This window comes from Bubalus bubalis, chromosome 3, assembly GCF_019923935.1.
Source record: "Bubalus bubalis isolate 160015118507 breed Murrah chromosome 3, NDDB_SH_1, whole genome shotgun sequence".
Taxonomy (NCBI): domain Eukaryota; kingdom Metazoa; phylum Chordata; class Mammalia; order Artiodactyla; family Bovidae; genus Bubalus; species Bubalus bubalis.
Window position 1 is genome coordinate 23,797,661 of NC_059159.1, and position 70,777 is coordinate 23,868,437.

Genomic DNA, 70,777 nt, shown 5'->3' on the forward strand with positions numbered 1-70,777 from the left:
TGCTTTGCGGCTACTAAACACTGGGACGCCACTGCGCCACGTGCAGCGGCGCATTTAGCCCATCGATATCCCACCCGCGCACGCACCCTCCTTCCCTCCCTCCCAGCCGCCGCCGCGCCGGGTCCACGTGTGTGTGTCTGTGTGCAGAATGGGGATGGGGGCGGTGCCGCGGGAGGGGTGGGGTCCCGGCCAACGTCACAAGCAGTGCCGCCCAATCAGCGGCGGGCTCGCGGCCCCGGCGCTGGTATTGGGGCAGCGAGGGGGCAGTTCTCTATAACGCGGTCTCCGGGAGCCAGCGGGGAAGAAAGAAGCCGAGCGGGCGGAAGGCGCCCTCCCCGCCGCCTGGGCCCCGGCACCGGGTGCCGGGCCCGGGGTCCTTCCCGCCTCCTGCGGCCGCCGGCCGCTTTGTTTTCCCAGCCTCTGCGCTCCGGGCAACTCAAGAGGGGCTCCCGCCAAGGCTGCACAGGGCTCGCGGCGGCAGGAAGGGCGGCCGACCGCGCCGGGACTCACAGGGACCCAGGAGTCCGGCCGCCGAGAGGGCCGCGTGACGAGATCGAAGAGGGACCCGGAGCTCCGTGGCCCACGGGTGCGGGCCGGGGGCGCTAGCGAGCAGAGACCTCCCCGTCGAGGGGGGGCGATGTTCCCCTCGCCCGTGGGCTCTTCGGGCAGTCAGGGCATCCCGCCGCTGGGACCAGGGCCCCCTCAGTGGGCACCCCCCCGGAAAGTTCCATGGAGACTCTGTGCCCCGCTCCCCGCCTCGCAGTGCCGGGGTCCCCGCGAGGGTCACCCTGCTCCCCCACACCCCGGAAGCCGCGTCGGGGGACCCAGGAGTTCTCTCCTCTGTGCCTGCGTGCCCTTGCCTTCTGCGCCCTTGCCAAACCCCGGGCGTCCTCTCTGGGCCTGGGGCCTGGGGAGCTGGCGCCGCGGGCTCCGGTGCTGCTGGGCCCTTGCGCCCCGCTGTGCACCGGCGGCAGGGCCCCGGATGGCCTGAAGCACCTCGCGGGACAGGCCGGGCGGTCCAGCGATCCCAACTCCCCGGCCCGCCAGGATGCCGACGCCGCAGTGTGCCGGGGCCGCGGCGAGGAGGAAGAGGGCGGAGGCAGTTTCCCGCACTTCAGCGCTCGCTCCGGCGTACCTCCCGGCCACTGCCCGGCGCCCCGGCGCCCTCGGGAATCTCCGACCAGCTCCGTCTCGGCTCCGCCTAGGCCAGCCCTGGCTCTCGACTCTCAGCCTGGCCCCGCCGCTAGCCCGCATCAGGAGCCAGGTTCTCGGCCTCCGCCGCCACCTGCGGGCCTCTCTTCTGAGCCCATGGGGCCTGGGGCCGCGCCGGAACCGCCCCCGCCGAACCAGACGGCCCTAGTCGATGGAAACCCTCCGAAGGTCGCCCCCGAGGCACCGGCCTCCAGCCCCTCGACGGCCAGCGAAGCTCCGGCCGCGCCCGGCGATCTCCGCCAGGAACATTTCAATCGTCTGATCCGCCGCTCGAAACTGTGGTGTTACGCGAAGGGTTTTGCCCTCGACACTCCGAGTTTGCGCCGGGGGCCCGAGCGGCCCCCAGCTAAAGGGCCCGCCCGAGGAGCCGCCAAGAAACGCCGGCGGCCGGCGCCCCCCCAGCGCAGCGCGCAGCCCCGCCGACCTACCCCGACGCTCCCCACCACGAGCACCTTCAATCTCCTCGACTGCTTCCCCTGTCCCCCGGCCCTGGTGGTGGGGGAAGACGGAGACTTAGGGCCGGCATCCTCGCTTCGCCTCCAGGGAGACGCTAAGCCCCCGCCTGCCCACCCGCTGTGGAGGTGGCAGATAGGGGGTCCCGCTGTCCCTGAGCCCCCCGGCCTCAAATTCTGGGGAATCAACTTGGAGCAGCCCTGAGCGTGAGACCTCTTCTGCCAAGGGGGAAAAGTGGGGGCCACCGCCAGACTGCGGGCTCGAGAATAGAGCCTCATTTCTCACCTTTGCCTGTCCTCTCTAGGTTTTATGGGCTGTGGTCAGAAGGACCTCAAATGACAGTGATCTTCAAGCACCTAACTGGTTGCAGTGACACCCCCTCCCCCTCATCCTTTGGAGAAGAACCAAGGCCTGGAGTCGGGAGAAGGCTTAACCGAAAAAGGCTTAAAGACGTAGATTCCAATCCCTCCCCTCTTGCATCTCGGATCTCTGGGGGCAGGGCCTTCACCCCAGGGGGAGTCGAGGAGGCTACAACTCAAAGAGGAGGAAAAAAAAAAGAGGGAGAGAGACCTTGGTGATGGACAAACCGGTTGTTTCTGTGGGCGAGCCTGGGGATGGGTGGGGGCTGTGGTGGGGGTGGGGAGGTGATTGGCAGCTCCCTGGGGGCATCCTCTACCCCCACCATCCAGGCCTTTAACCCTTCACTCCCCTCAGGCCTTCCCTAGCCTCCAAGCACCACTGTAGCCTTCATGGGGACCGGAGCAGCTTAGGCAAGGGTAAGATCACGCTCTCCCGGTTCTTTCCCTAGGGTCCCCCCAGTCAAGTGACCCCTTGTTACCGAGGTCTTCATTTTCAGCCACCAGTCTTTCCCCTTTGTCCAGTTTTGGAGTTTCCTTCAGTATTCCATTTGCTTTCAGGTTATAAGATCTGATGGGTAAAAGAGGACACCCCCACCCCACCCACCCCCACCCCTGCCATGAGTCTACCACCTCCTCTAGTTTAATCCTGGTATTAAGAGGAGCAAGGCTGAGGAACCTCCTGCCCTTCAGAAGTACAAACTGCCTGGGGAAGGAGACCATCCCAGGGAAAGTAATGGAAGGTGGAAGAAATCAATAAAATCAGACCAAACAAGTTGCCCTTCCTTCCAGGTCCTCTCCACCGGTTAAGGATGGAGGGCGTGGAGGTGGAGGGCACGCCTAGGGCCATTCTTTGAACACCCAAACTCAGCCTCCTTCAAGGCTAGAAACAAGACAAGCTGCTCTTTGTGGAGGGGGTAGATGAAAGGGCTCTTGGCCTAACCACAAGGTCCAGTGGGGTGTTTGAAGGGGCTCAGTTTGAGTCTGGATGGGAACTGGGCTGAGGAACCTTTAGCATTCTCCCCCCACCCAACTTCAGGCATTTCGGGAGTTGTCAGGGACCTGATGGATCCGAAAGAGGCAGGGCCGGGGATTAGTTTTGAGGTCAGAAGTTCTGTTTTCCTGGGGGAGGGGAGGGAGTCAGAGGGGAGTGGACTTACTTTCTCCACCCAGGTGAGGTCTGGGAAGTTTAGCTCTTAGGGAAATTCCAAGTTTAGGTTTGAGGGGAACCTGGGGGTTGCCGATCTGCCCAATAGTGAGGGATCCAGTGACCCTTCTGCCCACACTAGTGAATATTGTTTTTTTCCCCTTTTCCCCCAAGAAGGGAGGAGGGAGGAACAATTCCCATATATGATACTGGGGAAGGACTTGTCTCCTTTTCTGTGAAAATGCTTTGTAAAAAGTTGTTAATGTTTGCATAGAGCAGATTCTTGAAAAAAACAAAACAAAACAAAACACTGTTTTGGACCACAAAAGTTTTGTTTGTTTTAAAAGCTGTCTCTTTTCATTTTTCTTTTGCTGGGGGTGGGAGTGGGGGTGGGGTGGGTGGGTGTGGGTTGGGCAGTGCTCTCTTTCTCCTCAACATCTGGCCTTTATGAACCCTGCTGACCTCCCCTCCCCCTCCAGCTGTGTTGTAGGGAGGAGGGTGGGGGAGTGCCTTCCATGCCTGTGCTTCAGGGGTATCCATCTTAACTTGCCCCCCAAGAATGGGGAAGGCCGAGGAAGAAGGCAGATGTGAGGGGTGGGGAGAGAGTCGCTGTGAAGAGGGGGTGGGGGTGTGCGCAAGGTTTGCAAGGAGAAATTGAGAAAGGCAGACTCCAGTTTTTAAAGAGCTCCTCGCTTTTTGTCAGGTCAGTTTTGGCCCTCTCGACCAGCCTGGGTGGGATGTGTGACCTCTGGGCGAAGGAGAGGAGCGGTGGGTCACGAAATACTCTTTGGGGACTCTTCTTTGAGGAGTGGGCGAGGATGCTGTTCCTTTGGTTTTCCTCCTCCTCCAAGTCAAAATATTAATCTTCACCCTGGAAGGGGGCTGGGCAGTGAGTTAAAAAACACACCTTTGTCCAGACCTGGAACTCCTTGCAGAATGGAGACTCTCAGAAGTACCCCTAGAATCTTTCTAGTCAGTTTAGAGAGTAGGGAACTATGTTAACTTTCCCTGGGCTGCGGCAACAAACTGCCAAAACCTTGGGGGGCTTGAAACAGCAGAACTGTATTCTTTCACAGTTTTGGAGGCTACAAGTCCGAAATCAAGGCGATTGCGGGCTGTGCTCCCTTTGGAAGCTCTAGGGGAGAACCCTTGGCCTCCTCCAGCTTTGGGTGGCTCCAGGCTCCAGGCGTTCCTTGGCTTGTGGCTGCCTTCCTCCAATCTCTGCTTCCGTCTTCACACGGCCTTCCCCACTTCTGTCTCTTGTAAGAACACTTGTCATGGGATTTAGGGCCCACCTGGATAATCCAGATGATCTCTTCTTGACGACTTTAATTTAATTACCTCTGCACAGACCCTTTCTCCAAATAAGGTCACACTCACAGATTCTGAGGGCAGTGGAGTTCCGTCGGGGACTTAGCTTTTTCAGCGCCTCCATTCAGCCCACTACAGACACTTAAGTCCCAGGATGGAGAAACTTGCTCAGACTTCCCGGGTAAAGGAAGCGTGTGCTGGGTTGGTGTGGGGCACAGCCCCACTAGAGCTGGGGCCACGAGCCTCCCTGAACTGGAGCCCTTGCTTTCCTCAGGTTGAAACAAGGATGCCGGGACTCTCCCTTCTCCTAACAGAGGCGGGGTGGGCGGACTGTCCCCAGGAAGGCCCTGAGGAAGCTCTCCCTCCCTCCCTGATTTCCTCCACTCTCACTCCGGGTCTCTCTCAATGTCTCCAGCCCCCACTCCCTCCCGTCTTTCCGTCCTTCCCCTCCCCCAGCTCTACCACGGGCCACCCTTGTTTTTGCCTGGATGTGGAGGTTGAAGGGTCTTGACTTCTGCCTGGGTCTCTAAGTTCCCTTCCTGGGTTATCTCAGGTCCTTTAGTCCTAGAGGGTCTCTACCTCTCAACAGCTTTGGGACCCGGTGTCTGCCCCTGGGCCACCTGCATGACCCTGAGAGGGGGCGCTTCTTTCAGTTTTCTTTCCAAGGCACCTTGCCTGCCTTCCCCTTAATCCTGCTCTGCTCATCATCACCTCCCTCCTCCTGAGAGCCTCCCACTGCCCCACACTCTGCCTCTTGCCTCTTAAATCTTTGCAGCTTGATTCCTGCCCCCGAAACTGCTCTTTGCAGGGTCACCCATGACAACCCCCAATCACACATCCAATGGTTGCCTCTCAGCCGCCCTGGCCCCTGAATCACTCCATGACCTGTGGTGCTGCTGGACGTGCGCCAGGGTCTCCTGACTTTCTCCAAAGTTCCTTCTGTCTTCCTGGCCGCCTCATATTCCTCTGTCCCCAGGAAGCTTTAATACGAGGCAGACCTGTGACATCTGCCCTCTGTCCCCACATCTCCCCACATGACTTTTTGTCTTCTCCCAAGTCTTTCACTGGCACAGGCATAAGTAAGTGACTCCCAATGACTGTACCTGCCCCTTCCCTCCAGTCCAGCCCTTCTCCTGAACTTTGGTGCCATGTCTCCGCATGGACACTGGCAACTCTCACTCACGGAGCTCATTGTCTCCACTCCCTACTCACATCAGTCCCCAGGTCAAGTCCACTTCTGGTTACAGCTCTCCTTATCATCTCAGCACTGTGAATTCTTCCCTGACTTCTCCCATTTGACCCACTTTTATAAATTTCCAAGCCTCCCCCTGCTTCTAGCCACACCACAGAGCCATCAAAAGGAGCTTTTAGTTGCACAGGAAAAGCAGGACACATGGTCCCCTCCTTAGGATGTGTATCTCTTATTCTCTCCCTCATGGTGCGGCTCCCACGAGTCTGGTCTGGACTCTTGCCCACCGAACTAGTTTCTGAATCTCTGGTTCTTCTCTGATACCCTCGGATCATGTTACCTTCTTACTCAGTGGCTCCCCTGATTTTATTAAATGCAGCCTCCTTGGCCTGTCTATTCTGTCTGATTTGGCTCTAACTCCCTGTCCAGCCTATCCCTGTTACTTTACTTTATACACCGTGTGGTCCATCACACCAGAATGCCCTTCCTTCCCCAGCCACCCACTCTTTCTCTATTTTCATTTCCCATGTACGATGCCATCTCCTCCATGCAGTCTTCCTTGATTCGTCTAGTTGAATGTGATCTGTGCCACTGCTAGACCTTCTTCATTCTTTTGTGTCTGGGGAGAGGTAGTAAAGTGTGGTGGAAGAACATGGGCTTTAGAGCCAAACACTCCCGCTTTTCCTCTCCGTGGAGAGCCGGAAGCTAGTCGGGCTTCTCTAAGGGAATCACCTTTCATTTCATTGCTTTGACCTTCACTGAGAGTCATTGACATGAAATGGCGGCCACTTGGAAACCACTCCTGTGAGTAAAAACTTCCCAACAAGACACTGTTCAGTATGCCAAATCCCCCTACGAATTTTAAGATAGAATATTAGGGTATTGATAAGGTTCTAATTGTGATTTTTATTGCACCCTCTACAGTTATCCCATGTATCTTGCTTCATTTTATTTAGGTCCTGTACATCGCAGGCACCTAACGCATTCTTGTCCAATGCAAAGTGCATATGGCCAGTGCAAGTTGGGAAGCCTGCAGTTCCAGAAATGTCCACTAGATGCTGCTGTCTGCTAGCGTGAGAAGGAGGACAGAGGCAGGCGAAGGCTGGGTGGGGAAGGGCTCGTTCTTCCAAGCAATTGAACACCTCCCCGTGCTGGGGCTTGGGAAGAGAGATGTGGAAGACTTGGCCTCTGCACACAGGAACTTAGCCAGGGGATTTGCAGGCATTATTTTGCTTTTATAACAATAGATAGATATTATTATCTCTGATTAATAGATAAGGAAATGGAGGCTCAGGAAGATTAATCAACTTGCCTGAGGTGGCACAGCGAGTGCAGAAGCAGAGTTTCACTCTGAACTGTCTGCTTGGGTTTTTCTGAATAGAGATTATCATAGCAAACACGTACATGGCTTGAGCCAGGTACTGTTCTAAGGGTTTTATACTTAGTCACTCATCTAATTCTCAGAACACAATGAGGTAGGTACTATTATAATCCCCATTTTGCAGATGAAGAAACTGAGGTACAGAGAGATTGAGCCCACACAGCTACAGAATTGTGCCCTTAGAGTTTGTGCTCTTTTAAAAATTTGTTTATTTGGCTGTGCCAGGTTGCAGCACATGGGATCTTCAGTCTTCCTTGAGGCGTGCAGGATCTTGAGAATGTGAAATCTTTTTAGTTGTGGCATGTGAACTCTTTAGTTGCAGAGTGTGGGATCTCGCTCCCTGACCAGGGATCGAACCTGGGCCCCCTGCACTGGGAGCAGAGTGTCTTAGCCACTGGACTACCAGGGAAGTCCCTAGAGTTGGTGCTCTTAATGACTACCCTGCTGCTATGTTTCAACACCCCAGTGGCAACCAGTTACAGACTCAGGGTGGTCCCCCACCATTTGGAGACCTTTGAGCTCTGTGCCAGAAACACAAAGACACACAGCCTACCCCATGGAGCTTTTCGTTGCACGGGAAAAGCGGGACACATAGTCCCCTCTTTAGGATGTGGGCTGTCCACAGACATGCTGGGCGACTCTACCTGAGTGGATTACACTCTCTGGGCTTCATCAGAAGAAACTGTAGCAGAAAGTGACTGTCAGACACAGGAGGGCTGTTATTCATATTTTTTTTGCAAAATGATAGTACTTAAAAAATAGAGGTAACGTTATCTACTTTTTAAATTTTTTAAAATTTCCTGGCTGTGTTGGGTCTCCATTGCTGCTGGGTCTTCGCAGCTACGCTCTAGTTGCTCAGGCTTCTCACTGTACTGGCTCTAGAGCATGTGGGCTTCACTAGGGCACGGGGGTTGCACATGTAGGGTCTTCCTTGAACCAGGGATCCAACCCATTTCCCCTGAACTGGCAAGTGGATTCTTAACCACTGCCCCTGCAGGGAAGTCCCCAAGGTGTCTACTTCAAAGTGCATTAAAAAATCCAGCTTGATTGATATTTACACATGGATATACCTGTATGATCACCACCCAGGTGTAGATTAGCAACATTTTCCAGCCCTCTAGGAAACTCTGCCAGTCAATAATCACCGGAGATAATCACCATGCTGCCTCTATTAACCAGAGATTTATTTTGCCTGTTTTTGGCCTCATAGAAATGGAAGGCACTTTCTGGGTCTGGCTTCTTTTGTTCAACCTTATGCATGTGAGCTTCATCGTGCTGTTGTGTGTGGCAGTGGTTTATTCTTTTCATTGCCGTGCAGCAGGATTTCATTGTATGAATATTCTACAATTGATGTATTCTGTTGATAGATGTTTGGGTCATTTCCAGTTTTTAGCTTCATGCATCAAGCTGTGCAGCACAGTTTTAAATGAATTGGGAGAGACAGTGAAGAGAGCTAACATTTACTCAGGCATTAACTGTCCTGGACAATGGGCTATGAACTAGAGATAAGAAATGACAAAACTCCCATATTTTTCTCCCCAAAGCTCACAGCTTAGGAAGGGAGAGAGATGAGTGCATAAACAGTCATAGGACAGCATGACTAGCATGGAGATGGAGACCCATGTGGCTGAGGGGACAATGGAGCACTCAAGGAGGACTTGCCAGAGGAGGAGGTTATGTGAGTGGAGGCATGAAGGGTAGGGAGGAATTCGTGGCTTGAGTGAGTGGGCCTCTTGAACAGATCATATTGCCTGGAACACAGGGCTCATGTGACAAGCAATGAGGGCAGTGGTGAACAAAATGGTAGGGTCCTGACCTTCTTGTTTGTGTGTGTATGTGTGTGAAAAAGACCAATCATCAATAATCATGCAGCTGAGACAAGTGTGAAGGAGATTAGTATAAGAGGCTGCGCCAGGAGGGCTTGCCCTGGTCAGGGAGACAGAAGAGGCTTCTCTGGGGGAAATGAAGCTTGAGATGAGCTTGGAATGATGGCTAGAGGTTAACAACAAGGAGAAGGAAGGAAGAGTGTTCCAGGCAGAGGGAACAGAATGGGTAATTGTCCTGGGGCTGGAGCAGGGAGCAAGGGTCATCAAAGAGCCAGGTATAGCCAGGGCTGAGTCAGGGGAGAGGGTGGGCAGAGGCAGGTACGGTCTTGGAGGCCAAGGTAAGGATCCTGGCCTGTTCTGCCAACACCAGGAAGATAAGAGATGGGTTTTAAGTAGGGCTGTGACAATCAGATTTATGGTGTTTGGAGAGGATCACTGTGGTGTTGGTGGGGACAAAGGGGGACAAAGGCAGGTGTAGGAAGGCTGGTGAGGAGGCCACTGTCAGAGTCCAGGCAAGAGATAATGGTGGCCAGCCTTGGGAGGACGGATGTGGGGGGATGTAGATGTGGAGTGAAGTGGATGCAGGTACAACTGACTGGATGTAGTGAGGGTAAGACCCGGGGAATGAGGGAGAGGGAGGTGACAAGAGCAAGTCCTGGGACTGTGGCTTTAGACGCTGGGTTGGCAATGAGACAGGAAATGCTGTGCTGGGTGAGAGCAGAGGGAAACCTCCTGAGCTCGGGTTTGGGCATGTAGAGTCCAAGGTGCCTTTGAGCCATACAAGTGGCTAGATGGGTCTGACGGTCAGAGAAGCGGGCAGGGCCAGAGATGCACTCATGTGAGTCACTTGGGTGTCCTTGGGAATGGAGGTTGGGAGGCTGACTGGGGGCTCTGGGAAAGACTAATAAGTGGGAAGAGAAGAGGGCTCAGGACTGGGAGCCTCACGTGGCACTGGAGAATGGTGTGAAGTAGGCAGAGGCAGGGAGATGAGTTTGGAGCCTGTGAGAGAAAACGAGGGAGTTTGCGAGGAGAAGGAGAGGAGAGGCCTTTATAAAGCAGAATTGTAGGCCTTGGTGATGGGTGAAGTGTGGGGTGAAGGCAGGAGGAGTCTAGCTTGAATCTCAACTTTTGGCCCTGGTGCCCAGGTGGGTCTGCTGTTCAAGAGAGAGGTTTGGGCTGGGGATAGAAGTGTTTGGAGTCATCAGTGTATGTCTGAACAGGAATGATCAGGGAATGTGTGTCCAGTGGGAAAGATCCAAGAATAGAACCCTGAGCGACGTTAATTAAGATGGCAGAAAGGATTGGAGGGGCGCCACGGAAGCTTTGGCGACCCCTGCTGGTCATCCACCGAAGTCTGCGCCCGGAGGCTGCTCAGGTGGACTTGCTTCCCAGTTCCCCCCTGCCAAGCCTGGCTGTGTGATTTCACCCCCGCAGTGGGAGGCCAAGGGAGGCAGTGTGGGCCCTTCTCTGCCTCGGCTGTAAGACTCGAGGTATATCCTCCCTACATTCCCCTTCTCCTTCCTGAGGCTGGAGCCCCACAGGGCGGTCACCCAGTTTTGGTCTTGAGTCACTGGTAAGCCCTAGGGGGCAGTGCAGCAACACCACAGAAAGAACCTACGTCTCCAAATGACTATGTGAGGGGAGTTCCTCACTGACCTGGAATATTCACTCAGAATGTGAGCGAGCCTAACATTTTTTATTAGGCTAACTAGTTACATTAGCTGGGTTAGGCTAAATTGTATTAGCCTATTTAAGTTGTATTAGTTAGGCTAAACTCCTATAACAAAGTGACCCAAAAGAGACAGCAGCTCAAAGAAGCTAAGGTTTCTTTCTGTCTCTGGTGGTTCAGCCAGTAAAGAATCCGCCTGCCAACGCAGGAGACCCCGGTTCAATCCCTAGGTCAGGAATGTCCCCTGGAGAAGGGAATGGCTACCCACTCCAGTATTCTTGTCTGGAGAATTCCATGGACAGAGGAGCCTGATGGGCTACAGTCCACGGAGTTGCAAAGAGTCAGACACCACTGAGCGACTAAAGTTTTCACTTTTTCTTTTCTCACTTTTCAACCTAACTAGTACAACAGAAAAAACAGAAAGCCTAACGAATACAATATAACTTATCCTATCTAATAAGAGAACCAAGGGGAAAGTGCATCAGGAAAGAAAAAGTGGGAAACCGTGCTGAATGCTGCCTCTGCGTGTGTGCTTCGTCGCTTCAATCATGTCCAACTCTGCGTCCACCACTTTGTGACTAGCCTGCTAAGTTCCTCTGCCCATGGGATTCTCCAGGTAAGAATAATGGAGTGGGTTGCCACGTCCTCCTCCGGGGGATCTTCTTGACCCAGGGATTGAACTTGCATCTCCTGTGGCTCCTGCATTGCAGGCAGATTCTTTACTGCTGAGCCACAGGGGAAGTCACACAAGGATCAGCTAAAATAAGGGATGAAGAACATCCACCAGCTTTGGCAACCAGGAAGTGACTGATGACTCTCGTGGCCCCTTCCAGTGTAGCCCTGGGGAGCGGGCTGGGGGATGGATGAATGAAACAGGCAGTAAAAAAGTAGATTCAGCAAGTTTAGACATCTCTTTGGAGGAAGCTGGATGTGAAGGAAAGAGATGGGGAAGGATCTAAAAGGGGACTCAGGATCAAGCATGATTACAGAGGACCTGGGGGAGAGGGTAGGGTTAAAGATGCTGGAAAAACGATGAATGAGGGAGTGGGGCCTCTGCTGACGGGGAGGAGCTGGGACCCAGAACTTGGTGACAGGGCAAGAAATGTGGGTTCTCAAACACGTGTGTGTGTGTGTGTACATGCACATACACGTGTACATTCAAGGCATATTGGCAGCTGTGGGAGAGGGAGGGAGTGCTTTCTGGAGAGCTTCCATTTTCTCTGAGAAGCGGGACTAAGTTAAGGAGTACAGTGTGGGGCGGGGAAGGGCTGGGTGGAGGATTGAAGGGATCAGAAAAAGTAAAGTTGAGAGAAGGGATCTGCTAACAATACAGAGACAGTTGGAAACTGGGAATTGGTGGAGAAACCAAACTTCCCAGGTGAGGGTGCTTTTTCTCCAGCTGAGCTTGGGCTCTGGGGCTGGGGTCCAGGATTGCAGCCGGCAGGCGGTGGACCCAGCGCAGAGGAAGTGCAGGACCAGAAGCAATGCCTTCAGGGGATGGACGGGACAAGGTTGAAGGCCAAGTAGGGACAAGATCTCAGTAGGAAATGGAGAAGTGTGAGAGGGTGAGGGTGCCCAGAGGGCACAGGGCAGCTATGGAGGAAGCAGGGAGGCTGAGGGCCAGAAGGAGGGGAGGGTGGCCAGAGGAGGCTGCCTACTTTTGGGGTTCTGCAGGAACCCCACGGCTGCCCAGGATGACAGCAGGACTTGAATTGGAGAGGCATTCTGGGAACTAAGAGCCAGAGTCTTTGACATTTGAGAGGTATGGGCAAGGTGGCTGATGGCCTGAGCCTTCCCTTGGCCCACCACACAGACATCACATCAGCAGGCAGAATAAACAGTGACTTCTTGCATTTGTGTCATGGAGCCTAACCATTTACAGAGACTTTCATTTTCCTACCTGTGCGATTTGGCATTTAACAGAGGAACAGCTGAGAGGGATTAAGATTCTAAAGGCCCCACAGTGCAGCTGCCTTACCCCGCTTCCTGTGATCGCCACAGACCCAGGTCACAGGACCTTGTCTATTGCCATGAAAACAGATGGGAAGTGTCCGCCACCTTTGGTTCTTCCCATGGAGGTACAGGGTCTTGTGGGAAAATAAGGTATTACTGCCTATAGTTCTAAAAGGTGGGCGTCCTGGAGAGAAGAGGGGAGACTGGAGAGAGGAGGATACATTCCCAGGTTGGGAGTGATCTGGATCTCATGGCCCGAGAAGCCATGAGCCTCCTTTGGTGTTATTTTGGCTAAGAGGATGGGGACTCAGAAGCAGGCGCTGCAGACAGTGGGGCTGTGGGGAGGCCCCTTGGTGCCCCCGTGGGGAATTACCTATGGCTTATGGGGACCTGTTTGCCTGTCTGCAGGTCTGTTAGTCCTGTGTGTGTCTGTGAGCGGGTCCCTCATAAGTTTCTGAGTTGCGGAGGTGTCTCTGGAGGTGCGGGCGGGTACGTGTTGAATCTCGGTGTGTTTGAAGGAACAACGTAAGTTCCTGCATCAGGCTATCCTGAACGCATGGAGCATGCATTTCTCGGCCAAGCACGGCTCTACGTGTAAGGACGAGTCCCTTCTGCACTGAGGCAGAAACTAGGTCAGCGTGCGGCGAAGTGGAGCTAGGAATCGATTCTCCAGTAGTAACAGGCTGAGTGGGGAAAGGGGGCAGGGTGGAGGAAGGGGAGAGGGCAGAGAAAGTACCCTTGGAACCTGGGAGCCTCCTAGCCTCTTTGGAACACCTGCCCTTGGGGGAGAGCACCAAAGAAGGGAGTGTGAGCCCTGGAGAACCTAACCACCCAGGGACCAGGACTCGGGGTTGGGAGGCAGGCCCAGAGGCAGAGATGTTGAGGGTCTCTGGGCCTGGAGCTGGTGGGATTTGGGGGGTGGTGCAGATGTTGCATGGAATAGCCAGCTGCCTGGGGCTTTGGTTAAGAAAAATGTCTTTTTCCCTGGTGTTCCTCCTGCCTGACACTACCAGGTCTACTGTAGCAAGAACCCATAGCAACACACCTCCCTCCATCCCTTCCTCCTCTGCCTCCCTCTGGGCATAAAGAGAAGCTGCAGGTGGACCCGGAGTAGCCCCTCACCTGGCTGGAGAAGGGGGCTGAGGGTCGTCTTATCAGTGGGAGAGTGAGGGTTAGATTTGGTTAAGAAAAAGATGGTCAGCATCTGCCTCCAGATATTGTTGGGGGGTCTTTGGGGACCTGGGGAGGTGGAAGTTCCATTTTTCCCCTGGGGAAGGGCACAACAGTGTAGGGTACCCTGCCTGGGGCCTGGTTGCATGGGAAGGGTATCTTATCCCAGGGAGGGAGAATCTTTACTCCTCTGGGACCTGAGTCCCCCCCAACCAAGGGAGATGCTCTTTTGTTGGCTCCCCTAGTGCTAGACACCCCTTGATCTGGGATCCCTAAGCCTATGACTCCCCACGTCCTTGTGTATAATGGGATCAGGAAGTGTAAATACCCGGGCCCTGGAGAGGTCAGTGGGCCCTTCGAATGCCAGGCGTTTCTAGGAGGACGTGCTCGCCCGTGTCAGGGCCCCGTGCCTGCCCTGCCTCCAGCTTCCCACTTCCTCCTCCATCTGAGCTGTTGCAGCAGCAGCAGCAGCTTCTCTCTCAACACCTTCCAACCCGGGGCCCAGCCAAGTACCACCCAGCCCACGGCAAGCAGGCACACAGCAGCTCCAGAGCTGGCACACTCCTTGGCTCCTGCCCCTCCCCTCTGCAGGCTCCTCCAGCCCCTCCCTTCCTCCCTGCTGCACCTTGGAGGGGCTGTGAAGAGCCCCCTGCTCTGTCAGGGCCCCACTTCAGGTCCCTTTAGAGCTGGGGCTTTGTTTCCAGGGCCATGTCAACCCTTGTGGGCTCCGTGTCAACTTGGGCACCAGTGTGGCATCACCTTCGTCCTTTATGGTTCCAAGTCCGTGCAGACCCCTGTGACTACTGTGGGCTCCATCTCACTCTGGGCCAAAGCAGGCTCCACTTGGATCTCCTTCCCTGTGGGCTCCATGGTATTCCGAAACAACATAGGCCCTGTATTAGTTAGTTCAAAACCACCCCCATCAATGCTCACCGCCTTCCGCAAGCTCCAGGTCCTGTGGGTGGACTGCTGTGGGCTCCTTGACATTCTGGACTAGGAGTTGTGCCCAGGCAGGTGCCGTATTATTCTAATTCCTTGACCCACTGGACACCATGGATATGCACCATCTTTATCAGCACCCCAGGACTACTGTGGGTTCTTTGTCCATTGAGCCAAAGCGAGCTCCATGTCCTTCCTTGCAGATCATGGTTGCTCAGTTTGACCAGTAGCACTGGCATCACCTAAGATTTGCTGAAAATGCAGAATCTCAGGCCCCACCCAGACCATCTGAATCAGAACCTGCATTGTTAACAAGACCTTTGATGCATATGCACATTAAAGTTTGAGCAGCACCGTCGTCAAGTTCATGCCGATCTGGATCAAAGTGGAACCACACTGACCCAATGCTATGTGAGCTCCATGACCCCCCGGGCCAATGTGGGTGCTGTATTAAAGAGCCCCCCGTGCCACATGGGAGTTCAGGTGTTCTCCCTGTGGTTCCCCAGGCCTCTGTTTCCTCCGTCTCTCACCTTTCTTTACTTCCTCCTTGAGACCTCATCTCTAACCAACATCCTTCTTCAAAACCAAATGCTCCTTCCTCTGTTCTGAGTCTCTGGCCCCCTCCGCACAGAACCCAAGCACAGAGGGCTTTTGTCATCCTCCTCTCTGAGCTGGGCTTTGGGGATACTCCTGACCCTCCCTCCCTACCAGCCTCCTGCCGACCTCAGGCCACCCGAGCTGGAGGCTGCTGCTGTAGTTTTCCATCCCTGCTGTTCTCTGCCTTATACACACGTTGCACGGATAGATCCAAAGTCTATATCTATATATACTTCTCACCCCCCCACCCCCGGACGGCGTGCGTCTCCTTTGCCAGGCTGTGGTCGTGCAGTCTGTCGCTCGTTAAGGCACTGTCTCAGATTTGCATCTTTAATATTTTATCCAGGAAGCGCTCCTGGCTGCGGCCCTGGGAGCTGGTGTGAAGCCGACAGAATGTCAGGCCCCGGAATGGTTGCTCACGGGTGGTGGCGGTGGGACGCGCGTCTGGGGGACAGGAGAATGGTGACGCCAGTTCTTGGCTGCTGGTCTAGACGTCAGTATTAAGGTGGGGGTGGGGAGAACACATCAGAGATCAGCAGCTCCAGCCTGCACAGAGAGCCCCCTTCCTGGGGCAGAGCCATCGACCTCTGATGTGAACTTGCTGTTTAGGTTCAGTGACTCCTCCAGGTCTTGGTCAATTTCAGTGTCTGGGGATTTTCCAGCGGGGAGAAGCCCTTACTCCATGGGGAAGCTGCAAAAAACTCATCCTCTTATCTGGCTTCCCCCAGACCCAGGGTAGACCACGGAGGACAGAGGACGACAGAGTGGGAGGGAGGAGCCGGGCAGGAGAATGGCAGGTCTGGCTGGTGCTGTGTGACCTTGCGGTGTCATTGAGCTGGCTGGTTTCTGTGAGTGACAGGGAACAATCAGCATCTTCCTCCCCTCCCTGGCATGTTGGAGATCTGAGTTAGTAGCAAGCAGTGCAGAATATTGACAGCAATCCCTTCTGTTCCCAGATATTTGTAAAGAATTTAGCTGGCAGGAGTGGGAGAGGAGGGAGAAAGATGAGGCTCTGGCCCTAGGGCAGATGGAAAAATCTGAAGATGGAAGAGGGGGAGGGGAGAGCAGACAGACACAGGGCTTTCATTCTGACCCTTACGAGGCATGAAATGCCTGATTGTGCCTGTGTCCTGAGGGCTCAGGGGGGCCTGGAGGTCGGGAGGTGGGGGGCAGGGGAAGGAGAGCCTGCTCCATCCCCTAAGCCTCTGGGGAACAAGATCCCCACTCTTTCTGCTACAGTCTGGCAAGGCTCCGCTAGACAGGGCTTCTCAGAGAAGGAGGATGGGGCGTGGTCCCAGGCCCTGCTCCCCCACCTCTTGCCAAGTTTCAGGGCCTGGAGGTTTGCCTGTGAGGGACTCAGCCCTGGTTGGGGGCAGGGGCCAGTGTGTGTGGGCGGGTGTGTGTGATTATCCCTCAGCCTACAGCTGGGACACCCCTCTGCCCCAGAGCTGGCTGCTCCGCCCCCAGGGGCTGCATGGGAAAGTTCTTCCTGGTGTCTTGCCGCTGTTCTTTGTGCTGCCACTTCAGAGCAATTACTCTCTATTTTGCTCTCTGGGGGGATTAGAGCCCTCATTTCCTGAGGTTTATTCTGCCTCCTCCACCCAGGAAGAGGCATCATGATTTAATAGGGAATACTGAAGGCCTGGTCTGCTTCTCCGGTCCATACCTACATACCTAGAGGGCTTGGCCTCTGTGTAAAGTGATATCCTCCAGTGAGCATCCCCAGCATCCATTCACTAATAAGGAGCTGGGAGGGAAGCTTAAATGGCCTCAAACACCCATGAAGGACAGCACCAAGCTGCACACCAGAGCACAGACATTTTACATGTTAGGGAGCCCTCTACTTTTGCAGTGTCCCCTATCTCCATCAACAGTTTGCAAATGCTTTTACCTTGGGATTTTTGGTCCAAAGGATAGCAGATAAAAGCAGAGAGAAACTAAACTGAGAAAAGTACAGCTGCTGTGGCAGAAGTCAGGGGTGGAGGGCCAGGGAAACCTGCCTGCCCTGCTCCCTGGAAACCTTTCCAACTGCTCCCACCATCCCCTAGGGGCTCCTGAGAGGCCCTGCAGGACTCCCAGCGCTTGGCAGAGGACAGTTAGAAAAACACTGATCTGCAAATCTAGTTTCTTAACTCTTGGAAGTTGCCAATCAAAGGGAATGGGGGCCGGCAGAGACAGGATTGTATGTGACAGTCCCACAGGTGATAACTTGATGACAAAGGAAAAAGAGGTAGAATAATGCTAAAAAGCAGACATGCAAAGCCTGAAGGGCTCAAGGCTGGGGCCATTTAGTTTTGGGGCGATCTTGATTACTCCTCAAGAATCTCTGGGGCCTGGACTCATGCTCAGAGTAGGGGCCTGGTACATCTGGGAGCCTGCATGCTTGGTGGAAAGGAATTAGATGAGAAATTTGAAAAACTGCTCTCCACAATGGTTAAAATATAAAAATATGGAACAATGTGGATCCTTGAAGGTGAGTCCTGAGCTCACTGAGTATGTTGACTCATTCAAAGAGCTCATGACAGTGGTTCTCAGCTGGGGTGATTTGGGTCCCCCACCCCCAACCCAGGAGACATTTGGCACTGTCTGGGGACAGTTTTGGTTTTCACGACTGGGAAGAGGGTGCTACTGGCATATAAGGGATAGAGAGAAACCAGGGATGCTGCTAAACATCCTATAATGCATAGGACAGTCCCCCTCAATAAAGAATTGCCCAGCACATCAATAGTGCTGAGGGTGAGAAACCTTGGTCTAGACTCAAGACGATACCAGAGTCTTTACTGTATCTATTTATCCCCCCACCAGAGTATGTTCCCAGAAGCTGGAAATAATGCCTTCTATTTGTCTAGTGCATCTGCCTCTGGACTTTATGCAGAGTAGGGGTGTTGTGCTGTGCTTAGTTGCTCAGATGTGTCTAACTCTTTGCGACCCTATGGACTGTAGCCCACCAGGCTCCTCTGTCCATGGGGATTCTCCAGGCAAGAATACTGGAGTGGCTTGCCACGCCTTCCTCCAGGGAATCTTCCCAACTCAGGGATTGAACCCAGGTCTCCCGCACTGCAGGTGGATTCGTTACCATCTGAGGCACCAGAGAAGCCCAAGAATACTGGAGTGGGTAGCCTATCCTTTCTTCAGGGGAATCTTCCTGACCCAGGAATCGAACTTGGGTCTCATGTATTGCAGGCGGATTCTTTACCAGCTGAGCTACCAGGGAAGTGCCAGGCATAGTAGGTGCTTTACAAGTATTATTAGGTGAATGTGCGAATAAATGACCTTCCTGGACATGGTGAGCAGTCCTCTTCCAATCCAGAGCCCAGTTTGCCTTGGAGAAGGCATATACTACTTCTTCACTTTAGTTAATAGATCTTGCAAGGGATCTTGACCCTGGGCAACCCTGGGAGAAAGCTGGGGAGGGCTCACCCAAAAGTGCCTGAGCTGTTGACTCAAAAAGAGCAGATGCTCATTCGCAATGCAATTTACATATCATTTGCATGTTGCTTTGAATATAATTTGCATGCTGCTCCTTTAAAGTCAAAAGGCACAGATTTGGCCTGGGCTTGCCTTTTCCACCTCTGTCCCTCCACTCTTTTTTGCTCACTCTCTGGGGAAACGTTCACCTGTTGGGCCCATATTTACTTAGATTCCCCAGGGCCTGGCACAAAAATCTTAGGAAATCCATTCATGGTGAGATGCAAAAAAAAAAAAAAAAAAGAAGAAGAAGAAAACCAGCAGACCCCTTGCATTTTGCCCATTTCTTGTGGTCCAGATTCTGGCCTTTGGTGTCCCACATGTTTGAATTTCAACTCAGCCTCTGCTGCTCCACAAACTGCATGATTTTGAGCAAATTATTTAATCTCAGCCCCTCAATTCCCTCATCTGTGCAATGGGAATAATGATGGAGTTAATGGGATGATTCAATGAGAGAATCTATTAAAGTGCCAAGCATCTGGTAGGCATGCAAGAAATTGTGACTGTTGTATTTACTATTAAACCTGGGTTCTTTGAAGCAGCTGTCGCCAGGAGAAGTTGCTTTTCTGAACTTCTTGCTCTGCTGCTGGTCCCTTAGCTGATCTCTTTTTCCTTTTTGAAACTCCCTGCTCTTGGCTTTGTATTCTGGATTTCCTCCCATCTTGCTGGCACTCTTTCTTATTCTGAGTCCTTCCCTGTCTACCTCTAAGGTTTGGAGGGTCCTAGGGCCCCTCACCTTTTCTCCCTGAGTGTCCCTGGCTTCAACCACTGGCCCCATGGCAGGAACTCTCAATTATTTTTCCAGCCTGGAGACTTATAATCCTCACCTACATGGCATCTCCACTTGATGTCTGAAAGGCATCTTAAAATCAACACTGTGATTTCTAACCCTTTTCCTTTCTCAGGCATCCCTACTTAGGAAAATGATACTGTCATCTCCCCAGTTGCTCAAGCCCAGAAGCCCAGAAAAAGTCTTTGATTCCTTTCTCCCTCATCCCCTGTTTTAGTTATCTCTTGCTATGGAGCACATTATTCCCAAATTTAGTGGCTTAAAGTAATAAGCATTGACTATCTCAAATAATACATGCTTCTGTGAGTCAGGAATCCAGAAATAACTTAACTGGGTTCAGGGTCTCTCATGAGGTTGCATTCAAGGTGTTAGTGAAGGGGACTTCTCTGGTGGTCCAGTGGTTGAGAGTCTGCCTGCCAATGCAAGGGACATGGATTTAGCTCAGCTGGTAAAGAATCCGCCTGCAATACAGGAGACCCCAGTTTGATTCCTGGATTGGGAAGATCTGCTGGAGAAGGGATAGGCTACCCACTTCAGTATTCTTGGGCTTCCCTTGTGACTCAGCTAGTAAAGAATCCGCCTGCAATTCAGAAGACCTGGGCTCGATCCCTGGGTTGGGAAGATCCCCTGGAGAAGGGAGTGGCTACCCACTACAGTATTCTGGCCTGGAGAATTCCATGGACTGTACAGTCTATGGGGTCGCAAAAAGTTAGACACAGCTGAGTGACTTTCACTTCACTTCACTTGGAGAAGATTTCACATGCCAGGGAGCAACTAAGCCTGTGCAGCACAACTTCTGGAGCCCGTGCTCTGCAATAAGAGAAGCCACCACAGTGAGAAACTGGCACGCAGCAACTAGAGAAAGCCCTCACACGGCAACAAAGACCCAAAGAAAAGCAAATAAATAATAAATAAAATTTTAAAAAGATGTCGTTGAAGATGCAGGCATTAAAAGGCTTGCCTGGGCTGGAGGATCTGCTTCCAAGGGGACTCCCTCACATGCCTGTTAAGTTGATGCTGATGGTTGGCAGGAAGCCTACATTCCTTGCCATGCGGACATCACAGAGCTGCTTGAGTGTCCTCATCCCATGGTGGCTGACTTTCTCAGAACGAGTGATCTAAGAGGGAGCAGAGAGCAAGACGCAGTCCCTTCTCTGATCTTGTCTTGAAAGTCTCACATTTACTTCTGTCATGTTCTATTCATTAGATATGAGTCACTAAGTCCAGCTCGCATTCAAGTGGAGGAGAATTAAGTTCTGTTTCTTGAAGGGAGGCATGTCAAAGAATTCATGGGCATATTTTAAAACTCTACCTGAGTATATCCTGAATTATCTACTCTGCTGCCACCATTCTAGTCTTAATCACCCTCATCACTCACCTCTGCTATGGCAGTGGCCTCCAGACTGACATTTTTGGAAAAATATTTTTAAACTTTTTATTTTATATTAGAGTACAGTTGATGAACAATGTCGTGATGGTTTCACCTGCATAGCAGAGCGACTCAGCCACACATACACACGTATCCATTCTCCCCCAAACTCCCCTCTCACTCAGGCTGCCACATAACATTGAGCAGAGTTCCTAGCGATAGACAGCAAGTCCTTGTTGGCTATCCATTTTAAATACAGCAGTGTGGATATGCTGATTGAATTTCTTGCTACTACTCATGCCCCTGTACAATCCATGCTCCTCAAAGCAGCAGGTTGACTGTGCGACCATGGCACTCCCATGTGGGGGTTCTAGTTAATGATGATGAACTGCATCTCCTTTCCCTTGTAAGATCCCACGAAGATGGCAGTAAAGAAAGAAGGAAGGTTTAAATCCATAAGGACAGAGTAAACGATATCTCAGCAGATAAAGGATTTTAGCAAGGTTTTGTAAGATTAGAAGTGGATTGAGGAATAGTCATAAATTTAGCCATGAGGACAGAGGAAGACAGATGATAATAAGGGGTAAAGGGATTCAGAAGTATCAGTGTAGGCAGAGGTGCAGGGGTGAGTCATGGGGTGGACGAACAGTTGACCTTCTGCACAACTGCTCTGCACAGAAAGGCAGAAGATTAGAATTTTCTCACCTGGAGATACTAAAAGGCTCTGAAGAAAAATTCCATAGAGGAATATTTGGAGGGTTTCCAGCAAATCAGCTGGCTGTTTGCCCAATCACTAAAAAGCAAAATCCACCAGTAAAAAAACCCTTACCCCTGCCTGTGGAACTTCCAGTCTGCTTTTTAAAGCTTTTCATTAAATAGAAATGGTTGAGCAAAGATCACCTGATGAAGTAAGAAAACTCTTGTGTCCTAGGAAAGACATCAAGTGCAGTTAGAAGTGCACGAAATTTATTGTGGGTAATGCTGATGGAAAATCTTCAGACTGTGATGTAGGACTGACCTGTGAGAAAAAGTGAGGACTGGGGAGGATGCATTTCAGTCTGTGGTGGGACGCAGAGTCTCAGCCAGAGCTTCAGAGTGACAATTGCCCACTAGGGGAGACCCTGCTGGGCTGAAATGTCCCGGTGGTAAAACCCCCCACTGTGCTGGGTAATTGGCTGGAGTTGCCTGAGGAGAGTGTCCTCAGTTCAAACACTGCAGTTGCTTCAGAAATCATGGAAGCTGTCGTTTGTCAGCTGACAGCCCTCGTCAAGGATGGCTTTCTTGGAGTGAGATCTGAGTGGTGCATTTCCATGGCTGCTACAATCCCAGCATGAAAGAGAAAGACAAAACAGGAAAGACTGAGGAAATAGGGAAAAAAACCCAAGCCAACTTAAACACACCCCTCCCAATAATTAGTATCCTCTAATAATTATTTTAAAAAGAATAGAATGCAGTGAAAAAGAGCTATAAAGAACAAGAGAGAGAGTTCTTTAATAAATAGACAACAGAATGGTTGGAGAAGTAAAACAAACAAAAATCACTTGGAGAGTAGCAGAACAAAAAGACAAAGAGATGAAATTCATTGAGCGCCACGACATTCTAGTCTCTGATGAGAAGCAGCAGACAGAATCCAAAGTGCTTGCACTTGAGAGACTCCCAAGAAGAGAAACAGGTGGGGAAGAAGGTAGAAAATACTTGGGTGGACCAGTCCAGTAGGTTCAATGTTCGACTGATAGGGGTTTCAGAAAAAGAAGGCAGAAATGAAGAGGGAAGGAAATAGACAAAAGGTTAACAAGAAAATTTCACAGACTCGAGGGACGTGAATGTCTGAAATAAATGATCTGAACTTCTGCATTGGCCCAAGATGGAGTGACAGGGAATAGGTTTACTCTCCCATCTGTAACACCTGAAAAGCCAGACAAAACATATGAAACAATAAAGTTCAGATGTTAGAAATCAGGCAGCACAGGACAGTGATCCCTGCGAGAAGAGAAAGCTATAAGCTCTACAGTTGTCCCCGCCTACTGCCTGGAGTGAGTTTCCAGGCCACAGGACAGGGAAGGGTAACTCAAGTAGAGCCTGGTGGTCTACTTGAGTTTTAGCAAATTTATACAGTTGTGTACCTGGGAAGGTAGGTTTAAACTCAACCATTTCAGTAATTGCAATCAACATACATGGTCTAGGGCTTCCCTGGTGGCTCAGTGGTAAAGAATCTGCCTGCCAATACAGGAGACTTGGGTTCTATCCCTGGGTTGGAAAGATCCCCTGGAGAAGGAAATGGCAACCCATGACAGTATTCTTGCCTGGGAGATCCCATGGACAGAGGAGCCTGAGTGGTTAAGGCCCATGGAGCTGCAAAAGAGTAGGACACAACTTAGTGACTAAACAATAGCAACAATGCATTGTCTAGATAACCTAATTAAAAGGCAGATAAAAGGAAAGACTCAACTACATGCTGTCTATAGGAAGCTCACTTAAAGACACAAGTAGATAAAAAGTAAGAAGATATACCATGCTAACACTAATCAAAAGAATGCTGAAATGGCTATATTAATATAGGATATGTCATGCTAATACTAATCAAAAGGGCTATATTAACATCTGATAAAATAAATTTCAGAACAAAGATCATCACAAAGGATTAAGAGGGCCATTTCATAATGATAATAGGGTCATTTCAATGAGAGGACATGCGTTAGTTGCTTAGTTGTGTCCGACTCTGTGTGACCCCATGGACTGTAGCCCACCAGGCTCCTCTCTCCATGAGATTCTCTAGGCGAGAATACTGGAGTAGGTCGCCATTCTCTTCTCCAGCGGATCCTCCAGACCCAAGAATCAAAGCCAAGTTTCCTGCATGGTAAGCAGATAATTTTTTAATTTAACTATAGTTGATTTACAATATTATGTTAGTTTCAGATGTTCAGCTTCAGGTTCTTTTTCATTATAGGTTTTTACAAGATATTAAATATTGTTTCATGTGCTATACAGTAAATCCTTGCTGCTTATTTTATATATAGTGGTGTGTACCTATGAGCCTGGTAGGCTGCCGTCCATGGGGTCGCTAAGAGTCGGACACGACTGAGTGACTTCACTTTCACTTTTCACTTTCATGCACTGGAGAAGGAAATGGCAGCCCACTCCAGTGTTCTTGCCTGGAGAATCCCGGGGATGGGGGAGCCTGGTGGGCTGCCGTCTATGGGGTCGCACAGAGTCGGACACGACTGAAGTGACTTAGCAGTAGCAGTGTATCTATTAATCCCATATCCCTCATTTCTCTCTCTGCCTCCTCTTTCCCCTTGGTAACCATAAGTTTGTTTTCTATATTTGTGAGTTTGTTTCTGTTTTGTAATTAAGTTGATTTGTATTATTTTTTCAGATTCTACATATCAGCGATATCACACAATACCTGTCTTTCTCTGTTTGACCTGTTTTACTTAGTATGATCATCTCAAGGTCTGTTCAGTTGCTACAAATGGCAATGTTTCATCCTCTTTCATGGCTGGGCAATATTCCATCGTGTATGAATTCACTCCATCTTCTTTATCAGTTCACCTGTTGATGGACATTTAGATTGCTTCCGTGTCTTGGCTGTTGTAAGCAGTGCTGCTATGAACACTGGGGTATATGTATCTTTTTTAAAAATATTCACTTATTTTTGACTGTGCTGGGTCTTAGTTGCAGTACACGGTATCTTCACTGAGGCGTGTGGATTTCTGTCCAGTTGTGGCGCCCAGGCTCCAGAGCGCGTGGCCGCTGTGGTTGGCGGCAGGCAGGCTTCGTTGTCCCACGGCATGTGGGATCTTAGTTCCCCAACCAGGGACGGGACCTGAGTCTCTTGCATTGGGAGGTGGATTCTGAACCATGGAACCACGGGGGATATCCCTGAGGTATATGTAGCTTTATAAATTAGAGTTTTCATCATTTCTGGATATATGCCCAGGACTGGGATTGCTGGATCATATGGTAACTCTATTTTTAGTTTTATAAGGAACCTCCATACTGCTTTCCATGGTGGCTACACCAATTTACATTCCCACAAGTAGTTTAGGAGGGTTCCCTTTTCTTCACACTCTCTCCAGAATTTATTATTTGTAGGCTTTTTGATGATGATTCTGACTGGTGTGAGGTGATACCTCATTGTAGTTATGATCTGCATTTCTCTAATAATTAGTGATGTGGAGCATATTTACATGTGCCTGTTAGCCATCTGTATGCCTTCTTTGGAGAAATGTCCATTTAGGTCTTCCAAAGAGGACATAATTCTAAAGGTTTATTTGCAAAGCTTCAAAATACATAAAACAAATACTGGTAGAAATAGACATTTATAAGTACAGTCAGAGATTTAAACACTCCTCTCTCAACAAGTGATGAAATGAGACAAAATCAGTAAGAATATAGAAGGTTTGACCAGCACTATTAACTAATTTGACATATATACATAATACATATTTGTATTATGCTTGGACTTCCTTGGTGGCTCTGTCGGTAAAGAATTTTTCTGCAATGCAGGAGACCTGGGTTCAGTCCTTAAATTGGGAAGATGCCCTGAAGAAGGAAATGACAACCCACTCCAGTATTCTTGCCTAGAGAACTCCATGGACAGAGGAGCCTGGCTGGCTATAGAACATGTGGTCACAAAGAGTTGGACACGACTAAGTGACTACCACTTTCTTCATATTTATATTATATAGTTTTCTATGTGTGTATTAAAAGACTCTTGCTGCTTGGGAGAAAAGCTATGACAAACTAGACAGGACATTAAAAAGCAGAGACATTACTTTGCCAACAAAGGTTCATATAGTCAAAGCTATGGTTTTTCCAGTAGTCATGTATGGATGTGAGAGTTGGACCATAAAGAAAGCTGAGCACCGAAGAATTGATGCTTTTGAACTGTGGTGTTGGAGAAGACTCTTGAGAGTCCTTTAGACTGCAAGGATATCAAACCAATCAATCCCAAAGGAAATCAATCCTGAATATTCACTGGAAGGACTGATGCTGAAGCTGAAGCTCCAATACTTTGGCCACCTGACGTGAAGAGCCAACTCATTAGAAAAGACCCTGATGCTGGGAAAGATTGAAGGCAGGAGGGGAAAGGGATGACAGAGGACAAGATGGTTGGATGGCATCAGTGACTCAGTGGACATGAATTTGAGCAAACTCCAGGAGATGGTGAAGGACAGGGAGACATGGTGTTTTGCAGTCCATGGGGTCGCAAAGAGCTGGACATGACTGAGCCACTGAAAAGCAACAGCATGTGCACTGTTATCTGTGAAAATGATTATTTCTTCCTTTTTAACCCTTATACCTGTTATATAATTTCTTGTTTATTGCATTGACTAGAATTTCCAGTACAATATTAAGTAGTGGTGATAGAGACATCCTTCTCTTGTTTCCTATCTCAGAAGTAGGCTTTTGATAGTTTTGCACTTATCAGATTAAGGAAATTTTCTTCTCTTCCTACTTGCTAAGAGTTTTTTTTTTTAAAGATCATGAATCGGTGTAGAATTTTTTCAAGTTCTTCTGCATCGACTGAGATAATCAGATGCGTTTTGTACTTTATTCTGATGAAGAGATAAGTAACTATTTGATTTTTCTAATGTTAAATAAGTCTTGTACTCCTGGAATAAACCCAATTTGGTAGGTATGTACTATTCTTTTATATATTATTATATTGGCTATGCTAATATTTGGTTTAAATTTTTTTTCCATTTCTGTTCAACAGAGAGACTGACTTGTATTTTTCTTTTCTTTGTAATATCTCTATCATGTTTCAATATCAAGGTTATAATAGCCTCATATAATGGATTGGGAACTGCTTCTTTTCTTTCTCATTTTGGAAGAGTTTCTTGAATAAGGTTTATATCTCTTCTTTAAATATTTGGAAGAATTTACTAGTGAAGCCATCTGGGCCTGGGGTTTTCTTTGTGACTAGGCTTTCAATTACTGATTCAATTTCCTTCATGGATATGGAACTAGGCAGATTTTTAAATTTAGGTAAGTTGTGCTTTTTAAAGAATTTTCTCAATTTTTCCAAATTTACAAATTTAGTCATATAGTAATTAATAACATCCTCATTATCTTTTTAAAACTTTTTAGTGGAGGCACAACATGCAAAGTGCACACATCTTACAGCTTGATGAATTTTTTTTTTCCAAATCTATATATTTTATTATATAGTTACACCCAATTGTGTTTTTGGTATATACTTTTGACTTGAGGACATCTGTAAAACCAGTACATTAGATAAATCCTGAAATTCCACTAGCTCTAAGCTATTTAAATATTGCTTATACAAAGTATTTGGGGTGGGGGGGAGGTGGACAAAGGCTTATTTACAAAATGGAAGTCAGATGCAGCAAACTTATGATTACCAGGGGATACAGGGGAGTAGGATACCTTGGGAGATTGACACTGGCATGTACACACTACTATACATAAAACAGATAAGAGTAGGAAATGGCAACCCACTCCAGTATTCTTGCCTGGAGAATCCCATGGACAGAGGAGACTGGCGGGCTACAGTCCATGGGTTTGCAGATAGTTGGACACAACTGAAGCAACTTAGCATATAACTAAAAAACTGTATAGCACAGGGAACTCTACTCAATACTCTGTAATGGTCTATATGACAAAAGAACGAGTGGATATCTATGTATAACTCATTCACTTTGCTATATACCTGAAACTAACACAACATTGTAAATCAACTACACTCCAATAAAAATATAAAAAAGTATTAAAGGAAAGCCAGCACTATATAAACAGCATACACTTAAATAAAGATGAATGTTTAACATACAGAGTAATGTTTTTTATTCACTGATAAGCTAAAGGTCCATTTCAAGATGTTTCTTTCTTTTGTATGCGTTATTAGTTTTATTAGCAAGCAAAGCCCTGTGAAGGATGGCATCATCTAGTCCTCAGACTCAGATTCATCTTCATCTTGACTAATCTGGAAGTAACGAAGCTCATAAGTCTCCTTGTCAGATGCAACCACACGAAGCCAATCACGAAGATTGTTCTTTTTAAGGTATTTCTTGGTAAGGTACTTCAAATACCTTTTAGAGTACTGTTTCTCAGAAACGACTATGATTTTATTCTTGAAGCGTTCAATGTGAATGACATTCCCAAAATTTCCAGTTTTTCCATTCTCCATTTAACCTTCTCCCACAGAAACTGTTCAAAATTTCCCGAATCAAAAATTCCATCTTCTACTGGATGAGTAAGATCCAAATTAAACTTCCAGGTTGACTTCTTAGGCTTCTTGTCTTTCTTCGGCTCCATCTTGAAGGCTTGCCGCGCGATGCGAGAGGAGCTTGATGAATTTTTCCCTTGGCATATGGTGTAACCACTCCCAGATAAAGATGTAGAACTTTTAAATTTATTTATTTTTTGGTCACACGGTGCACAGTGTGTGAGATTTTAGTTCCCTGACCAGGGATTGAACCTGGGCCCTCTGCAGTGAGAGCATGATGTCCTAATCTTTACTGGATAACCTGGGAATTCCCTTCTTTTTTGTTATATCCACTATTTCATTTTATTATTTCAGTTCAGTTCAGTTGCTCAGTCGTGATTAACTCTTTGTGATCCCATGGAGTGCAGCACACCAGGCTTCCCTGTCCATCACCAACTCCTGGAGCCTACTCAAACTCATGTCCATCATGTCGGTGATGCCGTCCAACCATCTCATCCTCTGTTGTCCCTTTCTCCTCCCGCCTTCAATCTTTCCCAGCATTAGGGTCTTTTCCAATGAGTCAGTCCTTCAGATCAGGTGGCCAAAGTATTGGAGTTTCAGCTTTAGCATCAGTCCTTCCAACGAATATTCAGGACTGATTTTCTTTAGGATGGACTAGTTGGATCTCCTTACAGTCCAAGGGACTCTCAAGAGTCTTCTCCAACACCAGAGTTCAAAAGCATCAGTTATTCTGTGCTCAGCTTTCTTTATAGTCCAACTCTCACATCCATATATGACCACTGGAAAAACCATAGCTTTGACCATATGGACCTTTGTTAGTAAAGTAATATCTCTGGTTTTTACTATGCTGTCTAGGTTGGTCATAGCTTTTCTTTCAAGGAGCAAGAGTCTTTTAATTTCATGGCTGCAGTCACCATCTGCAGTGATTTTGGAGCCCTGCAAAATAAAGCCTCTCACAGTTTCCATTGTTTCCCCATATTTGCCATGAAGTGATGGGCCTGGATGCCATGATCCTAGTTTTCTGAATGTTGAGTTTTAAACCAACTTTTTCACTCCCCTCTTTCAGTTTCATCAAGAGGCTCTTTAGTTCTTCTTAACTTTCTGCCATAAGGGTGGTGTCATCTGCATATCTGAGATTATTGATATTTCTCCTGGCAATCTTGATTCCAGCTTGTGCTTCATCCAGCCCAGCATTTCTCATGATGTACTCTGCATATAAGTTAAAAAATCAGGCTGACAATATACAGCCTTGACATACTCCTTTCCTGATTTGGAACTAGTCTGTTGTTCCATGTCTAGTTCTAATTGTTGCTTCTTGACTTGCATACAAATTTCTCAGGAGGCAGGTCAGGTGGTTTGGTGTTCCCATTTCTTGAAGAATTTTCCACAGTTTGTTGTGATCCACACAGTCAAAGGCTTTGGTGTAGTCAATAAAGCAAAAGTAGATGTTTTTCTGGAACTCTCTTGCATTTTCAATGATCCAGCGGATGTTGTCAATTTGATCTCTGGTTCTTCTGCCTTTTCTAAATCTAGCTTAAACATCTGGAAGTTCACGGTTCATATACTGTTGAAGCCTGGCTTGGAGAATTTTGAGCATTACTTTACTAGCGTGTGAGATGAGTGCAATTGTGCAGTAGTCTGAGCATTCTTTGGCATTGCCTTTCTTTGGGATTGGAATGAAAACCGACCTTTACCAATCCTGTGGCCACTGCTGAGTTTTCCAGATTTGCTGGCATATTGAGAGCAGCATTTTCACAGCAGCAGCTTTTAGGATTTGAAATAGCTCAGGTGGAATTCCATCACCTCCATGAGCTTTGTTTGTAGTGATGCTTCCTAAGGCCCACTTGACTTTGCATTCCAGGATGTCTGTCTCTAGGTGAGTGATCAAACCATCATGGTTATCTGGGTCATGAAGATCTTTTTTGTATAATTCTTCTGTGTATTCTTGCTACCTCTTCTTAATATCTTCTGTTTCTGTTAGGTCCATACCATTTCTGTCCTTTATTGTGCTCATCTTTGGATGAAATGTTCCCTTGGTATCTCTCATTTTCTTGAAGAGATCTCTAGTCTTTCCCATCTTATTGTTTTCCTCTATTTCTTTGCATTGATCACTGAGGAAGGCTTTCTTATCTCTCCTTGCTATTCTTTGGAACTCTACATTCAAATGGGTATCTTTCCTTTTCTCCTTTGCCTTTAGCGTCTCTTCTTTTCTCAGCTATTTGTAAGGCCTTGTCAGACAACCATTTTGCCTTTTTGCATTTCTTTTTCTTGGGAATGGTCTTGATCACTGCCTCCTGTACAGCATCACGAACCTTCGTCCTTAGTTCTTCAGGCACTCTATCAGATCTAATCCCTTGAATCTTTTTGTCACTTCCACTGTATAATTGTAAGGGATTTGACTGAGGTCATACCTGAATGGTCTACTGGTTTTCCCTACTTTCTCCAATTTAAGTCTGAATTTGGCAATAAGGGGTTCATGATCTGAGCCACAGTCAGCTCCCAGTCTTGTTTTTGCTGACTGTATAGAGCTTCTCCATCTTCGGCTGCAAAGAATATAATCAGTCTGATTTTGGTGTTGACCATCTGGTGATGTCCGTGTGTAGAGTCTTCTCTTGTGTTGTTGGAAGAGGGTGTTTGCTCTGACCAGTGCATTTATTATTTAGACTCCACGTATCAGTGATACCATACAGTATTTGTCTTTCTTTGTCTGACATTTCATTTAACATAATACCCTCCAAGTCCATCCATCTTGCTGCAAATGGAAAAATTTCATTCTTTTTTTTTTTAATGGCTGAGTAGTAATCCATTGTATATATATTCCACAGCTTTTTTATTTATTCATCTGTTGATGGACACTTACATAGCTTCCTTATCTTGACAGTTGTAAATAATGGTGTTATGAACACTGAAGTGTGTGTATCTTTTCAAATTAGTGTTTTTGTATTTTCTGGAAATATGCCCAGGAGTGAAATTGCTGAGTCATATATTAGTTCTATTTTTAGTTTTTTTGAGAAACCTCCATTTTGTTTTCCACAGTGGTTGCACCAATCTACATTCTCACCAATAATATATGAGGGTTGGTCCATATTCTTTTGAATCTGGTTTCTTTCACTTAACATTATGTTTGTGAGATTCACCCATTTTATTATATGCTGCAAAATTTCATTCATTTTCATTGTTGTATAACATTTCATTGCATGAGTGTTATACAATTTATCCATTCTACTATTGATGGACACTTACCTTTTTTTCCCCAGTTTTTGGCTCTACATTTTTTTTTACTAGAAATATACTTCATATTTCTCATGTATCTAGGAGTGGAGTTGCTATATCATAGAGTAAGCTATGTTTATCTTTCATGAAAGTTGTCAAGTAGATTTCCAGAGTGATTATGTCAATTCACACTCCCATCATAAATTCTGGGTTTTAAAAATTTTAGCCATACTTGCATTGGTATTTCACTGTGGTTGTAATTTGCATTTTCCTGATGCCTAGTGATATGAGCACTTTTTCATATGTATCTGTTGATATTTGAATATTCTCTTTTTAAAGTGTATTCAGGTGTTTGGTTTTTTTTTATTGGCTTGCTTGATTTTTAAAAGTAATTAGTAAGAATTGTTCATGTGTTCTGTGGTTTGCGTTTTCAGCTTTCTTTATGGGGTCTTTTTTATTTTTCAAATTTCTTTATTTATGACTACATTGGGTCTTCATTGCTGCTTGAGGGCTTTCTCTAATCTCAGTGAGTGGGGGCTACTCTCTAGTTGAGGTGTACAGGCTTCTCTTTACGATGACTTCTTTCGTTGTGGAGCACGGGCTCTAGGCACACAGGCTTCAGTTGTTGTGGGTAGTGGGCTCCAGAGTGCTGGCTCAGTAGTTGTAGTTCATGGATTTAGTTGCTCTGCGGCATGTGGGATCTTCCTGGACCAGGGATCGAACCCATGTCTTCTACATTAGCAGGCAGATTCTTAACCACTGGACCACCAGGGAAATCCTATGGTATCTTTTGATGCACAGAGTTTTTACATTTTTTTTATTAACTTTTTTTTGGCTGCACCATGCAGCATGTAGGATCCTAAGGTCCTTGACTAAGGATTGAACCCACGCATCCTGCACTGGAAGTGTGGTATCTTAACCACCGGACCACCGGAGAATTCCCGAGGTTTTTAATTTTAATGAAGTCAAACATATCAATGCTTATTTTATCTCTAGTGTTTATTGTGCCTTGATTAAGAAATATTTGCCTTCCCCAAAGCCATGTAAATTCCTTTCTGAAATCTTTTTTTTCAGAAGCTTTATTTGTTTTCTCTTCCACATGTATATCTATGATCCATCTCAAGTAAAATTTTGGATATGTTAGCGGTAGGAGCCAAAGTTTCATTTTTCCTATGTGGATATTCTATTACATTAGCACAATTCATTGGAAAGGACCATCTTTTCCCCCACTGAATTGCAGTTGTGCATTTGCTGTATATTAGATAATGATATATGTGCTGGTCTGTTTCTGGGCTATATTCTGTACCAATGGTCTATTTGCCTACCCTTGTGCTAATATATTACTGTAGATTTCTCTATCATCTATCTCTTTTTTTTTTAAATTAATTTTTGGTCGTGCTGGGTCTTCGTTGCACAGGCTTTCTCTAGTTTTGGTGAGTGGGACTACTCTTCGTTGGGGTGCACAGGCTCCCCATTGCAGTGGCTTCTCTTGTTGCAGAGTCTGGGGGCTCTTGGCACTCGGGCTTCAGTAGTTGTGACTCTCGGGCTCTAGAGCACAGGCTCAGTAGTTGTGGCACACCGGTTTCAGTTGCCCGCAGCATGTGACATCTTCCCAGACCAGGGATGGAACCTGTGTCCCCTGCATTGGCAGGCGGATTCTTATGCAGAGGACCACCAGGGAAGTCTTATTTATTGCTTGTAATAAGTGCTGCTACCCGATCCTGTAAGTCTTTCAACTTTGCACTTCAAGATTTCCTTGGTTAATCTAGTGCTTTTGCATTTCCATGTAAATTTTAGAATCAATTTGTCAATATCTGCAAGAAGTCCTTTCAGGATTTTGATTGGTATTTCATTCAATTTATTCAAAATTAAGAGAATAATTGACATCTTTACAATATTAAATCTCCTGATTGTTAACATGGTATTGCCAGTTAGGTCTTCTTTCATTTCTCAGACCAGCTTCTACTTTTCATTAGTATTTTGCACATCTTTTGTTATGTTTATTCCTACATGTTTGATTTTTATGTTGTACTTTCTGTTAAACACTATTTTCTAATTATTTATTGTTAGTATATAGAATATTAATTGATTGGATATCGATCTTGTGTCTAGAGACCTTGCTAATTTGACTTATCAGTTCTAATAGTTTATCTACAGGTTTGGCTAGATTTTCTACATACAAAGTTATATCATCTATTAATTACAGTTTTGCTTTTTTTCATTCTAACCTTCATATCCTTTCCTTGCCTAATTGCACTGGCTAAAATCCAATGTCATGTGGAATAAATGCCTTGTTCTTAAATTAAGAGAAGAACTTTCAATATTTTTCATTAAGTATGAAGCTAACTGTAATTTTTTTAACCAATGGTTTTAAGCTCCTTGAGTGAGTGGAAGTCGCTCAGTCGTGTCCGACTCTTTGTGACCCCCATCAACTTTTCAGTCCATGGAATTCTCCAGGCCAGAATACTGGAATGAGTAGCTTTTTCCTTCTCCAGGGGATCTTCCCAACCCGGGGATCGAATCCAGGTCTCCCACATTGCAGGCAGATCCTTTACCAGCTGAGCCACAAGGGAAACCTAAGAATACTGCAATGGGTAGCCTATCCCTTCTCCAGAGCATCTTTCCAACCCAGGAATCGAACCGGGGTCTCCTGCATTGCAGGTGGATTCTTTACCAACTGAGCTCTCATATCCTAAAACAATTTGTATATAATTGACATGCTACTTATATATATGATTAAAGTTTTATTGAAGCCTAATTTACAATAAAATGCACAGATTTTCAAGTATATAGTTTTGACAAAAGTATATATATCTCATATGTATATCACTACCTCTAATTAAAAAGTAGAACATTTCCATCACCCTAGTAAGTTCCCTTATGCCCCTTTTCAGTTAATCTCCAGAGGAGGACTTTCCTGGTGATCCAGTGGTTAAGAATCTACTTTGTAATACAGGGGACACCAGTTCAATCCCTACAACTACTGAAGCCTGTGAGCCCTACACCCCGTGCTCTGCAACAAGAGAAATCTGCAAACTATGGCTAGAGAGTAGTCCCTGCTCACCGCAACTAGAGAAAGCCTGCATGCAGCAACAAAGACCTCAAAATAAATAAGTAAACAAAATAAAACAATAAAAATAACCAAAAAATATTCAAAAGAAACTACTGTTCTTATCCTTCTCCCCACAGGTTGAAATTTGCCTATTTTAGAACCTCATATAAATGGAATCATTCAATATGTACTCTCTGTGTCCGGCCTTTTTACTAATCATAATATTTAGAAATGTATCATATTCTTGCATGCAACAGTAATTAATTCCTTTTTATTGATGAGTACTTTTCCATCTTATGAATTTCTCACAGTTTATTTATTCACTTACCTGTTGATGAACCTTGAGTTGATTCCAGTTTGGGGCTATTCTGAACACAGGTGCTATGAACATTCTTGTACAAGTCTTTGTGTGGACATATGTTTTCAGTCCTCTTGGATAAGACCTAGGCATGCTGGATTATAGAGTTGACATATGTTTATTTGCCCAACTATTTTCCAAAGTGGTTGTACTATTTTACATGCAGGAGAGTTCTAATCGTTTGCATCTTCTCAATATGTAGTATTTTCAGACTTTAATTTTAGTTATTTTGATATGCATACTGTTGTGCTTTTAGTTTGAATTTCACTGGTGACTGAGGACCTTGAACATTTTTTCATTTGCTTATTAGCCATTCCAGTATCTTTCCTGAAGTGCCTCTTCAAGTCTTTTGCCTATTTGAAAAATGGATTGTTTGTCTTTCTATTACTGAGTTTTGCAACTTATTTTCTTATTCTGTATGTAAATTTTAGATCAGATATATGTTATGATTATTTTCATAATCATATCATCACTCAGTGACTTCGTTTTTATTGGGATGATATCCTCATTTGGTGAGGATCATTTGGTGAACAGAAATTAAAATTTTTATAGAATATTTTTTTTATTTGGCTGTGCCAGGTCTTAGCGGTGGCACACAGAATCTTTGATCTTGGTTGTAGAATGCGGGATCTTTAGTTGTCGTAGGCGAACTCTTAGTTGCGGCATGTGGGATCCAGTTCCCTGCCCAGGGATGGAACCCAGGCTCAATGCATTGGGAGCGTGCAGTCTTAGCCACTGGACCACCAAGGAAGTCCCAGAAATTTTAATGAAATCCATTTTATCATTTTTTTTCTCTTTTATGGTTAGAACTTTTTGTCCTAAGAAAATGTTTCCTACTCTGAGGCTGCAAAAATATTCTTCTATGTCTCTTTGTAGAAGCTTTATAGTTTTAGCTTTTGATATTTAGGTTTATGACCTATTTTGAATTAATCTTTGTGCATGGTGTGAGGTGAGGGCTGGGGCTTATTTCATTGTTTCAGCATCAGAACTTTCATTTTCCCATTGAATTGCCTTTTGGCTTGTCAAAAACTGATTTTCATCATATGTCTATGGACATGCTGTCCACTGATCTATTTGTCTATCCTACACTACTACTATACTATCTTAATTGTCGTATCTTTGTAGTAAGTCTTAAAATCTGATAGTGTAAGTTTTCTAAGTTTGTTCTTCAAAATTGTTTTGGTTATTTTAGGTCCTTTGCATTTCCCTACACATGATAGAATCAGTTTGTCAATTTCTATTTTTAAAAATCTCCCAAGATTTTTTTATGATGGCACTGAATCTATCCATCAACATAGGAATCATGACACCTTAACAATGTATCTTCCAGTCTATGAACATGAGATGTCTCTTTATTTGTCTTTTATTTCTTTAAGTAATATTTTGTATTTTTGGTGTAGAGATCTTGCACATTTTCCATGAAATTTGTTTATTAGTATTTAATGTTTTTTTATATTGTCAATGGTATTTTTAAATTTTAATTTTCCTGCTGTCAGCTTATAGAAAGACAATTGATTTTTGTATGTTGACAATGTTGTTGCTAAGTTCACTCATTAGCTCTAATAGTTTTTATAGATGTCTTAGGATTTTGTATGTACACAATCATGATTTACTTCCTCTCCAATCATTTCTTCAAGTTGTTTTCTTTCTTTATTGAGCTAGCTAGGATAATGTTGAGATAGAAGAAATAAAAGGAAATCTCTTCATTTCTTCCAAGTATTAGGGGAAAAGCACTCAATATTGCACTATTTAATATGATATCAACTATAGGGGTTTTTCTGGGATAATGGTTATCAAATTGAGGAAATTTCCTTTTATTTCAGTTATCTAAGAGTTTTAAAGTTTATGAATGGGTATGAAATTTTGTCAAGTGCTTTTTCTGAGTCTATTGAAAATGGTCAGGTAGTTTTTCTACTTTATTTTGTTAATATGATGAGTTACATAGGTTGATTTTGGAATAACAAACCAACTTTCATTGCTGGACAAAACTGCATTTGGTCATTACTATGAATAATAATAAATAAATATGAATTTGATTTGGTATTTTTGTGTAGGATTTTTGTGTCTCTGTTTTTTAGAGATATTGGCCGTAACTTGCCTGTCTTGTAAGAAGCTTATCAGGTTTTGGTACCAAGGTTATTCAAGTCTCAGAAAATGAGATGAGAAATGTTCCTTTTTTCTCTATTTTCTGAGTTTGGGTAAGGTGGTATATGTCTTGCTTAAATGCTTGGAAGAATTCTCCAGAAAAGCCATCTGGGCCTGGAGTTATCTCTGTGGGAAGAGTTTAAATGAAGAATTCAGTTTCTTTACTAAATGTAGGCCTCTTGTAACCTCAAAATTCAGAGTATTCTTCTGATATTTTTGGATATTCCTGTGACAGTTTTGGTAAGTTGTGGCTTTTTCTTTTGGAGGAATTTTCCCATGTTACTAAAATGTTCAAATGTTGACATGAGGTTGTTTTTAATATCCTTGTATTATTTTTTAACATCTGTAGGGTCCATAGTAATGTTTTCATTTTTATTCCTAATATTACTTATTTGTGCTACTCCCCCACCCCAGTTATTTTTCTTGTTAGGTTTTTTTGTTGTTGTTGTTGTTGTTGTTTTAAATCAATTTTAGTGGTCTTTTCAAGAACCAAATATTTGACTTTTGTTGACTTTTTCATTGCATTTTTTTTTTCTATTTTGTTGATTTCTACTCTTGTCTTACCATTTTCTTTCTTCTGCTTTTTTTTTGGAAGGGTGGTTAATTGCTGTTTTTTTCTAAAGGTTCTTCAAATGGAAGCTTGTCATTGATTTTTATCTTTTATGCTTTTTGATATATAAATTTAAGTCTATACATTTCTCTTTAAGCATGGTTTTAGCTGTATCCCATTATGATTCAGTTAAAAATATTTTGTAATTTCCATTGTGGTTTCTTCTTTCGCTCCATTGGTTATTTAGAGGCTTATTAATTAATTTCTAAAGTTTGGTGGAAAGAAGTTTCTAGTTATCTTTTAGTTACTGATTTCAATTTCACTGAGTTCCAAGAATACACTAAGCATGATTTTAATAACTTGAAATTTGTTAAGACTTGTTTTATGGCCCAGCATATGGGCAATTTCGTTAAGGTATAAATTGATATTTGAGAAGAATGTGCCTTCTGTAGTTGCTAGCTTCCTCTTTTTTTAATCAGTTCAGTTCAGTTGCTCAGTTGTGTCTGACCCTTTGCGATCCCGTGAACTGCAGCACGCCAGGCCTCCCTGTCCATCACCAACTCCCAGAGTCCACCCAAACCCATGTCCATTGAGTCGGTGATGCCATCCAACCATCTCGTCCTCTGTCGTCCCCTTCTCCTCCTGCTCTCAAACTTTCCCAGCATCAGGGTCTTTTCCAATGAGTCAGCTTTTCACATCAGGTGGCCAAAGTATTGGAGTTTCAGCTTCAACATCAGTCCTTTCAATGAACACCCAGGACTGATCTCCTTTAGGATGGACTGGTTGGATCTCCTTGCAGTCCAAGGGACTCTGAAGAGTCTTCTCCAACACCACAGTTCAAAATTCTTCTGTGCTCAGCTTGCTTTATAGTCCAACTCTCACATCTATACATGACCACTGGAAAAACCATAGCCTTGATGAGACAGACCTTTGTTGGCAAAGTAATGTCTCTGCTTTTTATTTTATTTTTATTTTTTTTCTTTTCTTTATTTATTTTTTTTAATTTTATTTTATTTTTTAAACTTTACATAATTGTATTAGTTTTGCCAAATATCAAAATGAATCCGCCACAGGTATACATGTGTTCCCCATCCTGAACCCTCCTCCCTCCTCCCTCCCCACACCATCCCTCTGGGTCTCTGCTTTTTAATATGCTGTCTAGGTTGGTCATAATTTTCCTTCCAAGGAGTAAGCGTCTTTTAATGTCATGGCTGCAGTCACCATCTACACTGACTTTGGAGCCCAGAAAAATAAAGACCCACTGTTTCCACTGTTTCCCCATCTATCTATCTTTTTTTAATAGTGGTCTATAAATGTCAGGGAAATTCATTAATAATGTTGTTCAAATTATCCATTTCTCTACCAATTTTTAAAATCTACTTGTTCTCTCAGTTGCTGAGAGACAGATGTTAAAAATATAAACTAAAATTGAAGGTTTATCCATTTCTCCTTTAATTATGTCAGATTTTGCTTTATGTATTTTGAAATTATATTGTTAGGTGCATATAAGTTTAGGACTGTCATGTATTTCTGTTGGATTAACACTTTTATCATCATAAAATGTACCTGTTTGTTTATGGTAGTACTACTAGTCATAAAATTTACTTTGTCTGATATATAAAAATATCTTAATCAAAATAAACACCAACTTTATTTTGGTTGGTGCTTGCATTGTATCTTTTTTCATCCTTTAACATTTCTGTATTTTTATATTTAAGATATGTCTCTTGTAAATAGCATATAATTGGATTATTTGTTATAGTTTCACATCTGTCTCTTTTAACTGGAGTATTTAGCCCACTTACATTTCACATAAGTACTAATATGTGTGTGCATGTTGCTCAGTCGTGTTCAGCTCTTTGTGATTCCATGGACTATAGCCTGCCAGGCTCCTCTCTCCATGGATTTCTCAGGCAAGAATACTGGAGTGGGTTGCCATTTCCTACTGCAGGGGATCTTTCCAGGGGATCTACTCCAGGGATCAAACCCGAGTCTCTAATGTCTCCTGCATTGACAGATGGATTCTGCACCACCTGGGAAACCCAAGTACTAATATAGTGAGGTTAAGCCTGTCATAATCTATTTGTCTTCTACTTGGTCCTATATTCCCACTGGCAAAGGTCACAGATTGAAGTGTGAGGATTTGATTGGAGAAACACTTGAATAGAAACAGGAATACCAGTTAAGAGATTGTAGCAGTTGTTTGGGTGAATAAAAAGGGCAGCTTGGATTAGATTCATGGCAATAAGGTTAGAAGAGATGTGGACAAATTAGTTTTTACAGGTAAGAAATACAGAACTTAGTGACTGGATTTAGGTGTGGGGTGAAAGAGAATAAAGAATCAAAGAAGACTCTTAGATTTCTGGTATAAGCAGCTTGGCAAATGATAACTATCATTTAATTTAAAGATTCAGAAGGAGAAAGAGGATTAAGGGAAAAGATGATGAGACTGGTTTTAAGAGAGGCCTGGTATGCAATTGAATATGGGCTTCCCTGGTAGCTTAGATGGTAAAGAATCTACCTGCATTGGAGGAGATCTGGGTTCCATCCCTGGGTTGGGAAGATCCCCTGCAGAAGGGAATGGCAACTCACTCTAGTATTCTTGCCTGGAGAATTCCATGGACAGAGGGGCCTGGTGGGTATAGTCCATGGGGTTGCAAAGAGTCAGTCATGACTGAGTGACTAACATTTTCACTTTCATATAGGACTGGAGGTAACATCTGAACTGGAGATATTTTTTAAATATTTATTTATTTATTTGGCCGCACAGGGTCTTAGTTGTGGCAAGTGGATCTTTTAGCTGCAGCATCTGGGACCTGGGCCCCCTTCACTGGGAATGTGGAGTCTTAGCCAGGCTGCAGTCCATGGGGTCGCTAAGAGTTGGACACGACTGAGTGACTTCACTTTCACTTTTCACTTTAATGCATTGGAGAAGGAAATGGCAACCCACTCCAGTGTTTTGCCTGGAGAATCCCAGGGACGGGGGAGCCTGGTGGGCTGCTGTCTATGGGGTCGCACAGAGTCGGACACGACTGAAGCGACTTAGCAGCAGCAGCAGTCACCAGAGAAGTCCCGGAGTTGGGGATATTAAATTGGGAACTACTAGAATATGTGGTAATTAAAGCCACGGAATGTTAGGGAATGAGGATAGAAGCAGGAACTTGGAACAAAAACTTGAGGAACATCTAATATTTGAGACGAGCCAAGGAAACTAAGAAAAAGTGGTCAAAGAGATAATAAAAGGAGAACCAAGAAAGTATCGTGTACAGGAGGCTGGGATGAGAGTATGTTTTAAGAAGAGCGCAATAGGGACTTCTATGGACAATAGGGACTTCCATGGACAATAGGGACTTCCATGGCAATCCAGTGGTTGGGACTTCGCCTTCCAGTGCTGGGGGCATGGTTTGATTCCTGCTCAGGGAACTAAGATCCCACAGGCCTCAGGGCACAGCCATAAGGTAAAGAAAAATAGAAGTGGGCAATAGGTAATTGCTGTACGCTGCTGAGAGTTCAAATTAGATAGGAACTAGAACAACGGGGAATTCTCTGGTGGTCCAGTAGTTAGAACTCCGAATCCCAGTGCAGGGAGCACAGGTTTGATCCCTACTTAGGGGAACTAAGATCCTGTATACTGCAGGGCACAGTAAAAAAAAAAAAAAAAAAAAAAGCAAAAAACGACTAAAACAGTTATTCTACAGCATTAGAAAGAGTAGTTTGTTTGGAGTCAAGGGGAAGGGGAGGTGTGGCACAAGGCTGGAGTAGGTGGTGGAGGGGGAGGTGAAGAAAGAAGATACACTGAGATCACTACACCAGTCAGAACAGTCAGAATAGGCTAGGTTTTACTATGGCAATAAACAACCCTCAAATTGCAGTAGGTTAAAGCAGAAACTGGCAACTTTTCCTGCCAAGGGTCACCTAGTAAATATTTTAAGATCTGCAAGCTGCATCTATTACCACAGGCTACAGAGACTCTGTCACAACTACTCAACCTGGCCATTGTAATGTAAGAGTAGCCAAAGTGTAAGCAAAAGGGTGTGGCTATGTTCCAACAAACCTATATTTAGGGAAAAAAGGCAGCAGGGTGGACTTGGCCTGTGGGCTGTAGTTTGCTGACCCCTGGGTTAAAGAACTCTGAGGATCATTGAAAAGTGTTGCTCAGATTTCCTTCAGGTAAACCTGCCATGTAGAGCATAGTTGACGGACAGCCCTAGCTGCCACCCCTATGAATCCTTCTTTGCTTTGTATTGAGACCGTGTTTCCCCTCTGCTTCTCAGTCACTGGGGTTCTAGTACTGGCCGATTCCTGTGGGGTTTGGGACTCTTCTAATGGGTAATCCCTCCATCAGATTTCTGAAAGCTTCTCTTTCTGCCCAATCCTTCTCACCTCTCGTGTCAGATTCTCCTTGTGGTCTGATGACTCTCCACGCATACTGTGGCTCCTAACCCTTTCTCCTTCACAGGCATTTGCCCCAATAAATGTCTTACACATCTAACCCTATCAAGAATTCTGCTTTTTAGAGAAACTATCACAGCATCATGGCTTGTTTCTTGCTTGGGCTTCGTGGCCATCATGGGTTGACATGACGCTCTGATTCACAGTATTCTCACATCAACCCCGGTTGGATGGAGCCTCCATCAGCTAGATTACTGATGGTCACTCTGGCAGGGGGGATGGAACATGGCAAATTGTGCATTAGTTCTTAAAAGCATCCACCTTCAAAGTGTTAGTTGCTCAGTTGTGTCCACTCTTTGTGACCCATGGACTGTAGCCCGCCAATCTCTGTCCATGGAATTCTCCAGGCAAGAATGCTGGAGTAGGTAGCCGTTCTCTTCTCCAGGGGATCTTCCCAACTCAGGGATCAAATCCAGGTTTCCTGAATTTCAGGCAGATTCTTTATCACTGAGCCACCAGGGAAGCCCAAAGAATCCACCTGGAAGTAACACTTGTAACTTCCATCCACCTTTCATTGGCCAAAGCAGGTGACATAGCCATCCCTAACTTCAAAGACTGGTGCAGTGGAATCTTACCATGTGTGAGGAAAAAAGAGACACAGAATAGCGGTGAACTGTCCTCGTGACAACTGCAATCAGTCTTCTAAAAGTATAAGGAGAAGTGGGAGACATTGAAAGTGCTTTAGAGATCAAGAGACCATCAAACATAGGAAGAGTGTCAAACCATGTTCAGGCTCCATGTAACATCAAGAACCATCCTTTTCTTTGGTCCCTGTCTTTTCGGCTGTGTGTATTTGTCCAGTAATACTCAGCTGCTTGGATGCAGGCATAGTGAAAGCAGAGAGTTGGATTTATTCATTTTTTTGATACTTTTTTTTTTTAATGATGCCTCCACCTACTCTGAAAGTGGGGGTTTTGTTTAATTTTATGCCCCAAGCCTAACAATGATTGGTCAGTAAAGGTACTTAAGGGTTAAAAGTGGATTCCCTCTCATTGCCACTTTCTTAGGGATTACAAATTGTGTGGTGTATGTGTCCATCCAAACCTTTTTATATGCATAGACATATATTTAAAGATTAAAAACAGAACATTTATACAGTTTTCTGAAACCCCTCCTTCAAAAAAAACTGAGTAAATATATATTTTTTTGTTTTTTACAGGCATGCACCGCTTTATTTACTTATTTTATTTACTTGGTTGCACCGGGTCTTTGTTGCTGCACGTGGGCTTTCTCTGGTTGCAGAGAGCAAGGGCTACTCTCGAGTTGCGCTGCACAGGCTTCTCATTGCAGTCGCATGGACTTCAGTAGTTGCAGTACCGTGGCTCATTAGTTGTGGCTCGCAGACCCTTGAGTATGCAGGCTTCAGTAATTGCGACTTGAAGGCTCTAGAGCATGGGCTCAGTAGTTGTGGCACATGGGCTCAGTTGTTTCAAGGCATGTGGAATCATCCCGGCCCAGGGATCGAACTCGTGTCCCCTGCCAATGCAGGGGATTCCTAGCCACTGTGCCACCAGGGAAGTCCCTGAGTAAATATTTTAAAGGATAGATTCAATATTAGAATCGTTTCAGTTTGTAAGGGACAGAAATGTAATTTAAATTGGCTTCAGCAGAAACAAAACATGGGCAAAAAGGCTTTATTTATTCACATACTAAATTCCTATGGACAGCTGACTTTAAGCCCAATTGGGTCCAGCTGCCCAAACTTTGTCTTCATGAATTTTTCACCATTTCATGGCTTTGAGTTCCTTTGTTTGGCTTCTTGGATCAACTGTTCTATGTGAAGTCAAGATGGCCATTGAAGTTCCAGATGCACTCCACTGGCTCTTCTTTCTGAAAACTGGAAAAGTCACAGGGTGTTCTCTAATTTGTTCCTCATTCTGATCGCATGCCCTCCCCTAAACCATTCAATTTGCTTTAAGGAGGATGACTACACTGATTGATCAAGTTGAAGTTGCACGCCTGGGACTGGGAGGTGGAGCCGGCCCCACCTAAGGGGTCTGTGAATAGGAGAGGAGGGGTTCTCCAGAGAATGTTGGGTGGAGGGGGGCTGTTTCTAGCAGGAAGGGAAACAAGTGCCAGAAAGCTGAAACAACAGATTTCTATTAAAAGTGGAGTTGTTTTTCTCAAAGGATTTATTTAACATTTTGATGAGTACTAATAAATTGCCTCCAAAAGTGTTGCACCAGTTCGTATTCCCACCAACAGCAATGTATGTATTCTTTATTTATCCTTACTCATGTGAACACTGAACGTTATCAGCTGCATTAATTTTTTGCCAATTTAATGGACAAAAATGGTAGTTCATTATTGTCTTAATTTGCATTTCCCTGACCCTAGTGAATGTGAGCAACTTTTCTTATGTTTATTAGCCTTTTGTATTTAGTCTATAAATTGTCTTATTACTTTTGCCCTTCTTTTCAATTGGGTTTTCTAACTTTTTATTACTGATTTACAGAAGCTTGTTGTATATTAAGGGTGGTAATTAACCTTAGCTATGTCTTAAATGTTGCCAATACTCCCAGCTTAGCATTCAGTTTTTAACTTTGTGGGGCTTCTCACTGTAATCAAATCTGTTGATATTTTTCCTTATGGTTTATGAATTTTATGTCTCATAGAAGTCCTTCCCATCCACAAATTATAAAAAAATCCTTCTATATTTCTTTTTGGTGCTTTTATAGTTTGACTCTTCAAACTTAGATATTTAATCCATCTGGAATTCATTTTTATGTATGGATTTCACTTTTTTTTTCCATAGATAGATCCACTTGTTCTAGCACAGTCTCCTTTCCTTGTTGGTTTGAAATGCTGTTTTTATCCTGTGCTAAATTCCCATGTGGTGGGAGGGGGAGACTGAGAGACAACTCAGAAGATAAACTGAATGAGAGTGAGGGGGAGAGAGGGATGCAGGGTGGCCACAGGGCGAAGGTGTGAAACTGTGAAGTAGGGAGAGGAATGTGAATAGGGAGAGGGAGTGAGGTGCTTAGGTCAGTTTGGGGCATGTTACTTTGAAGTGTTCGTGGACATGAAGGACTTTTTAATAGAAAAACATAATAAAGGTTTATCTTATTATACAATATTCACCATACGCAGACTGCTTCTGGATCTTTCTGTTGACCTATTTGCCTATTCAGGTACTTGGTCATTCTGAGACAGGCTGGGACCTGAGCCCTTTTGCTGCAGTGCTACTGTGCTTGCGCCTGGACAAACGTCTCCTTGAGCAACAAAATACAAAGAAATTATAAGGGACTAAAAATAACTGCATGCATGCGCAGATGGGGCAAATTCTGGATAACAAGATAAAAAAAACAAAACCCAACCACCACTTCTGAAGAGCTAGGAACAAAAGCAGAGTACTGTGAATGCCCCTTGCTCTCAACACCACCCAAGAGGTGGGCAAACCACCTAAATAACCTCTCTGTGCCAATGCCTAGACACACCCCAACCCCCTCCCCATATAGGGAACCAGCCTGCACCCCTCCTTCGGGAGCGAGCAAGGGAAACTCTCACTTGTTTTCGCTCCCCCCTGCTAGAGCAGGGGCCCCAATAAAGCCTTGCCTGAATTTCTTGTCTGGCCTCTAATAAATTTCTATTGATTGAGGAAGGCCAAGGCCCCTGGTCGGTGCCAATTCTATGAATGTTTGGGAAGGATCTACTATGGATGCAGATAAATCTTGTTCTTACGGTAACAGCAACTGTTTGATGGTACATTTCGATTAGTGGCAATGCAAGCAATCTGCACCCAGCCCATTATCCACATTTTTAAAAAACATTTTTTCCTCTTGGTACTCATTTATTCTTCCAGATGAATTTTAGAGTTATCTTTCTAGTTTTCGTCAAAGGAATTGGAATTTTAATCTGAAGTGCACTGGATTTATAGAGTAATTTGGAGAGAATTGACAGCTTTACCAAAGCTTTCTTCCATTGCAAGAAAGTGGCATACATCTCTCCATTTATTCAGGTCTTCTTGTAGGTCCGCAGTAAAATTTATTCCTCTGTATTTCAGCTTTAATTGCTGTTATGAATAAAATCATTTTTCTAACATTTTAAAATTGGTTTTTGTTGGTAAAAAAGAAAGCTATTGATTTTTCTATATTTTTCTCTTAACTGGCCATTTTACTGAACTTGCTGATAAGATCTACAAGGCTTCAGTTGAATCATTGACTTTTCTAAGTAGATGATAATGTAATCTGCTTGCAGTGATTATTTTACTCTTTTTCCAATATCTATATCTCATTTCTTTTCTCTGATTAACTCTTTTGTTTTATTTGATTATTACTTCTTTTTATTGACCTTTGTATAGCTTTATTGATGAATAATTGATAACACAAGGAACTACTTGTATTTAAAATGTACACTTTGATAAGTTTTCATATATGAGTATAACTGTGAAGGGGCTTCTCTGATGGCTTAGTAGTAAAGAATCCACCTGCCAATGCAGAAGTCTCGGGTTCGATCCCTGGGTCTGGAAGATCCCCTGGAGAAGGAAATAGCAACCCACTCCAGTATTCTTGCCTGGGAAATCCCAAGGACAGAGGAGACTGGCTGGCTACTGTCCATGGGGGTCACAAAGAGTCAGATATAACTGAGAGACTAAACAGCAACAACGCCTGTGAAGCTATCACCAAGTCAAGATAATGAGCATATCCATTGCCCCAAGAAGATTCCTTGTTTCCCCTTTTAATCTCTTGCTCTTACTGTCCTCCACCTTTTCCTCGCATCTGTAGGAAACCACAGATGTGTTATCTGTCCCTATAGATTAGTTTGCATTTTCCTGATATTATTAATTCATGGAATCATACAGGGCACAGTGTTTGTTGTCTGGCTTCTTTCACGTAGCATAATCATTTTGAGATTCATCTGTGTTGTGTATCAACAGTCCATTGCTTTTTGTTGCTGGGTAGTACTCCATTGTCGGAGAAGGCAATGGCACCCCACTCCAGTACTGTTGCCTGGAAAATCCCATGGATGGAGGAGCCTGGAAGGCTGCAGTCCATGGGGTCGCTGAGGGTCGGACACGACTGAGCAACTTCACTTTCACTTTTCATTTTCATGACTTGGAGAAGGAAATGGCAACCCACTCCAGTGTTCTTGCCTGGAGAATCCCAGGGATGGTGGAGCCTGGTGGGCTGCCGTCTATGGGGTCGCACAGAGTCGGACACGACTGAAGCAACTTAGCAGCAGTAGCAGCAGCAGCAGTATTCCGTTGTATGGATATTATAATTTGTTTATTCATTCACTTGTTGATGGACGTTTGGGTTTCCAGTTGTTGGCTATTACAAACAAAGCTGCTGTGAATGTTTCCATAGAAGTCTTTGTGTGGTTATATGCTTTCATTTCTCTTGCATTGAGAACTTGTGAGTGGAATTGCTGGTCATAGGGTAGGTATCTGTTTAACATTTTAAGACACTGGCAAACTGGTTTCCACAGTGGTTGTACCACTTTACTTTTCCGCCAGCAGTGTATGAGAGTTCCATTTGCTCCACATTCTAACCAGCACTTGGTACTGTCATTAAAGAAATTTTTTAAGCTATTCCAGTATTGATATATCATTGTAGTTTTCATGTGCATTTCCCTAATGACTGATAACGAACATCCTTCCATATGCTTATTTGCCATCTGTATATCTTCATGGTCGAAGTGTTTGTTCAAATATTTCTGCCCTTTTAAAAAATTCAGTTATTTGTTTTCTTTTTTTTTTTTTTTTTTAGTTATTTGTTTTCTAATGAAGTTTTAGAGTTCTTTATTTATTCTGAATGAAACTCCTTTATCACATACATACTTTGCAAATACTCTCTCCTAGTCTGAGACTTGTCTTTTTATTCCTATAACAGTGTCTTTCAGATAGCAGATAGCTTTGATTTTTATAAAGTCCAATTTTTCAATTTTTTCTTTTAAAGTGTTTTATCTGAGAAATCTTTGCCTAACCGAAGGTGGCAAAGATTTTCTCCTATGTTTTCTAGAAGTTTTATACTTTTGGGCTTATGTTGAGGTCTCAGATCAACTTTAAATTAATTTTTATATATGGTGTGAGGTATTTTATTTTGAATATGGATATCCACTTGTCCCAGAACCATTTGTTGAAAAGATTATCCTTCTTCCCCTTAGACTGCCTTTGCATCTTTGTTAAAAATTAATTAATCATACGTGTGTGTGTCTACTTACAGACTTCCTACTCTCTTCCTTTGGTCTATTTGTCTATCTTGATGCCAACATGCAATAGCTTCCTGATAACCTTGAGTTTATGTAGTGTAAGTCTTTCAACTTGTTTTCTTTTTTATTTATTTAGTTGGCTGCATTGGGTCTTAGTTTCAGCTCCAGTTGAGGTACGTGGTCTCAGTAGCCCTGCAGCATGTGGGATCTTGGTTCCTTTGTAGAGAATCAAACCCATGTCCCTTGCACCAAAGGCAGATTCTTAACCACTGGACTACCAGGGAAGTCCCAACTTGTTTTCTTTTTAAGTGAGGCAATTTATTAACCCAGCATTTGTTCTGGAAATGTTTATTTTATTTATTTATTTATTTTTGGCTGTGCTGGGTCTTCGTTGCTTCTTGGGTTTTGCTCTAGTTGCAGTGAGTCGGGGGTACTCTCTAGTTACGACGTGCAGGCTTCTCACTGCAGTGGCTTCTCTCGTTGTGAAGCAAGGGCTCTAGGGCACGTGGGCTTCAGTAGTTGTGGCTCCCGGGCTCTAGAGCACAGGATCAACAGTTATGACCCATGGGCTTGGTTGTTCCGAGGCATGTGGGATCTTCCCTGATCAGGGATGGAACCCCTGTCTCCTGCATTGGCAGGTGGATTTTCTACCACTGAGCCACCAGGGAAGCCCCCCAGCATATGTTCTAATGCTTCTCATTGGCAGCTGCCCTGTCTGGCATTCTGTCCATATCTCTCTATCTCTGAGTGCCAGCTTGTGACCCCCATTTGCTCTTTGTCCACCATTTTCAGCCCTTCCAGGGCTCGGAAGAATTGGCAGGCCACACTCTTGGAGCCCCAGTGAAGCTGCTAGATGTGATATGGCTTCTCTGATGTCCACATAGATCTTGGTCATAGAACCTACTTGCACATCTCCAGAGATAGAGGTGCAGCACTATGGAAGCCATTCCACAGCTCTCACTGTAGTTAGTAAGGTCTTTAGCTTGGCCATCTTGATGGTGTCCGCTCATCCAAGGACTTTCAGCTTCCTGGAAAAAGGCTGCCAAAGCCCTGATGAACTCTTGCTGGTTCACGTCTTTTACAGTAACTCCAGGCACTGTGGCTTCCTTGCTGCCAGCCATGGGGAAGGGCTCTCCAATATTCCCCTCCCCTTTCCTTTTCGAGGTTGCTCTGTCTATTCTAAGTCCCTTGTGTTTCCCTAAGAATTTTAGAATCAGCTTTTCAGTTTCTAAAAAAAATCCTGCTGGGAATTTGACTGGGGTTGTATTGAATATATAGGCTAATTGGGGGAAAATTGATATTTTAACAATATCAAGTCTTCTGATCCATGAGTGTGGTATATCTCCATCTTATTGAGTCTCTTTTGATTTTTCTAAACAGTGTTTTGTAGTTTTCAGTGTACAGGTCTTATGCATCCTTTGTGAAACTTATCTCTAAGTAGTTCATATTTTTTGTTGCTACTGTACATATTTTTTTAATTTAAAAATTTTTATTATTATTATTTTTTGGCTGCATCACATGGCATTCAGGATGTTAGGTCCCCCACCAGGGACTGACCCCACACACCCTACAGTGAAAGCATGAAGTCTTAACCACTGAACCACCAGGGAAGTCCTGGTTTGTTTTTTTTTTAATTGCAATTTCCACATGTTCATTGCTAGAATGTAGCATTGCTAGACTATTGATTTTGTAGATTGGTCTTACACCTCACATGCATGTGTGCTAAGTCGCTTGAGTTGTGTCCACCTCTCTGTGACCCTATGAACTGTAGCCCCCAAGGCTCCTCTGTCCATGGGATTCTCCAGCCAAGAATACTGGAGTGGGTTGCCATGCCCTCCTCCAGGGGCTCTTCCCGATCCAGGGATGGAACCCCAGTCTCTTATGTCCCCCGCATTGGCAGGTGGGTTCTTTACCACTAGCGCCTCCTAGGAAGCCCCATCTCACAGTCTTGCTAAACTCATCTGTTAGTTCTAGTATCTATTTTTTTAGGTTCCATCAGATTTTGTACATGGACATTCATACTGTCTTCACATAAAGACAGTTTTAAGTCTTCCTTTCAATTCTAGATGCTTTTCCCCCCTTGCCTTAGCACACTGGCTAGAACTTTCCAGAACACTGAATTGTGATGATGGGAGTAACATCTTTGCTTTGTTCTTGATGTTAGCAGGAAATCTGAGGTCCTGTTAGGAAAAGTCACACTTTGGGTAGCTCCCTCTATGGGGTCTTGGATTCTTCTTCTCTGTTGAGTCTTCCTATTAGTACAATGCAATGTGCTTTAAAACTCCAGTATATTTTTTCTCTGTCATTTTCAAACAGATTTTTGAAGATGGTGTGGTAAACACACGTAGCCTTCCTGAATCAGAAGTCCAGGGCTTTGTCAGGCAAATGTAAACACAAAAGACTGAAGGTAGAGAGTTAGATGATCTTATAAAACAGAGACTCTGGGCTGAAAAAGGAAGAGAATGAAGACAGAAGGGAGCTGATGGATGGGGAAAACATCTCGGGGTCAATTGTCAGGGGGTTGAAGAACAGTTGTCCAAAGAATAAGTGAACAAACAAACAAAAAAAGAATAAGTGAACAAAAGGAGCAGAAATGAGGTCAGAGAGGAAAATGTGAGCACTTATAGGTTGGTGAAAATGTCCAGGATGTGAACAAGGGTGTAGGCAGAAGAGACAGTGATTAGACATGTGAAGGCTGTAGAATGCAGAGGCTGGGACTTTAGAGTTACCCAGGATGCACTAGGGGGTGGGACGCCAAAAGACTTCAATAAACTGAAAAGGCAAGGTCGGTAGACAACACCGGTGAAGACGGTAGAGGGTGGCACAGGGCTTTTACAGAAAGTGACAGAGTAATGGAAGCAGCAGTGGGGAGCTAGGAAGGACCTGACCTCACCTTCCAACCCTGGCCCTACTTCCTGACCCTGAGGTTGGGGATGAGATTGAGTGGGTGGCTGTCCCAAGAAGGGGTGACAGGACCAGCAATACCCCGGGAGGTGCAAGACTTTCCCCCACTTCTTGGGTCCCAGCTCCCCTGCCTTTGGTTACACCTTAAGATTGGAATCCAGCCCTGACTCAGAGCCCAGGGAGAGCAGGGCTGAGCTCAGCTGTCCCGCAGCTAAAAGCAGAGAAGAGCAGAGTCTTTTGTTTCCCTCAGGGGCTCACTTCACTTTTCTGAGCCTCAGTTTTATCAGCTCTAAAATGGAAAGGTTTTACGGAACTCCTTGGCAGTCCAGAGGTTGGGACTCCACCCTTCCATTGCAGATGGCAGGGTTCAATCCCTGGGTGGGGAATTAAGAACCCACGAGCCATGTACTGTGGCCAAAAATTAAAAAAAAAACAAACAAAAAAAAAAAACACTGTTGTTAATAAATAAAATAAGATTTTATACACAGAGGATTAAATAAAATAAAATAGTGTCCTAAGTGCTTAAGAATGGCCCCAACTATGATTATGTTATATTCCTTAGGTTAGACTCTAATTTCCCTGTTTCCCTACAAAGAGCTCCCTGATTTTGACCAGAAGCTCATCCACCCCTGACTCAGGCTGAATCCACCTCACCTCTTGACAGTAAAAAGCTGGGGCCCATTCCTCAGGGCTGCTTCCGAGCCGTGAAGGTCATCCCTGAACCACCAGCTGTCACAACCTCTAAGATACTAGCATCACATTTTGGGCTGGAGCCAGATGGAATCCACCACAGGACCAGGAGCAGGGGCTGCACATCCGTGAGGAGAGGGACCAGGAAGCAAAGTGACCATCCAGGCCACAGGGGCAGTCTAGGCCGGCATGGTGGGGGAGGAAGGAGCTTTGCTGGTTTCGCAGCCGGTGGACGAGGGTTGCTCACCTAGGGGACTGGCAGTGACAGAGTTCATGGCTGGTTACTCTGTGTAAAGTATCTCCTCTCTGCGATCCTCCTGTTTTCTAGATCCACAAGCAGAGAAGTCCAGAGAGAACTGCCCACGAGCTTAGTGGGAGCAATTATGGAGCCTGGCCTCTGTGCCTATGGCTCACTCCCCTCTCAATCCTTGCCTTCGTATCCACCTTGAGACAGCAGACGCTGCCTTCTTTTCCTCTTACCTCCCAGTGTCTAGAAGAGGGTCCTGCTTCTTGCAGATGCTCAGAAAACATTTCTTGGTCATTGAAGGACTGTTGGGCACTGTACCAATTGGCTTATATCTGCATGCTCTCTCTCTAATCTTCCCTCATTTTACAGATGAGGAAACTGGGGAACAAAGAAGCTAAGTGCTTAGGAAGGTGAGTAGGTGTGAGAAGAGATCTGGGTTTAAATCCTGCCTCTGCCACTAATTAGCTTTGTGTCCTTGGGCAAGTCACTTCACTTCTCTGAGCCTTGGTTTGCTCATCTGAAAGTGGCTCATCTCATGGGATTGGTGTGGGGCCCTAGAGTCCTGGCCCAGGGTGCAGACAGTGAGAGAGGGCTGAAGATTGGGGCTTGAGTGATTTCTTTGGGAGGGAGCCTTGCTTCTTTCCTGGGAGGTGGTGAAAGGTAAAGGAGACAGGTTTGGGAAATGGACAGACCTGGATTCTTATCCCATGCACACATTGTGGGACCTTAGGGAAGGGACTTATACTTCTTTATACTTTCCTATTGAAATTTAAATTCAGTTTCCACATTAGTAAAAAGGGGGAAAACCTCTTGGGTTTATTGTGAGAATTAAATGAGGCCATCTTGCGAGTGCCCATGCTGCTGCTGCTGCTAAGTCACCTCAGTCGTGTCCGACTCTGTGCGACCCCATAGACAGCAGCCCACCAGGCTCCCCCGTCCCTGGGATTCTCCAGGCAAGAACACTGGAGTGGGTTGCCATTTCCTTCTCCAGTGCATGAAAGTGAAAAGCAAAAGTGAAGTTGCTCAGTTGTGTTCGACCCTCAGCAACCCCATGGACTGCAGCCTTCCAGGCTCCTCCATCCATGGGATTTTCCAGGCAAGAGTACCGGAGTGGGGTGCCATTGCCTTCTCCGGCAAATGCCCATAGTAGGTGATTAATAAACACAGTGTCCAGGTGTCCCCTCTACCAAGCTTCCAGAAGAATCTCTCCAATGCAGCCTCTGTCCTGACCTTGTCTCCTTTAACCTGGCAAGTCTCTAACAGCTCTATAAAGAGTTCATTTCTCGCTTTGGTCTCCCCTTCCCCAATCTTGTTTGCTCCCCCAGCCAGCTAACCGGAAGAGGACATGCTTTAGGTGGCTGGCAGTTCAAAGAGAATGCTCGCTTGCTCACTCACTCCCTGCTCCCCAGCCCCTCCTTGGGTGACTCCTCCCTGTCCACTGCTATGGGTTCTTTCTGAATCGTGGCACTTAAAAGCCTCATGGTCATATGCAGGGCACACCCCAAGCTTCTTATCTGGGCATTCACCATTAACAGCCCCTTCTCCAGTGTTAATCTACCCCCATCCAGTCTCTCTTGCTGCCATTCCTGCTCACCTTCTATACCCTCCATCTCCCACCTCAATCATGCCCCTTGGCTGAGAACACCCTCCTCCATCTTCTCCACCCAGTAAAGTCCTGCTCTCCTTTCAAGGCCCACCTCCAATATCAATTCTCTCTAATAAAGCTTTTCAGACCCATTTCCCTGCAGGAAATTGCTTAACCTCTGGGCTGGCCATACACACTGTTCACAGGGGCAGCAGGATGGAGTCCAGGGGTGACTCTGTTCAGCTTTGGCCTCTCTGGGAGGAGGGCAGATACAACTGGTCTCCTGTCCGTTCCCCTTCATCCCTACCCCTGTCCAGGCAGCTGAACATGGGGGCGCAGAGCCCTCCATGGCCTCCTGTGCTTGCCCCACCCCCCACGTGGGCTCTGAGCCCCAGAGGTAGCAGGTGTACCTTTCATCCGGCAGGAAGGCTCCGACTCCACCCCACTTGGCTGGGTGCGAAGCTGTGTAGTACAGATGGGGATGTTGAAAATATCCGTGACATATTCCAAACTGGCCTACTTTCCTATCACGAGAGTCTGAGACGGAGACGGGCGAGGATGAGTGAGATGGGAGCTTGGGACCTGTTCCCACCTCCTTCTTCCTCTCTCGGCTCAGTTGTTAGACAGGAGAGGGGTTTGCAACCTCTTTCAGCCATCTCAGCCCAGTTCTGGGGCCATGTAGTTGGGGTGTGGTGGGGAGGCAGGCTTGGAGGAGTGAGGCTACAGTGGGCCTGGGGAGGTGGGTAGAGGAACCAAGGCCTGGGTCCTCTCTGGGGAAGCTTCCAGCCTCGGAGGCAGGACAGTGGAGGCCATCTCATTGGACTTGGGGGCTGAAGGCTTGGGTTCTAGCCCTGCTTCACCTGTGAAGACTCAGGCAATTTTCTTAACCTCTCTGGGCTTTGCTTTTCTCATCAGCAAAATGAGCTACTCAATCCTTGCTTTCCCTCCTTGAACCCTTGAGTATGGGGTTGCTTTGAAGACTGTTAAGGGCCCTGCTTTAATTAATCCACTTCTCCGCCTTTCCACCTTGGCTAGGCTGTGCCCCGACATAGTGGTTTAAGGGGTCACCAGTTCCAGCCTTCGGCCTCCCAGCAGGCCTGGTAAGGCCTCCACCCTTAATCCTGGCTTAATGGTCCCTGAGTAGGGAGTCACCACTGTCCCTGCCTAGTGCCAGGACTGTGCCTTGGACAGGAAGCTCACAGTGGAAGCTAACTTCAGTCTCTCTTGCTGACATGGAACCCTTTGGATGTCCTCTGGCTTGTCTCCTTCATATATGAGGTGATCATTATTTTAGATTTTCTCTTTTGGGGCTAGAAAGAGAAAGTGAAGCCGCTCAGTCACGTCCAACTCTTTGCGACCCAATGGACTGTAGCCTGTCAGGCTCCTCCATCCATGGGATTCTCCAAACAAGGATACTGGAGTGGGTTGCCATTTTCTTACATCCCCTTTTTCCCTGTTTCTCAAGATGGGCAGGATCCTTGGGGCATTTTTCTGACTCTGAGAAGCTGAATGTCTTCCTGCTTACAGATCCCTTGCCCAACTTTGGATTCTCCCAGGAACGGGGTAGGGAGGTTGTTCACGTCTCTGCCTTAGTTTTTCCAACTCACACACCACAAGAGAAATAAGTGGCCAAATTGGGAAAAACTGGTTGCTATGGTGACACTTCCCTGACCTGGGTTCAATCCCTGGGTCGGGAAGATCTCTTGGAGAAGGAAGTGGCAATGCAGTCCAGTATTCTTGCCTGGAAAATCCCATGGACGGAAGAGCCTGGTAGGCTACAGTCCATGGGGTCGCAAAGAGTCGGACACGACTGAGCCATTTCACATGGTGCCATTAGTCAGGGCGAAACACACCCCTTATCCAGCTATTCTGCTTCTAGGAATTTATTGTACATATAAACTCACATTGTGTAAAATAAAGTAACTAGCAGGGTGTCTCTTGCACCACAGCCTAAACATCTGTCAACAGGACACCTTCATATGTGCTTGTGCAGAACAATCTCTAGTTTATGTTGCTGAGTGTGTATTGTCTGCTGCCATTTGGATAAAACAACACAAAAGAAATGCTTGTGAACATATAGGCAGGCCCTGAAAGACCAAAGAAGCTGGGAATGATGTTTGTTTCTGGGCCTGGAGCTGGGTGACTGGGAACAGAGGCAGTGACAGGGAAATTGACTTTTTCTTTTGCACCTTTTGAATTTTGCATCACATACAAATAGAATTTTCTATTAAACAACAAATCAAGGACTTCCATGATGGTATACTGGATAAGAATCTACCTGTCAATGCAGGGGACACAGGTTTCATCCCTGGTCTGGGAAGATTCCATGTGCCGCGGGGCAACTAAGCCTGTGCCTTGCTACTGAGCCTGTGTGCCTAGAACCTGTGCTCCTAAACAAGAGAAGCCACTGCAGTGAGAAGTCCGTGCACAGCAAAGAAGACCCAGGGCAACCAAAACCCATACAAAACAAACAAAAAAGAAAACCAGTCAAATTAATTTTTCCAGCCCTTAAAGTATTGTATGTATTAATATTTGGCCCCAGTCATATACCAGTGGTTTTTACTGAGAAAGTCTGACCTCTAATAAGGCGAGTGAAGTCATGGATGGATGGCGCAGGGAATGGTATACGGGCCTGGGTCCTATCTTGGGAAGATGCCTGAAGCTCCCCCAGCATCGAAGGAGGGCACATGGATGCGCAGCCACAGGAGGACCCCAGAGAATCAGGGCAGCAGGTTGCCCTGAATCCACAAGCACAGATGCTCTGGAGGGTGGAGAAGACGGGGGGACCAAGAGGACGAAAGCTCTGCCCTCAGAGAAGCAAACCAGATGGTCACAAATAAAGCTAAGTGAGTGTTAAGAAAACCCAGGGGACAGGGACTGTCAGCTAGAATGTTTGTGTCCAAGTGCCTGTGTGTGAGGAGGGCAGAGCTGGAATTGGGAAGGCTTTATTGAAGACGTGGAACTTGAGCTGGGCCTGGAAGTGGGTATCAGGTGTCCACAGGTGCAGAGGAAGGAAAGGACAACCCCAAGGTGGGGAACAGTATGGACAAGGGCATGGAGTGTAAAGGGAAGACACAGCACGTGTGTGTATGTGAGTATTATTGCTGGAGGTAGCGAGACGAGGCTGCAAAGAATGGGGCTAGAGCAAAACATTTCCAGCTGTGAACTCAGGTTTTTATAAAACACAGCAAAAATGGTCATGCATTAGGATGTGTGGCAATGTCAAATCACGATAAAGTTTTCTCAAAGATGAGTCTTCATTTCTGTACTCATCTTGTGGACAACACTTTGAGAAGCCCTGCCCTAGGGGTCCTAGGATGGGCTGCAGAGGTCAGGGAGGCCCACAGATTTCTTGCAGCTGGTCATGTATATTCATTTGTTCAGGGAAGGGGGCAAAGCTTTTGCCAGGACCTCAAAAGGTTCAAGATCTCCAAAGGACACAACCCTCTGCTCTAGGGAGTGGTCACTGAAGGTCTTTGAGCAGAACGATCTAGTGAGGCTTTAGAGCTGAGGGGAGCAGAAAATGTGCCTGATTCAGCCTTAGACCCCTCCCTTCCCTGCCCATACCCGGAGAGGCTAGCCCAGGGCCAAGCCCAGGGCCAAGCTCAAGAGAAAAGGATTTGGGGGGGAATGAAAGATGCCAGAGAACAAGGGGCCCATTTAGGGGGTAATTAAAATAATCTGTGGGAAAGAAAACCGGAGGACTTTTTCAAGCTATGTTTGGAGCAAGATGATCAGGGAGGGGTGGGCCAGCCTCGAGGGCAGATGGCACGATGTTAGCTGAAGATGGGAAGCTGAGCTCCTCAACACTTGATCAGGCGTCTGCTGCCTGCCTGGGAAGCAGGAACCTGAAAGGGAGGCTCCCTTGGGATGGGAGCCAGGCAGAGCAGGAGGCTGTCAAGACGCAGTCTGGGTCCAAAAGAACTGCATCCTGGGGGCCTGTGAACATCTTCCAAGTGTTCAGAGTGGATGCCTGGTGCCCCAAACCCTGGGGAGTGGCTGTAACTCACGTGGGGACAAGCTTCTGTTTCCAAAAAAAGTAGACTCTGAAATCTGCAGATGGGTCTACTTAATGAACTCCCTGAAAAAATGTCTACTACATTTTTTTTTTTTTGAGGTGAAATTCACATAACATGAAATTCACCATTATAAAATGAACAACTCAGTGGCATTTAGTGCATTCACCATGTTGAGCAACCACCACCTCTATCTGGTTCCAAAACATTTTCCCAAAAGGAAACCCCATATCCATTAGGCAATTGCACCCCATTTCTTCCTTCCCCAGACAAATCTCTATGGATTTACCTATTCTGAATATTTCCTATAAATGGAATCATACAATACCTGACCTTTTGCATCTGGCTTCTTTCACTTAGCACAATGTTGAGGTTCATCCACATTGAATCGTGTATTAATACTTTATTCCTTTTTATGAAAGAATAGTATTCCATTGTATGGATACATCACAAATTGTTTATTCATCCATTGAAGGACATTTGGGCTGTTGGGTCATATAGTAATTATATGTTTATCTTTTTCAGGAATTGCCAATTTCCTATAGCTACTGAACCATTTTATATTCCCACCAGCAATAGATGAGTTTCATTATTAAATAGATAATTCTGTGACCCTGGAAGGTGGAGAGGGTTTCCAGGTGCTACCATGGATAAAATAAGTGAGGGTGATCCAGTGCCCACCATAGGCTTATAAGGCTGGTTGGCAAGTCTGGGAAGGATGCTGGCTAGAGTTGGAAGGCTGTCTTTCCTTTCTTTCCCAAAACAGGTAGATCAGGTGGTAGTCTAGAGCCTAAAAGCCAGCTGGGTATGGTCCTGCAGGAGAGGGGCCTGTGGTCCGCCTGGGCCCCAGTGGCTCCAATATGTCCTCTCAAGGAGAGATGCAGAGCGCCTTCTTTCTCCCTGCTCTAGTCTGGTCTTCTCATCTTTCTTCTCTGTTCACTTTCTGTGTCTAGGCAACTGAGTAGGAAGGAAGGAGGTGGGATGCTACATGCATGTTCGTGGACTCCATCCACAAGCCCCTCTGTCTACTTAGGCCCCAGGAGGTCATCCCAAAGTGAGGTGGGATGCTGGGACCCCTCTTCCTCACCTTTATTCCCTCCTCCTCCCATGAGAGGGGACCCACTGGCTTCTGCAGCACCAGCATGGCGCATGCAGCTGGGGAGCAGGAGATCCAGCTCTGGCCATCTGCAGCCCTCAAAGGTCAAGGTCAGGGGAGGAAGGAATCACCAGGGGCACTTATGGTGGCCAGGGTTGGCTTTGGTGCTGGCTTAAGGAAAGGAGGGGGAGGTACATTCATCTGTGTTGCAGAGTTCTCCTGGACACTCCCTGTCCACTGGGCCCTGAGGTGGCTTGCCAGGTGAGCGCCACTAGCAGGCAAAGCCTGACACTGGGCAAGCAAGAAGGTGGTCCCGACCTCACTGGTTCTCAAAGTGTGGTTCCCCCGCAGCAGCGGTAGCATCAGCAGTAGCCACAGGAGAACTTTGTCAAAATGCAAATTCTCAGACCCCTCCTCAGACTAATGAATCAGGAACTTTGTCACAAGTCCTCCAGGTGATTCTAATTCTTGCTTTGGTTTAAGAACTGCTGCCCTGCCCTGAGGGAGAGTCCTAGTTAACAGAGAGGGACTCAGTGCTCCCAGTCTGATGGGAGAGACAGGACACTCGCTGGCCATCTGACAGGGAAGACAGAGTCTAGTGCTCAGAAAATTCTCAATCAGAGGGGGACACCTAGGTTTCTCAGTGCAAGTCCCTCTAGTGGGGTCCCTCCCTGCTGGAAGCACCACCATGAGTTTCTTTGGAGGGAGCTGGCTACAGTTAGGACCCCAGAGAAACCCCCTCTCTTCCACTTTTTCTAGCCATTCTTCAGAAAGCGGGTTTGATGTGCTAATGAGGACATCAATTATTGAGCTTCATTAGCATTCATTACAATAACAAGCAAGGGAGAGGGGACCGCAGGGAACAGAGGAGGGTCTTTTAAAACTTCCTGCCATTTACTCCTCTCCTTGGAGTGGGAGGGGGGATGGGAGAGTGAGGCACACTGGAGGAGAGGCTCGGGGTTCCTGGAGACTGGGCTGTGGTCAGAAGAAAGTAGCCTCCACCTCCTCGGCTCCCCAACCCAAACCAGCCTCAGAGGCCAGCTCACTGCCCTGGTCACTCTTTCCTGGGAAGAGGGCTCTTCACAGCCCCCTCACTCCACCCTGGTGGAGTCTGGATGATCCAAGTGGGGCTTATGATGTGCCCTAGCCAGACAGTCACCCTCCTGGCAGGGTGCTTTCTCAGGGATCTGGGCTGGGGGCCTCCAAGGTGGCTGAATGAGCAGTTTGGGGTTTCCTAGTATCATTTTTCACATCACCTTTTCCCTTGTGGCTTTCCCTAGAGACTCGTGTGCCCCTCAGCCCACACCAGGCCCCTTCTCCCTCTTCCTGCCCAGATGTTTGTCCAGGCGCAACCCTGGCTCTGAACACCCCTGGGGAAGGAGAAGTGACGCTGAGAATTCTCACTTGTAGGGTGCTCCCTCATAACTTTGCTCCCTTGGTCTGGGTGGAGTGAGAAGGGCCAGGTGGGTGGTTACGATCTGCTGCTGATCTGCTGTTCCAACATTTCAAACAAGCCAGCAGCCCCCTCCCAACCAAGAGGCAGCCGGAGACGCAGGGGAGGAAGACCAGAGGGAAGTTACCTGTTGAGGAATGAGGGTGGGGGTGGGGTGGCACCTGAGGCATCTCAGGTGGAGGCAGCCGGCATATTTCTTGTGTCTGGGCACCACGCCAGCTTCCAGGAGCAATTCTGGTCTCTCAGCTGGAGAAATAATACCTGTGTTTCTCTCGCTCTGATCAGAGGCGATGGCTTCCTTCAGACTTCTCCCTAGGAGAAGGAGCCTTGGCTTTTGAGATTGGATAGGAAGGGGAGCAGGGACCTATCTTCCCTGGGGGGTGGGGGCAGAGGATTTGTTGCTGCTATTGTTCAGTAGCTAAGTCACGTCTGACTCTGCGACCCCTTGGACTGCAGCACACCAGGCTTCCCAGTCTTTCACCATCTCCCAGGAGTTCACTCAAAGTCCTGTCCAGTGAGTCGGTGATACTAGAGGATTGGGCGGGATCAATGAGGGTGGCTGGTGTCAGGCCATCTGCCCTCAGGCTCATCTCGGGCCTCAAGGGTCTGTGTTTCCATTCACAGCTGTATTCCTTCTCACCTCTCCACGGGACCCATGGAGTCCTGGATCAAGTGGAGGAAATCCTGGATTGAGGGGAGGAGGGGTTCAAATGAGCTCACAGCTATGAAGATGATCAGAAATGTTTAGGATCTGTCTCTAACAAGTGAGCCACACAAAAAATGCTACCTGAATCTGATTTAAGCCCCTCACTATGGAGTGGCCTTCGTGATGTGGGAGGTCACCTTAGGGTAGTGACTGATGGATGCATTATCCTGCTAACACATTTGAAACTATTCCCAATCTCTGGGGGCTAATTCATAGAGTCCCCCTCCCCAAGTCCCCAAGCCCGTGGCTTATTGGAATCTAGTGTAAAGGCCAGAAAAACCTCCATGTGACAGGACAAGCATCTTTCCAGTCTTCATCCAGGGGATAATGCCCAGTTCCTCAACTCTGACATAAATAATTAGTCTTAAGCTTCAGTCATGTTCCTGTGCCCAGTTCTCTTCCTTTCCTTTAAGGTCATGAGAGTGTGTCAGATGTTAGGCCTCACCTTTAGGCAGCCCACTAGGTTAGGAGATGGTGGTGGTGATATAAAAGGAGGCTGGGAGCTTTGGAGTCAGGCATGTCTGGATATGAATTTCATCTTTGCTACTCTTAGATTAGGCAAGTGGTAATGCCTCTCTGATCCTCAACTCCTTTCTTTCTGAGATGGGGCTGAAAACAGCCACTTTTGCAGGGTTGTTGAGATGCTTAAATTAGAGAATATGAATAAAGCATATTAGGTGGCATGGGGCGGTGGGGGTGGGGGGCGGCTTCCCCTTTGGCTCAGCAGGTAAAGAATCCATCTGCAATGCAGGAGCCACAGAAGACACAGGTTTGATCCTTGGGTCAGGAAGATGTCCTGGAGGAGAGCATGGCAACCCACTCCAGTATTCTTGCCTGGAGTATCCCATGGACAGAGGAACCTGGCAGGCTACAGTCCACGGAGTTGCAAAGAGTTGGACACGACTGAATAGACTTAGCATGCACGCATATTAGGTGAGCACAATATGGAGGAGAGGAGACCTTGTCTCATGGGGGGGTACCCTGAGGGGGAAGGGAGGGGCAGCATCCTGTGTGGTTGAGTCGGGGGCCTGGATGGAAGAGGAGGAGCAGCAGCGTCAGTCCCTAGCCTCTGGGCTCTGAGAGGCTTGGGAGGTGGTGTCCATGCAGCTGAAGGGAAGCCATCCCTCCCCTTGCCGACCCCGCCTCTACACAGGGCCTACTGCCTCCCATGCCCATCCTGGGCAGGCAGCCAAGCCGGGAGCTGGATGAGTGCCCACAGCACGCTCAAAGGCCAAAAGATGGGCACCGTCCAGTTGGCAGAGGGAGAGGCAGCTGGCCCAGGAGGGGAGAAGTCAGGGAGCCGACTGCTGGGGTCGTGTGCCCAGACGGTGTGTCCAGGACGCGCTTGGCTGCCCTCCTGAGCTGTCCGTCTGGAGCCCCTCCTCTTCCTACCCTGGCCCGGCCACCTAAGTTACTGTAGCTGGAGGGAAATTTCTAAGGGGCGTCAGAGTTGCCCTGAGCCAGGCAGTGTGCTTGGCTCAGGGCAGGCCTGGGGGCGGGAAGGAAAGTGGAAGAGAGAGCCTGGATTAAGGCTGCAACTGGGTAGACCAGGAAGTGGGGAAACCGGTTTGTCATTTGGGCTGCTTGGGGTGGGGTCTCCTCTTCTGCCTCTCGGCCTGCCTGCCACTCTGCCTGGTGGCCTACAGCGAAGAGAGGTACTGTGTCCCTTCCTTGCTCATCTAAGCTGGCTTTGGGAATGCCAGGAGGAAGCAAAAGGGGCAGGGATCTTGGCCCACTTTCCCCTCCCCAAGAGAAGTTTGGAAGAGAGAGGACAGGACAGAGAACCGGAGAGAGAGAGGTAGCAAGCAACCAGGATGGGAGGAGGGGACAGAGTCACCTGGAGAAGTCTGTGGAGCCAACAGGTAGGCTATGGTGGGACAGGGAGTCGGTGGGAGTAGGGCAGGGGTGGGGTAGAGCTGGCGCTTGGCAGCCTTCTTGGAAGTGACTACGATATCGCCAAGTAAGGTGTGAGAAGGGGCAGGAGCTAGAGCGCCCTCTTTTGGGGTCCTACTTGGCAGATGGGCAGAGACTCCCCTCACTCACAGCGCCGGCCCCTGCAGTTTCAGCAGACGCCCGCAGGAGGGGTCGCAACCGGAGCTGGGGTGAGGGGGTGGGAGGAGACAGCCCAGCAGGGGGCGCCGGGGGACTGGGTCCCCTTGGCCCAGCCAGGTCTAAGGAGGGGACGAGGGGAGCGTCCCGGGAGAGGAGGATCCAGGCTCTCTCTGCATAGGGAGCTGAGCTGCGGAGGTCACCTTGGTTGAAGAGTAACCCCTGGTCCCTCCCTGCCCCGTACCTCCCCTAATGTTTCTTCATCCCACGGCGCGCCAGGGTTTGGAGAACAAGTTCCCACACCCTCGAGATGCACCCCTCTCCTTCGAGGCCGGCTCCCGGCTTTAGGCAATTGTCTCTATCATGGCTTGAGGACTGCTCAGGGTATGAGAAGCAGGTGCAGCGGGGCGGGAGGCCTGAGCGCGCCCCGCATCCTCTGACCGGCCACGAGCCGCAGGATCCAGCCGTACAACTGGAGGGCGGGAGGCGCCGGCCCCCTCCCCTCCCAGCTCCCTGCCACCCCAGAGGCCCTTTGTACGTTCCAGCCACACGCGCGTGCCCGCGCCGCGCGCGCTCCCGGCCGCAGTGACACACCCGCACCGGCCCCCGCGCGCGCGCACACACACACACACATACACACTCGCTCTCGCACACTCGGTGACACGCCCGCGCGCGCGCGCGTACCCACACGCCCGGCCGCCGGCGCCCTCCCAGCTGGTCCACCCCGGCGGGGCCCGCGCCCCCGGCCCGCCCGCCTGGCACCGCGCCCCGGGGCTGGGGCCCAGCGAGGAGCCCGCGAGGCGGCGAGAGGGCAAGCGCCAGGCAGGCCGGCCCGGGGCCCCCGCCCCCCGCGCCCCCGCCCGATGGGGAACGCTCCGTCCCAAGGCATGTCCCTGTCTCTCTCCTTCCTAATGTGCCTCCATGCTTAAGTGGAAGGTATTTCTGTTTTCTTTGTGTGTTTTCCCCTCGGCCGGGGGCGGGGGCGGCGACCGGGCCGGGGAGGCGGTGGCCGGCGAGGCAACGGGTGCTCGGGTCGCAGGTGTGTAGGGGGCAGGGGACCGCGGCGCGCCGGGCTCGGGAGAATGAACGGGCGAGAAGAGTGCTGGGTCCAGGGAAGGGGTCCGGCATTGGCGAGGCTTGAGACCGGGTGGGGAGGGCCTCGTGAGGCCCGGGGAAGGGAGCCCCAGAGAGGTGGGGGGTTCAGTTTTAAAGAGGTTTGTGCGGGGCAGGGAAGGAAGGAGAGAAGAGAAAGGGGGATGGATGGTGAAGAGAGTGGGGGAGGGAGTGGTCCATCCGAGGTGGATGAAGAGGAGGATGCCGAGAGGCAAAGGGGATGGAGAGGTGGTGGGAGCATCAAGGGCCTCTCATTCCCCCAGGTCCCAGAATGGGGTGCACGCCCTTGGATGGTGGTGGTAGGCGCTTTGCGCCAGCCCCCCAGGGAAGGAAGGGGATGAATGTATTCTGGGATTGGCTGTGTTGCCAGGATACTAGCCTGTGTTCCCGCCCCCTTCCCCTTTCCTTCCCCCCCAAACCTCCCCACCCTCCCGTCACCTCGAGGCCCTAGCCCTGGAGACCTGGGAGCCTAGGTAGCAAGGTAGCAGTTGCAGAAACTGGGGACCCGCTCCCCTCTCGACTGGCGGGTAGGGAGGGGCCACGAGAGGGAAGGACTGAGGGAGGGGCCATGTGATCTTAAGTCCGGGTGAAGAGGCCAGAGGGCGAGAGAGGGCGCCCCCAGCTGGGGAGAGCGTCTAGGGTGAATGAGGAGGTAGGGACTGAGGGAAGCTGAGCGGCAGAGGGCGGGGCTGGGGAGGGGCCGCGCTAAGCCCCCCCTCCCCTCCCACGCACCCCCTTGCTACGTCAGAAGCTCCTGGGCCAGCTCCGAGTCCTGTCGGTGGGGGCAGCAGGATGCTGGTGGAAGCAGAGGGGGCCGGCCGGGTGCCTCCGCAGCTCGGCTGGCAGGGCCCGGCGGGGCGTGTGCGGCTGCTGGTGCAAGCCCCCCCGCCCCACCCCTCCCCATGCAGCCCTGGCAGTGCCTCCGGCGCTTTGCCCTGGCCTGGTGGGAGAGGACAGCGGAGGGCAGAGCCCGATCTCCCAGGGAGGAGGCCGGACCGAGGGACCCCGGGGGCCGAGGGGAGCCAGGTGAGCAAGAACAGGGAATGTGCGAGGAGATCCCGGACTGGCAGTCCCTCTTCTCCAATACTAGGGAACCAGCAGGTCTTGTAGCCCCCAACTTGAAGTGGGTTCCTGGCTGGAGCCTTACAGAAGATGTTCGAACTCCTGTTGTTTTGGGAAGGGAAAAACAGATGAGGGCTGGAAGAGGGGATAGGTAATCAGACTTCTAGGCTTGTGAGTCTGAATATTCATTGGTGTTGAGTTTGAGCACTTTGGGGCGGGGATAGGATGCCTTCTTTACAACTCTGAATACCTTGGTCTGGGTGACCTTGAGCCAACTGCTTTGCTGTCTAACTCCGTGCCTCAGTTTCTCATATTCCCTTCCCTACCCCTCTTGCTGTCTTAAAGAACTGATGAGGCGTTTGATGGAGACTGTCACTGTGAAAATGTGGGGCTCCGTTATCACTGGTGGCAGCTGTGGCGGTGGTGGTTTCTGGCATGGTTGTGAGTGTGTACGAATGTAGGGGGCAGTTATGGTTTATGTGTGAGGTCTTCTGCTGGTTGGGGCCACTGTGGGCAAGTGTCAGGGTCCGGCATTCATACAGGAAGGAAGGCTCCAGGCAAGCTGGGAGTTGTTGAGGCAGAGACTTAACTGGTGGCCTAGTGTAGAAGCAAGGGATAAGGCATAAGGGGAGGGGGTTCCAAGAATAAGATTCCCCCTCCACCCAGACTGCCTGGCACCCAGGCACCCTTGGCAGCGAGTGCAAAGGCTTTGCCCTGGCTTCCTGCCACCGTGCCTTGGGGACAAGAGGGTCTTTGTCCAGTGCCCCCCCACCCCCACCCCAGCCCTGCTCCTTCCGCCCTTACCACGATGGCCAGTTCTCTGTGATGACCCTCAGGGCTGGGATGGACATGCAAGTGTGCTCTGGAGATCTGGAAGAAGCAGCTGTGGTCTTCAGGCAGTGCTGAGTGGAGACCGGGAGCCCTCCTAGGGGAAGGTCCCTGGGAATTGAGAGGCTTGCCCCCCCACCGCCCCGCTCCATGCTTTCTGCTTGCCTCCTTGTCTCCTTGCCTAATGAGGAGGGGATGGTGTCTGGGGTCTTCATGGCCTGATTCCTGCTGGGAATCCAGGGTTCCAGGTCTCTTAAATATGTACAGGGTACAGAGTAGGGTGCTGTGATGCAAAGGCTCAGGTGATCTCTCTTTCTCTGTCTGTCCAGGGACCCAGCCTGGAAAAAAGGTTTAATTAGGACCATTGATTCCTTCTTTGGCTGTGGGCACTGATCTCACCGGTGTGGTCAGAGCTGGGGCTAATGGTGGCACGGCTGCCCAGTTCAAACAGGGAGGGGGCTGGGCTCTTGGGGGTATCACATCTGTTTTAGTCCCGTCTCCACTCCAGGTTAGGTCTTGGGGAAGGAAAGGAGACGGGGTTTTGACCTGAGGGAGCTGTGTTTGGAGTCCGAGGATCATCCGGAGTAGTGGGGCCAGGCTCTAGAAGGGAGGGGCTGCTCCATTGGAAGCGAGACAGTAGGCCCTTGAGGGGGTAGGCAGAGAGTTCAAGGATGGATCTGGAGCTTGCCATGAAAGCTTTGCTTTCGAGGAATCCCAAGCACTTATCTCCTCCAACCCCTGGCAAGGAGATCCGATTTCTTCCTTCGTTTGTGTCTTCGAGGTCCAGAGAGGGACAGAGAATGCCTCCGAGGCCCAGTGGGCCTGCATCTGGCTTCTGAGCCTGGCAGTCTGACCAAACAGCCCCTGACTAGGCACAGAGAGCCGAGGGTGAGACTCATGGCAGCCTCCCACTGGCCTCTGGGTTTGGTGGGATGTGGGGGACAGGTTGTGCCCCCCTAGGCCCTGGCTGCCTGTTGTGGGTGGGCGGGTGCAGGTGCAGGCTTCAATGAGCCACTCAGATGCTCTTTGAAGAATCCCTTGTTGGCTTCCTAGGGCCCATTCGAGCAAAGATAATAAAAATCTGGCCGTCAGCGGGTTTGAGGGCTGCATTTGCTTCCCCTTCTTTCATTCCCAGCTCTGAAAAGCGGAGATGAAGGCTTTGGATTTGGCTGGGAAGCTGCGCTTGCCTGCCCCGAGGGAGGGAGGGGAGAAGAGCGGAGGGAGGCAGAGAAGGGAGGACCGATTTCCTGGCAGCGGGGGGATTTGCTGGGGAGGTGGGCAGAGGGGCAGGGACATGGTCCCAGACTCCCTCGGGCCTCGATGGGGCTCCCATGACCCTCAGCATGGCTCCAGCCTTATCCTTCAGGTCTGGAGACTGGGAGCCCCCCCACTCAGCTCCACTGTTCCTACATTCATCGCTCTGCTCCTCAGGCTCTCCGCTTTCTTCCCCAGTCCCCTCCACCCATCCATCTCTCCCACTCTGCCCTTCCTGGGCTCTCTCCTCTTTGTCTCCCTCACTCGACTCCTGAGTCTCCCTTTTTCTCCCCGTCTGCCCCCTCCAATCTGTCTGTCTGCTTTCCATAGCATCTGTCCTGCTTTCTAGGACCGACTGGAAGGCTGAGAAGCCAAGTTGGTGGGGAGTGGGGGAAGGGAGCTGCAGCCACAGAAGGGATGGGCTTGAATGGACTATTATGGTCTGTCAGGTGTCATAGTTACCAGAGGCCAGGCGGAAGGGGGCTGCTGAGCACTTAGAGATGTGTGTGTGGTAAGGGCGCTGTCCCCCTCCCCGCACACAGCGGGCACCTTGCCCTGACATTGGGCTTTAGACACTCAACTTCTCCTGCCACCTACTGCCGTTTGGCTGACGGGAAACCAGTGCCTCGGCGCCCTCTGGCCCCGTCACCCCTCTGGTCACCCACTGCCCCAGGCATCATTGCCGCCCTGGCCCACAGTTCCCCCACACCCCCTACCCAGGCTCAGATGGGGAAGGGAGGTGGCCAAGGGAACCCTGTACAGACCCTGAGACCCCTGTACCATCCTGTAAGCCCCCCAGATGGAAAACAAGACTGTCATGGAAAGAGCACTGGGCGGAGTAAAGAGACCTTCTTAGGATCCTTCGTTAGTGCCCAAATGTCCGCGTGACCTTGAGCAAGTCCCTTCCTGGCAAGGGCCTCTTTCCTCACCTGTGAAATAAGGGGGCGGGCTGGCTCCTCTCCAAGGTCTCTTCTGTCATTCCACCGATGTTGTGTCTCTCTTCTGGGTGATTTGCATATGCTTTGCATACATTAATGGAGCCTGCTTGAAGGAGGAGGGTGCCGCCCACAGGGACCAGAGTCCAACCCACCACTCAGACTCCCCTTGCCCATTGGCCCAGGCTGTCACTGCGGGAATCTCCCAGAGGGAGGATGGAAGCCGGGGTCTGAGAATTCCCTAGGGAGGTGGCTCCTGTGTTCCAGCCCTGGCTAGAGGCAGAATAGTGGGGTAGCCCTGGTGGAGGGGACCCCTGCCCTTGTCAGTCCTGCTCCAAAAAGTCCAAACAGGAAAGCCAAGTGGTGTGAATTCACTGCAGTTGCTTGTGGCTACCACTGGTTGTATGAAACCCCAGTGAGATGGGCAGAGGGGCTTGGAGGTCTCTGTCCTCTGTTCTCAGGGCCTAAGTACCCTCTATATGGCAGGAGCTTAGCTAGGTGTAAGAGTCCCTTTCTCTGACTTCAGCTGCCTCCCGCAGCCCAGGACAGGTCCTGCCATCTTATGCCCCTACTCACTTCTGCTCAGGCACCTGGGTTCTAGGTATATGTGGGTAGGAACTTGGACCTGAGAGATGGTCACCGAGACTAGGATCATTGCATGTCGGACGCTGCCTGGTCAGCACACTGCCTGACCTCACGGGCCTCCTCCCCTGCCACCTGCTAGGTGCTGTGTTTGGTACAGGCCAGTGTCCTGCATCTCAACCCTCAACCTGCCTCAGTTTCTTTCACCCATACCCTCATAATGCCCATCACATGGGGCAATACTGGGGTAAAGGTTGGCAGCCTCAGAAACCAATACTGGGGTTTCTGAAGACAGGAGCAAAAATCACCTTTCCACCGCCACAGAGGACGGACCAGAGGAAATGCAGCAAGAGGGATCCAGGTTAGATTTAGTCTCGGGGAGGAACTGGCCCAGCAGGCAAATTAGTTTCTGACTACAGAATTGTTGTGAAGCTTAAGTGAAACAACAGATGAAAATTTCCAGCACAGTGCCTGTCACATAAGAAACAATAAATGGTATGGGGAGGGGATGGCTGTCTCTGAACGCATTGGAGACCCTCCCCTAACCCGAGGTGCAGGAGTTTGCAGGGAATGAGAAGCTGGAAGGACAATTCCAAGAAGAGCTGTTTCTCCCACATTCAAGCTGCCACCGCAGCCCTCCTGCCCCTCGCACAGCGCACTGGCTCAGGGCCCAGCCACCCTGGGACACTCTGCCCTCATCCTCTCTGCTGTAGGTGGGTAGACAGAGGGTTTGGAGGCTGGGAATCCTGTTCTTCTTCCCCTCCCCCTGTCTTTGCTCAGGACAGCTTGAGAAGAAACAGGCCCACGCTGCAGCAGGAGGAATCGAGGTTAGATGGGAAGGAAATCTCCCGGTGCATGAAGGGTGGCTGCTCTGAGGTGCTGTTTGTGCATCTTTTCCCTCAATGATAGGTGTATATGAACGCAAGTAGGCTAGTGTTGTACCTAGGTGCAGGGGACTGGTTAATATGACCTTTGAGATGACCTTTGGGCTATTGTCAGGAGCTTGGTAGGTCCAGTTTAATCTCGTGTGGCTGTGGTGGTTGGCAGAGTGCAGGGGGCCATGATGGAGAGGGGTTCAGAGCTGCTGGGGAGGAGAAGGGACAGGGAAGTCAGTCTTTGATCCCCCAGGGCAGAGAGGTCAAGTGCATGGTAAAGAGCAAGCATTGGATGGTGCCAGGTTGCGTGCCTCCCTACTGCTGTGTGACATTGGGCAAGTTAGTTACCTCCTCTGGTCTTCAGTGTCCCTGGTGTGAGAAAGAGGATGGAACTAGAAAATCTAAGGTCCCTTCAAGCTGTCACAGGTTCTACCCATCTCCTCTCTCCTGAGATAATACAGGCCTTGCCATACAGAGAGTGGGAAAAATACTTCCCAGCTCCAGATAAACCAGGAAAAATGGAGATTTGGCCCAAGAGAATACTGGTGCTTTCGTGTGCCTGCACATGCCTTACAAACAGTCCCTCCTGCTCCAAAGGCACACCTTGTCTAAATCTGTCCAATGGGCCCAGAGGATGGGTAAGGGAGAGGCTACAGGATTCAGCTAAGTCCATTTTCCTCCCACCCCAGAAAGGCTTTGCCACACTCCATTCCATCCAGGGACTATAATCCAGTCCATATTTTCTTCTGCAGAGGCACTTGCAGCTGGTGGCTCATCTCCCGCACAACCTTTTCCTGGTTCCTGGTAGCCTCAGCCACCTGGCCCAGTCGCTTGCATATCCCGGAGTGGAGTAGCGTTAAGATTGGGAAGGAGCTGGGTTTTTCACATGTCTGCCTGCCACACCTTGGCAAACATCATCATCCCAGCACCCTGGCCTCTTTTCCACCCTAGCCACAGAGCATGCCGGAGACCTCAGACCCAGGGGCCCACATCGGGGGCGGGGGGTGCCCAGAGCCAGAGACCCCCATGTGGCAGCCCTAGCTGGAGATGTTTGTGCAAAGCCTAGGAGGCAGAGAGGGTGTGTGTCCTGCCTTCTTCCACCCCAGGGCGACTGATAATTACAGGCACAGCAGGCATCTGTGGCGTCACCCCAGGCCCAGCATCTGCCTCATTGGGGAAAAATTAACGATCCCAGTTCACTGGGAAGGCATGCCACGGCTCACTGAAGCTCTTGCAGATACATCCGGGCCTCTCTGCCTCCTCTCCTGGGCTGTCCCCATGCCAGTCCAGCCCCTCCCCGTGGTCAGGCTGGCCTGAATGAGTCCCCATTCTTGCCTCAGCCCCCTTCTGAGTTGGAAACTGGAACTCTGAGGAAAAGCCAGGGTTACCAGGACTGACAGTGACTCTTGCTTTGCTGCCCCTGACTTTTTAGACTCT

At 47.8% G+C, this 70,777-nt stretch overlaps 2 protein-coding genes, 1 non-coding gene and 1 pseudogene across 4 annotated transcripts in view; 2 read left to right on the forward strand and 2 right to left on the reverse strand.

The window, feature by feature from the left end:
* The first annotated feature begins 259 nt into the window (after positions 1-259).
* On the forward strand, positions 260-3,514 carry EPOP (elongin BC and polycomb repressive complex 2 associated protein). Its single transcript, XM_006074352.4, has 2 exons — positions 260-1,871; positions 1,970-3,514. Exon 1 carries the CDS (start codon positions 730-732, stop codon positions 1,867-1,869), a length of 1,140 nt encoding a protein of 379 aa, XP_006074414.1. The 5' UTR covers positions 260-729; the 3' UTR covers positions 1,870-1,871; positions 1,970-3,514.
* Positions 3,515-7,385: 3,871 nt separating this feature from the next.
* TRNAW-CCA lies at positions 7,386-7,458 on the reverse strand. The gene has a single exon. It is a non-coding gene; the product is annotated as a tRNA-Trp (tRNA).
* A 19,524-nt stretch (positions 7,459-26,982) lies between these two features.
* LOC112583528 lies at positions 26,983-28,129 on the reverse strand (annotated as a pseudogene).
* A 36,425-nt stretch (positions 28,130-64,554) lies between these two features.
* The window catches only part of SRCIN1 (SRC kinase signaling inhibitor 1), a 67,521-nt gene continuing 61,298 nt past the window's right edge, over positions 64,555-70,777 (forward strand). For both annotated transcript variants that reach the window (XM_006074334.4, XM_006074335.4), the window contains exon 1: positions 64,555-64,830. In XM_006074334.4, coding sequence (XP_006074396.2) covers positions 64,707-64,830 — 124 coding nt within the window. In that variant the 5' untranslated portion in view covers positions 64,555-64,706. The remainder of the gene's footprint in view (positions 64,831-70,777) is intronic.

Bases quoted from the DNA above. Each gene is read 5' to 3' on its own strand.
- EPOP (XM_006074352.4), top strand. From the start codon at position 730: ATGGAGACTCTGTGCCCCGCTCCCCGCCTCGCAGTGCCGGGGTCCCCG.